At 54.9% G+C, this 69,038-nt stretch overlaps 3 protein-coding genes across 4 annotated transcripts in view; 1 reads left to right on the forward strand and 2 right to left on the reverse strand.

The window, feature by feature from the left end:
• Nucleotides 1-7,742: 7,742 nt before the first annotated feature.
• Nucleotides 7,743-17,397, reverse strand: SERPINA5 (serpin family A member 5). Of its 2 annotated transcripts, none has more exons than XM_037031391.1 (5): nt 17,290-17,397; nt 11,860-12,500; nt 9,900-10,170; nt 9,382-9,529; nt 7,743-8,798 (listed from the first exon to the last, which is right to left on the reverse strand). In XM_037031391.1, the coding sequence occupies exons 2-5, from the start codon at nt 12,482-12,484 to the stop codon at nt 8,610-8,612; spliced, it is 1,233 nt and encodes a 410-aa protein (XP_036887286.1). In that variant the 5' UTR covers nt 12,485-12,500; nt 17,290-17,397; the 3' UTR covers nt 7,743-8,609. The 2 variants fall into 2 exon arrangements, with proteins under 2 accessions (XP_036887286.1, XP_036887284.1); XM_037031389.1 differs by lacking the exon at nt 17,290-17,397 and adding an exon at nt 13,173-13,276.
• An 8,844-nt stretch (nt 17,398-26,241) lies between these two features.
• Nucleotides 26,242-34,911, reverse strand: LOC118976832 (kallistatin-like). Its single transcript, XM_037031537.1, has 5 exons — nt 34,861-34,911; nt 31,971-32,615; nt 28,365-28,638; nt 27,424-27,583; nt 26,242-26,696 (listed from the first exon to the last, which is right to left on the reverse strand). Exons 2-5 carry the CDS (start codon nt 32,596-32,598, stop codon nt 26,496-26,498), a joined length of 1,263 nt encoding a protein of 420 aa, XP_036887432.1. The 5' UTR covers nt 32,599-32,615; nt 34,861-34,911; the 3' UTR covers nt 26,242-26,495.
• Nucleotides 34,912-62,184: 27,273 nt separating this feature from the next.
• Nucleotides 62,185-69,038, forward strand: part of SERPINA12 (serpin family A member 12) — an 8,331-nt gene continuing 1,477 nt past the window's right edge. The window contains exons 1-3 of the mRNA XM_037031385.1: nt 62,185-62,818; nt 64,396-64,666; nt 68,511-68,658. Of these exons, the coding sequence (XP_036887280.1) occupies nt 62,185-62,818; nt 64,396-64,666; nt 68,511-68,658 (1,053 nt within the window). The remainder of the gene's footprint in view (nt 62,819-64,395; nt 64,667-68,510; nt 68,659-69,038) is intronic.

Raw genomic sequence — 69,038 nt, forward strand, 5'->3', positions numbered from 1 at the left:
AAACCCCACAAAAAAGAAAGTAGAATCATAGTGATGTCTGCAGATATGCCGGCACCCATGAGAAAGAGCTTTGACATGCTCACATACTTGCCACACTCCAAGTGTGGACTAGCAGCAGAGAGCCTGTTCAAAAGGCGAACCCTTGGGACCCACCCCAGACTTGCTAATTCAGAATCTGCACCCTAATAAGCACCCCAGGCGATTTGTGTGCCCCTTGCAGGCTGACGAGGTGAAGGGAAGCAGAATATCTCACACGAAATATGTCTTTTTGATCACCCTTTTGTAAGGGACGTTTACATTTATGAGAGAACTTCCCACTTAAAGGTGTCTCCTTCTCTGTACCAGGAAGAGGAAGATGAGGAATCCTCGAGAGATTCTTGTCAGTGGAGGAGGCTAGGACTTACATCTGTGTTACAACTGTAACCTTGACTGTGGTGCTTTTCCTGGTCACTTCCCATAACTGGCTCCTCCCTCCCCCAATATCTTCTTTTGCTTTTAGCTAAAGATAATATTTAAGGTGCTGGCTTGGGCCATTTGGGGGAGTTCCTTGGTTTACCTAGGTGTCTTCCATGTAGGCAGGAGGTATACATGTTATTAAATTTCTGTTTGTTTTTTTTCCTTATTCATCTGCCTTTGATTACAGAGGTAGAGTCTCAGCCAAGAACCCAGAAGGGAAGAGAGAAAATTATTTTTCTTTCTACACCAGCTTGGGATTTCTTCTCTGCTTTTGCTCCCTGGCTTGACATTTTCGGCCTCTGCAGAAATCGGCTCCAAGCCCCGCCCTCCCAGACCCCTTGGAGGGCCTCGCTCAAGGGCAGAGCCCAGCTTCCCATCCAGAATTAGAAGGGGCCGCAGATTTTGAACGAGTGTGTATTTTTGTCCTTGTAACCCATGAACTTTTTAGGTTACCAGGTATTTTCCATATATCACTCCCTTATTTATTGATTCCTGCTTTTATCACACAAAAACATGCAGAGTGATTTCATGGGCCAGCGATGTAGGCCTTTGGAATCTCCTAGGGAAAGAAACATGTAAAAATTCTGCTTTCAAGGGGACATGTCTGTGCAGTCCTGGGCCATTGCCCTTACAGGAGGTGGGAACTATAATCCAGGGGTCTGCAAATGTTTTCTGGAGAGGGACCGATAGTAAACATTATAGATTTCACAGCCCACATACGTCCTCCTCCTCCTTCCTCCTCCTCCCCTTCCCCCTTCCTCCTCTTCTTCTTATCAGACGTCTTTTAAATGTAAAAAATAAATTATTCCTAGCTTGCAACTTCCACAGAAACAAGCTGTGGGCTGGATTTGGCTGGTGGGCCCATTGTGGTCAGACACACGTGGGGTCCACAACCATGCGGATGTTCACTCTTTGAGTGCAGGCTCCCCTCAGAGCTTCCGGCCACGTGTTCCTGTAGAGGCCTGGGCTGGGGGGAAAGGAAAGACTCCAGCACCAAATCTCCTGTTTGCCCAGGGACTACCCCCCACCTCCGTTATTAAGTAGTAGAGCTGGTGGAAATCGGGCATAATCAACCCAATGCCAAATCCAGGCTCTCTCTATTCTTGCATGCTCTTTCTTAAATACATACATACATACATGGAAGAAAAAGGAAGGCATGTGCATCCTTGACCACAGGAGAGGAAGTGACAGTGCCGGGGCTATAATCCTTGGGCGGGGGTTGGGGTGACTGCTGTTTAAGGCGGTGGTGTTCTGTGGGGCTGTGTAGGGAAGGTGGCCTCCTTCATGCGGGGTGGCCTCCCAGCTGAATGGGGGCTCTGTCCTTGGTAGTCACTACCTCCCATCTGTGACTGTGAACGGCTCTGTCCCTCAGACTTGCACTGGACCCAGGCAGGCAGCCCACGGAGAGCTGAAGGGTCCATCCTGGCTTCAGTGGGGTCAGAGCTGTGGTGTCCAGGGCTCAGGAGACCTGGGGGTCCGAGGGCATAGAAACGGGCCCAGGTGGGAAGCGGGACCAGCCTGCGGGGCCCGTGCTAGCTCGGCCGGGGCCCCTGCCTCGAAGGCGGGGAGATAAAAGGCATACCCTGCATATTCAGTCCAGATCTGGGCTCACGGATGGTCACTGGACAGGGACGGTCACTCTCACTGTCCCCAGACATACATGGAGTCCATGAGAACTGGACTGACTTGGACTCGGCAAGCTTGACCTTTATGATTGCTCACTGTTTTCCCAGGCCTCATGCTGCTGCTCCTGGCTCCTGGATGCTGGCCTGGCACAGGTGGGCTGAGCAAAACCGTAGGAATCACCTGTCCTCAGGCTGGGCTTCCAAATGGACACACACGTATCTCTAGGGCTCAGCCAGGTGGGGGCGGACAGGGGAGTCCAAGTAGGAGGGTGTCCCATCTCCATGGAGAGATGAGGCTGTGAGGGACAGAGCTCCTTCCCAGAGCAGGAGCCGGGGGAGTAGTGGTAGGGGCTCGCTCTCTCAGTCTGCATTGTGGTTCTGCCACCATGGATCAGCTGGGTGACTTCAGGCCAGTAACTTCACCTCTCTGAGCCTCTGCTGTCCATCCTAGCTCCTTAAAGAATTCTTAGGGGGAAGAAACGAAACATTGGCAACAGTCCGCATCCCGGAGTAGGTCCCGTCTCCTCTCTCACAGGCCGGTTGACTCGGCTCTCTGTTGGAAAATTACTGAGTCCCCTGCCTGTTGTCACCCGCTACCCAGGCCACCCACTGGCTGTGCTTGTGCTGACCTGGTTTGTGGTCTTCGGGTAGATGCTGGCTGCAGGCCTGTGGCCCATTTGCAAAGTCCTGTCAGCGCGCCCCCACGTGGTTTGGAGGCTCCTGCAGGAGCGTCGGGCAGGAGCAGGGGAAATTCCCGAGTCTGTTCTGCGGGCTGCTTAGCCATTCATTCCTCCCGTGTGCCGCGTCTTGTATTCTTCCGAGGAGGAGTGACGACTACAAGCTGGCCATCTCCGGTTACTATTACTACACCACCTTCCTTCCACATGACAGGCAACATCCAGGAGTTCCTGGTACACAAGGACTCCCACAAAGAGCAGCCCGCCCCTGGCTTCCCACCCACCAACCGCACACGCCCTCCAACTTTCCTTTCTGTGAGGTGGGGCAGGAACACCCGACTCATGCACCCACTTATTTAGGCATTCATTCAGTCCACCTGTTTCCTATTAAGACTCTGCTAGGAGTTCCTCTCCTGGATTCTTGAGTTACAATATTCTGATCACTTTAAAGACGAGTCCACAAAATTTTAGATAATCCTGACTTCAAGAAATAGAGCTTAGTGACCCTCTCTAAGAGTTGGACCAACTTAGTGACTTGTTGCAGATGAAGTGAGCATGGAAAGGCATGGGGAATTATTTCTGAGATATTGGGTCATAAATTGACCATAGCTGTTCTTTTCTCTCTCTCTCTCTCTCTCTCTCACACACACACACACACACACACTCCACGAGAAGCCATGTCTGAGCAGCCCTGTGAATAGGCCGAGGAGCCAAGGAGCCAGGGCTTCTTGCCAACAGCCACCTGAGTGAACTTGGACATGGAATTCAGCCCCTGTCAGGTCTTCAGGGCCCGCAGCCCTAGCCTGTAGCTTGTGTACAAGCGAATGAGAGACCCTGAGCCAGAGTCACCCAGCCCAGCCTCTCAGAAACTGGGAGACAGTGAACTGCTCTGCGTTCCAGGCTGCAAACTGTTGGAATGAGTCACTTCTTAGCCATAACTTAATCCAAATCCACAACACCTGCCCTCTTGGCTCTCAGGATCAGGAGAAGACTGTAATCAGAGAAACTTGAGTATTATATTAAATAAAGGTCAATTTCACCAAACAGCATGGTCCACATAGTTGATGCCTCAGTAAATGGGTGTTCCTTCTGACTTCCCTACCTTTAAGCAAATTCTTCCCCACCCACACAGAGGCCCGGTTGTGATGGTGATATAATCATAGTTGTGCTATTCTTTATGCTGAGAGTTCTTACCATACGCCCTGAAGCAGTTCAGTTATTCTACTTTACCCACGGGGAAACTGAGGACAGAGAGATGACGAGAGTTCCCAAAATGGCAGGCGGGAAGCGCCCAGCCAGGACTCTGCACTGGCAGGCTGCTGGCTCCGAGCCCACACTTGTCCTCTCCGGGAAACACTATGCCACTCTCTGCTGACCCGTCCACAGCCTGGCCCTGAGACACAGCCCCCTCCGACAGGCGCAGCCCAGCGGGAGGGTGGAGGCATCTGGATGCCAGCCCAAGGCCTTACTTATTCCGTGCCAGCCTTTAGAGAGATCCTGGCACGTGGTCCAGAGAGCCCAGGCTTGCTGTGCTGCCTGGAGGGACTGATCATTAGTCGTGAGGACAGTGGCGGGTTTCTGATTTCAGGGACCTGGGTGCATGGAAATGCCTGCCCAGCTCTTTGCTGCCCTGGGTGCCGTGGAAGGGAGGGCCAGGCACCCCCACTTCCTCTGTGCCCACTGCCACGTCCTGTATCCCATTGTCTCCTCTTTCTTCTTCCCTGGGGTGTTGCTGAGGCTTTCTGTGTTTCACGGATTTGTGGTAACCAGAATTTCGACACCAGTGCCTGCTAGGCAGCTTCTCACACTGATCACGCCGCCCTAAACAAAACCCCCTGCTGTTCTCTGCTTCCCCACACTCCTCCGAACCTCAGTGAAGGCTGTCCCTGTCTCCCAGCTCAGCCAGGAAATAGGGCTTCTCCTCCTCCTCCCCCCTTTCAGTGTGGGACGGGACCCTCCTCTTCCAAATCCTGGAACCACTGTGCACTCTCCATCTCTACTACCCACACTCCAGTCCTGGCTGCAGGTGCCGTGACCACCGAGCTGTCTCTCCCCCTCCCACCTGCCACCTGAGCTCGCCCCCCAAACTGCCCAGCTGGTCTGCTTTCTACTCAGGCTCCAGAGCATGTGTACTCATTCAGGGCATGCAGGGCATTCCCTTGCTTGAAGCCTCTCCCCGCCTCTCTGCCCCCCTGCTCAGTCTAGGAGGGTCCACATGGACTGGCCCCACCCACCTCTGCAGCTGGGACACCAGTGGCGCAGGGCCCTGCACGCGCTCCCTCCAGCGGTCCAGTCCCTACGGAGTCCACAGGCCCCTCGGCTTGATTCAGGAGCAGAGATGCTTCTGCACCCTTTACACACCTTCTGTCCCAGGCTTCAGTGGGACGTGATCACAGAGGGATCGTCTTTACTCCAGGCTGCAAAATACGTGGCCAGGAGGCTTCCGTGGTCCTTTCTGGGACTGGACCCTCTCACTCACCCAGACCTGTTCCCACTCCCCCTGCAAGCAAGCAGCCCTGCCCCGGTGTCCCTGTGACTGGCTTCCCCACCTCTCTGCAGCGAGGACCGTTGGCTTCTGGACATTGGAGTGGCTGCTTCTCACGCATCCTGGTTTCCTACGGCCGGAATATCAGCAACCCCACCCACAGGGCGGCTCAGGCTGTGTATGCCAGGGTCTGAGGCTCAGGCAGTGGGCTGAGGGCATGTAGGGGCCTGGGGTCTTCTGGAGTCTTCCCTCACTCAGCCCTTCCATTCATTCATCCAACACTTGCTGAGAGCCCACTTTGGGTCAAGGCTGCAGCAGGGGACCAGGAGTGCAGGGATGACCTGAGCCTTTGCAGATTTTACGGTCTGTGAGAGTCACAGACCCAGAGGGACAGTGACCGCCCAGCATGGAAGGTGATAGAGGGAAGTGTTGGGGGGGCCCTGGAGGTAGGTCTGGGGGTCAGATGGGTCTGGGGGACCTCTGGCCAGAGTGCTAAGGCCGTGCTTCACCTCAGTTTGTCATCCTGTGTTTACCTGTTGGCTACCTGCAAGCCAAGAGGACCTGAGAAGAAACCAACCCTGCCAACAGGCTTGACTGTGGACTTCCAACTTCCAGGACTATGAGGCAACACATTTCTGTTGCTCAGCCACCCAGCCTGGGGCATTTTGTTATGACAACTTTAGTAAATTAATACTAGTGGCTAAGAAAGAGGGTCCTGGGGAGACAGTCATGCTTCTATGTGCAGGCACCCTGAGACCCCATTACCTTTTCACCAGGTGGGATGATGAGGTCAAGCAGAGGATCGACCCTTGGGTGCTGGAGCAGGAATGGATGGGTGTGAGCGCCCCCTAGAGGGCTGAGTGGGGATACCTACTGGTGTGCAGATGGGACAGTGAGGGAGAAGGGGTCCAGGAAATGCTCAGGGTGTGGCATGATGGCCAAACTACCCTGAAATCAGGGTGAGAGAGAACAGACAAACCACCACCCCTGTGATCAGGGTCCCTGCCACTGGACTACCAGCACCATCCCCTCTTCCCCTACACTGGTCCAGGCTGAGGTCTCTGGTTTGTCATACACACCGCAGGTCACTCAACATCATACTCCTCTTGAGTCGTTGTTCCCTGTGCCTTAAAGTCCCATCCCTGTTGTCAAATGGCTGTCTGTCAAAGTCCTACTTATTCTTCAAGACTTGCTCAGGGCCTCCCCTTCCACAAAGTCTTCTGACGACCCCCAGCAGTTCATTCCTTCTCTCTCTCTCTCTCTCTCTCTCTCTCTGAGAGCCTATACTGTTTTGTTCACTCCAAGGTCAGGTGACCATGGAGCGACATGGGACACTCTGTAGGGTGCTTTAGTGCCTGACACACGGTCGAGGCTCACGAGTCGGCACCCAGTGCCCATTCCAATCTGCACACGGTAGCTGCTTGCTGACCATTTGCCCAGGAAAGTTTAGACAGTGCTGGACCTTGGCCTTAGAGGCATTGCACAGGCAGAGCCTCCCCCTGACCTTGGACCGGCTGGGCAAACAGGTGAGGCGTTTCTCAAGGGGAAGGCGCACAGGAGCGGGTCTGACCCCATTAGGACACCCAACCCCTGAACGCTGTCCTGAGCTCGAAGCACTGATGCAGACCAACTGTCTGGGTCAGGATGTAGCCATCTGCTCTGCCACCAGTCAACACATGCCAGCCGGGTCCCAGAGCCAGGGACGGTCATCGTCACGCTGTGGGGCTCAGGGCAAGCACTTAGGTTTGTTTCTATAAAGTGGATGAAAGTGATAAGCCCCGCAGGGTGGTTCGGGGACTAATGAGGTAGATCACAGGTGCCAAGTGTCCTCTCGGGCTGGCACATAGTAGGTGCTTAGTACTTCTGGGAGTGGTCAAATCTTGGGGTTCTAATCTTGTTAGTTCTAAGGGGCACCCTTCCATGGTACAGTCCAGACTCTGGGCCCAGAGTAGTACAAGCAACCTCGTGGAAAGCAGGCCCAGGACCCATGCATGGTGGCAGGGTGGGCAGACCTTCAGGGCTCAGAGTTGGGGGCAGCTGGTTAGGGGCCCGTTTGAGACTGAGTGAAGGGCTCATTTGCTTATTCGTTCACTGAAGCCTCTTTAGAGTACCTGATCCCATTGGAGAGAAAAACATGTGGGGTTTTGTAAAAGGGAGTGAGCCTCTCTGACCGTAAGGCAGCTAAGGAGAAGGTGCCCAACCCAGGCATTGGCTTCCTGGTCCTGTCCCCTCTGCAGCCCAGCACAGAGCTAACTCTGCGGGTCCGGAGTCAAACCCTGCCTCTGTCCCTCAGGAGCTGTGTGACTGGGGAAGCCGCCTGCTCTCTGCAAGCTTCACCTTCCCCATCTGTAAAATGGGAATAATAGCACCTGCTTCCTAGAAGATCTTGTGAAGGGCAGTAACACAGTCCAGCGGAAGTGCCTAGCACCTAGCCTGGAACATGGTCGCTATCAATGTCACCATTCTCAGAGCCACTTCCCTAAGGACAACGACACCCAGTGCTTGCAAAACACTTTATTGTTATGGCTGACACTAAAGTTCGGCAGTATCTTCAAATGATGCTCTACTGTTTCCAACAGGCCTCCAGTCCCCCACCACCACCCAAGCCCACGAGGCTGTAACTTCATCCACAGGATGGAACAGCCCTGTGACAGGCCATTTCCATCTCACTGTCCGCTTGCTTTTCTGAAAGGCTGAGTGGCACTCAGATGGATCGACATCAACTGTGACTGGCAGTAACACCCCAGCCTTCTCGTACGGTTTCAAGGATCCTTCCAGCCTTGACCTGATCCTTCAATGCATACATGGAGAAACCAGAGTCCAGAGAGGGGCAGAATTATCCCAGTGTCACACAGCTGCTTGGCTGGGACAGAAGCCCCATTCCAGACTTCCATTCTGGTGTTCTTTCGAAACCGTAACACACAGATAGCTGGTGTCGCTGGTAAGTGGGGGACGAGGCTTGGACGTCCACGAGCTGGTGGAAATGTCTACCGGGGCAACCTTCCTACAGAGCTCTGTGTGGCACTGGGCTGGGAACAGGGGCCCGGGTTGCAGGCTCCTTTCCACCACTAATGTGCTATGGGACCTTGGGCAAGTCAAGCAAACTCTCTGGGCCTCAGAGCTTGTCTCCACTGACGAAGGGTGAGGGCAAGACCAACTGTTCTCTAGGATTCTCCATGGCACCTGTGCCTTGAGATTGGGTGAAAAGAAGCAATCATCAGTGTATCGAGATTACTGTTACTCTTTGAGGAAGTCTCACTAGCCAACTGCATCTGTGTAAATCACTAGCTCTCAGCAGACCGAAGGCCAGCATACACCCACTTCATCCATTGAGGAGGCCTGTGACCTGTCGGGAGAAACCCCGCCTCAGGGGCGGGTCACTCTGCCCAGGAAGAGGATGTTCTCAGTGTTCTCCACAACCATCATTAGGAAGGGCCTGTCGAACACTACCACCTGAGCGCCTATGCGGGCCGACCGGAACGCAAACACCATCGCCGTGGCCGCGGCTGCTTTGGTTCCTGACTCGTCCACCTCCACTACGGCTTTGTGCACCATCTGCAGGGGAGACACCGGGCACCGCCAGGTCACCGGGGGTGGGGAATGCCGTCACAGGCGGTGGCAACCCTTCTGCCCCTGGGGTCGCTGTCAGGGTCTCTGTGCAGCCGAGCCTCGAAGCAGGCGGGGAACGCCAGGACTGTGCAGCGGCCGTGCGGCAGGCACAGGAGCACGTGTGTCTGTCATTGAATTCACATGGCTCTCACGGTGACGGCGCGGCCCTCTGATTGCATAGAACAAAAGGAGGCTCAGAGAGGTCAAAGCATTATTGGAGGTCACACAGCTGGCGAGTGAAGGAGTTACTACCTGATTTTCAGTTTTGATTGCTTAATACAGGGCTCCTTCCCCCGAGGCACTGCTAGACACGACTTCTCATTGCACAAAGGAATAGGACACAAAGGGAAGCCTTTGCATTGTGAAGAATAAGAGGAAAAAGAGAAAGATTGGAACCCATGTCCCATTCCATTCCATGGAAGGGAATAGAACAAATTAGAATAGAATAGGGTAGGATAGAATAGGACAGAATCGGATAGGAGGGCACGGATGGAGCGGAACACAAGGGAAAAGAACAGAATGGGCTCACCTCAGACACATAGATGTTGGAATGGTTGGAGAGTCCGCTCAGGTCAGCTTGCGAGGTGAAGATGTCCCTGATCCCTAGCTTGGGGAGGACTTCCTCCAGCTGATAGGAGCCCTCCATGGAGAACTTCGGAAGGTGAAGCTGGAGCCTTCTAAAAATGGAAGGCTTTTCTTAGACACCTTTAGAGCATTGGACCACTACTCATATTCCCGTCATCTCCCTTCCTAATGACCCTCCAGCTCCTGCCTGGAGCAGAGCCCATAGCACTCTGGACTTGAACCTGGGCTACCCCAGAGACCACGGCACACTCTGAGGGCACCACCGGGAAAGCAGGCTTCCAGCCCCAGTCCCTGCAGCTGGGCCAGGCCCAGGGGCTCTGGGACTTCCGCTGATGCCTCTGGGCTGGGAGGCAGCTCCTGGGCTGGGTGAGCCCTTCCCGCCATGGCTCTGTGGCCTAAGGAGACATGTGTCTCACCAGAGGTGTGTAGGGTTAGGCTGGTTCCAGCGTGGCCTGAGAATACCTCTTTGTGAGCCTCTTGAGCCACTTCCTCAGTGTGTCCTGGTTCAGCCCAGCCTCCACCTGCTCCATCCTGCCCTCGTTGGGGAGAACGAAGAGCGCAGTGGCGTTCCCTCGATAGGGGACGCCCACAACCCTGCAGTAGAGGTTTCGGTCCAGGAGGTAGTAATACTCATCCTCTTGTCTCATCATGGGCACCTGCACCACCGTCTCTGAGGTCACGTGGAAGTCCTGCATTTGGGTGCTTTTGTGGTCGAAGCTGGTCTCCCACTTAGCTAAAGAAAAAAGTAAACATGGACAAGAAATGAGAGATTCTCAGCTGCCAATGGAAAAAGGGGAGACCACAACCCTACTCAACAAAGATCACCCCCTTTTAGAGCACTCTCACTGGTGGTGGTGAGGGTTGAACCACTGGGACCCCTTTACAATTCCAGGGGGAACACACTTGAACATTTTGCGGGGCTTCTGCAACATTTGCAAGACAGGGAGCTTGGTTTTCACATCTGCAGAGACCCCGTGTGTTTGTGTGATTCCCTGATAAAACCAAAGGCCAAATAACCCCGTGGGGAGGGTGAAAAACACTGACGGCCAGTAAAGCTACACTGTATCTGGGAGAGTCAGTCTGTCTTTCACTCTTTTCCCAGTATTGGACTTTGATCTCCGTTATGAAGAAAGGTTGGTCAGGTTTGCGGAAATACGAGATTTTTCCTACGGGAAAATCCTCAGTTATGTATCCTGCTCTGTCTCTCCCTGTGGGATTTTTTGATCAGAGTGATGCAAGTAATTATCTCCACCTTCTTCATAATTATCAAATACAGATCCCACCAAAGGCCGACTCAGCTCAGTTCACACCTGTCCTCCACAGCCTGGTGTAAGGCTATAGCCCCAGGCCAGGGACAAGGAATCCTAGAACCCAAGCCTGATACTTGCTCTCTGTGAGCGTAGGAAGAGGGGTGGGCGGTTAACATTTAATTGTTTTTCTCCCTTTCTCTCCCCCTCCCCCTTCTCTCTCTTCTCCCCACTCCACCCTCCCCTTCCCTTCCCTCTCCCCCTCTCCCCCCTTCCTCTACTCCCTCCCACCCTCAGCCAGGCCCCGCATGGAGGGAGCACTGAGGGCTCAGCTGTCAGCACAGCAATCTCCAACCCTTCTCATCCCGCGGCACACATAAACCGATCGCTCACATTCTGCGGCACACCAAGGCAGAGTTTTCGGTAAATCTGACAAGTAAAAAGGTGTCATTTTGATTCATTTACACTGGACGGTTATTGTCGTATTGGCTATTGTCATTTTTCAAGAAATTCGACAATCCAGAAGAAAAGAGGTCCGTGCCCCTGACTGAATAGTCAGGTACCGCACGTTGTAAGGATTCTCGAGTCGCACTGGCTGAGTCCCTGCTTTGGAGGCAGAGTGGCAGCCGAGATGGGGGAGATATTTGTAAGAAATGGTAGGAAGCTAAAGGCGGGGGTGAGCCCTCGAGGAGGGGAGAGAACACTTTTCAGAGGAACAGGCTCCTGACTGGGGATTTCTTGGCTAAGGAAACAGCCCCTGGGATGTGGAGGGCCTGGGGTAAGGGCGTGGCCTGGGGAATGCCTGAGAAGTCCCTGCTAAGGCCCGAAGTCCTACCCCAAGAAGCCACGGTGTCAGTAGCCATGTGCCCCAGTGGCCACGAGCAACTCATGCTGGAGAACCTGTGTGGAAGCGGCGACTTCAGACGCCCCAGGGGCCCAAAGACAGGAAGCAGCCCTTCCCCAACAGAGGAGTCTGCACTGGGGCTAGGAACGCCCGCACACACAGTGAGGAGGTACCCTCTTACCCCCAGCTGCTGTTGGCTTCACTCTATCAACACGCACCAGAAACGACTAAATCTACTCCCATGCCTTCGTGGGTGCAGGAATTGGGTCTTCTTTTAACAAAAGCAGCTGAAAAGAAAGAGGAAGTTCAGGTTCAAGCTCAAGGGTCTTACCTTTGAAGAAAATGTAATTCACCATAACCATGATCTCAGAGCTGTCGAGGTCCTTAACCAAGTCCACGATCTTGCCTTTCGTCTGCTTGGCCACATAATCATTGATCTGCTTCTTGGCGGCTTCAGGGTCCCTGAAGTTGGTGGGAAAGGTGTCTGCCAGGTACAGTGTCCTCGCGGTGCTCAGGAAGGTGTCCTGGATGTGCACGGTGGGCAGGATGAATAGGGCGGTGCCAAGGCCCAGCTGGAGGTCCTCTCTGGGCTGGCGGAGCGTCTGAAGCAGCTGGCGGAAGCTGCTGTGGAGTGCCTCCTCCTCCTCCGGGCCCCCCTGGACAGGGAGGCCCAGACCCTCCAAGATCTGTGTCTTTGTGTCAGACTGAGCCCCCAGGGAGACCAGGGCCAGGGACGTGGAGATGCTCAGAGGAGAGAAGAAGATGTTCTGGTTGGGGCCGGCTGCGGCCAAGGCCCTGTAGAGGTCAAAGGTGAAGTTCTGGTTACCAGGGGCTGCTGTGCTGACGCCCGGCAGCTCCCTGACTCTCTTCTTCGTCCTCCAGGTGCGGTGGCGGCGGGGGAGGCTGGCCACCTGCAGGCTGAGCAGCACCAGGCAGAAGAGGAGGCACAGCTGCATGGCGCTGCCTCTGGTTCTGGAAGGGGAGGGGGGAGAAGTGCTCAGGGGGCTGTGCGGCCCGCGGGGCTTCTCGGAGGAAAGATGGGGAGGAAGTGTGCAAGGCTGACCTCCCAGCGAACCGCCACCACCCGAGGAGCAGCACCAGAGAGGACTTAGCAGGGAGAGGAAGAAGGCGGAGGGGTGTGGCCCCGAGGCGGGGCCTGGCCACCAGGGCAAGACTCTTCTCCTGTCCTGCACATCAAGGGACACACCACAGGGCGAGGGGACCTGGGGGCAGAGATTCTCCTGTGTCCTGCCTGGTCCGAGTCTCTGAGGCTCCCGGAGAGCCAGCAGTCTGCTTCCGTACGTGACCTCTAACCCTCCCTTCATTGGGGTGCAAGGCCTCCTGGTTCTCCTCAGACCAACCACCCCCCAAGGGGCTTGCAGCGCACCTGGATCCATTCATGCCATGGCTATTTTGTGAGCACCTACTATGTAACTGCCTGGGTGCCAGGCTCCTGAGAGTCATCAGTGTGCACCCGGACACCAGTCAGTCCCCTTCTCCTTGAGTGAGTGCACAGAAGTGAAGACCCAGCACAGACCTGGTGCTCTAGGACTGTGAGCTGTCGGTGTGGCAGCGTCTGGCCAGAGCCCCACCTGAGACCCCGTTGCCTGGGCAAGGCCATGGGGGACACACTTTCACACACACACTCTCATGTGAGCCTGGCAGCAGTGGAGCAGATGATTCCCGAGTTGCCGTGGGTCTGACTGACTCCTGACGCAGGTGACTTCCCCTCAGCCGGGAGCCCGCCCCCGACCGCCCACGGACACCACGCCATCAGGCCCCCAGCCTCAGAGTGGGCGCTGCCAGAGTCCTGTGTCTCACGCAAAACCAAACTCCAAAGGCCCCCCAACAGCTGCAGTGGATTTCACTTGCAGAATGGCCCCCTTCTGGTGAGGTTGAGGGGTGGGGAGAGGAAAGTGGAGGGGGGCATAGAAATCCAGTGAGCTTGGGAGTCCGGCCGAACGGGGCTGCAGTCCTGTCCTTGAGCCAAACTGAGTCACACGGACAGGCCCTCGCCTCCAAATTGCGTCTGAGCTCACAAAGGAGGCACATTTAGAATGTTCTGTCCGCAGAACCGAGGACTACCCAGAATGCAATCACCACACTGTGCGGGGCCAGGAGCAAGGCCCGCACCCACTGTCAGAAGCCACATGGTCCTCACATACGTCAACTCCTTCAGCCTCACCCCCACCCCCAGAGAGAGGGTCTACCACTAGTCCCATTTTACGGATGGGCAATCCGAGGCTCAGAGAGGTTGAGTCTCTTGCTAACAGTGGCAAATCTTGGGCTCAGACCCAGTTCTGACTTTCTAAGCCCTCACTCTAAAATGCCTTACCATTTGGCTTCCCCAGACCCCTAACCCTCCTCCCGGACCCCTAGTTCCTCCTCCCCAGACCCCCGGTCCTCCATTGCTGCGTCACAGCCTCCTGATTCTGCATGCTAGGCATTCGGGCAAGGACAGCCCCTAATCTGCAGATAATTCAGAAATACGGTCTGACCTTCCCATGCTGACACTCCCTGTCCCTTCCCAAGAGTGGCCTCCCCTGCCAAGTGTGGGATGATCAATGTAGCAGGTGTCTGCGGAAGAAAGAGTTCAGCTCAACGCCCCCACCCCTGCTGATTAGCGCTGAGCCGGTCAGCACCCCACAAGGAAGGCTTTCAAACAAAAGCTACAGCTGCAGAGGGAGTTTCCTGCTTGGATGGAATGGGAGTGAAAGTTCTGGCTTCTCATCCCCCGCCCCCCCAGCTGGTGACCTTGGGCCTGGCCCGCCCCCTCTCTGGCCTCAGTTTGTTCCTAAGCAGCGGGAGATCTGTCATTGTGGCAGCCAGTAACCCTCCTCCCCACCATTGTCCCCACCTGCCAAGTGCCCACTGGCTCTCCCTGAAGAACAGGGTCTCCTTGGAGAGCCCCCGCCTCAGGCTCCCCTGGCTGCAGGTTTGGGACCCAGACATCTCGTCCTATTTGGGTCCACTCCCTTTCTTTTATTAAAGCCACTATATCCAGAACTTTTTAAGACACTCTATAAATATTACTGCATTTCATCTTCATCAAAAGTAAGCATTGTTAACCTCATTTTACAGGTGAATAAACTAAGGCCCAGCAAAATGGACTTGCTTGTCCCAGCCAGGGAGTGATGGCACTGGACTGTAATTCAGATTCCTCTGATTTGTCCCTTCATGTCCCTGAGGAACGACACTTGACACACGTCCCTGCCCCCGTAGCTCCTGGGGCATACCCCCGGGTGTCTCCCCAACTGCTCACCTGTATTAGCTCATCCACAACAACGTGAGCTGGTAGCGTGATCAAATTGTACAGAAGAGGAAACAGAGGGTCAGAGAGGTCCTTTCTCCAGAACAGGGAGTTCTCAGGGAACTCATTTCAGTTTCCTAGTTTCAGGGCCCAGGCTTTGCTGTCACGCTCTGGGCCTCTGGTGGAAGTCCGCAGTTCTGACAGCTTTGTGCCAGCCTTGAGCAGGGGATAAGCCGCTCCAGGCCCGGTGAGCCTGGCACTCAGGAGGCTGGCACCCACAGCACTGGCAGAGCCAGGCCTGGCGGACTTCCCCCTGGGCACCTGATGCTGGTGTTTCCAAAGAGATGCTTCTGCCTGTCAGAGAGAGGGCAGAGTAGCCCAGCTCCGTGACATCCCAGGCCATGGTGACCTGAGGCAGCTGGAGGTGGGCAGACCCTGGGCAGCTCACCCACCTATCCCTCAGTGTCCATGGCCCCCAAATCTGCTGGCTTTTATTCCAAGTGGTAGGCAAAAAGTCCTGCCCAAGTCCCTTTTGGCCTCAGCTGCTGGCAATGTGGGACTGAGAAGAGACCACCTGTGATCTGCTGACTACCGAAGGTAATGGACCCCAGGCAGACAGGGAAGGAGAGAACCCCAGCTTCCCTTGGATCCTAAAGGCCCAGGGCAAGGGCCTAGACCCCCTGAGAGCGGTGATCTGGAGAACTTCGAAAACCCCCTCCCATCTGCAGACCACCAGCAAGCCTCGTCGGTTTCCAGCTCCGAAAGGTGTCTTAAACCTGCCTGCTGCTCCCCATTGTCCCCGCCACCCTCTTCATGGAAGCCCCTTCTGTTTTTTACCTGGCCCACCCCACTTTTCCTGTCCCCACGAGCCATTCTACACGGCATCTGAATCTCCTTCCATCAAAACCAAGGTCACTGTACTCCCCTGCCTAAGAGAATCATTGCTGCCCATTCATTTGGGGTGAAATTTAATTCCCATTAAATTTCTGTGCGGTGGCCCCACGCAGTCTGGCTCTGCCCAGCTGTCCCCAGCCTCAGCTTGACCTGCTCTGCCCTCAGACACGTGTGCCCTCCGGACACGCTTCTTTATTTACTGCCTCGGACACGGCGAGCCCATCCCGGGCCCTTGCGCGTTCTGCGCTCCGAAGGAGACCTCTCTCCGCCTTCCTCACCAGGGCCAGCTTCTCCAGAGGTCTCGGGCCTGTTCACTGCTCCCCTTATCTCTCAGGGGACAACATAAGTGCGGTTGCACGTGCACCTGCAGTTGGCCTGTTTCGTTCCCACCGATCCCCGCCCCTAGCCAATGTGCGCACAGCAGGCATGGGCTGACGGGGGCGGGGGGGAGGGGGGAGGGGGGCGCACCTCTGTGCCATGAATGAATGAGTGAGTGAATGAATGAACCCGTCTCGTTCTTTGTGATTCAGAGGTATCAGGCCACACCCCAGACACCACAAGTGGTAAAAAGCAGTCAGGCTGGGCATCTGCAGCTGAGCAGCTGTGGCCTCGGGGCTCACTTGCCAGGTGACCTTGAACAACTCCCCCACCACTGCTCGGCTCCCGTTTTCTTTCTTTTTCCTTTTTGAAAACCACCCCATGAAGGTAGGACTCCCTTACATCTTTAATGTGTACGGCTTGTGGAGGTCGGTGAGAAGCGTACCCCCACAACACCATCACCACTGCCGCCCATCGCCCCCCCCATCGCCCCCCCCCAGCTCCCTCCTGCCCTGGGGAACAGTTCCCCTTTTACTGTGACCTTTCTTGCCAACAGCCCCATCTGCAGAAAAACTGGACATAGGCCTCGGTTTTGTTTACTTAACCAATGGCCACCAGGCCGAGCACGAGCTGGGGGGCAGCCTCCCGGCAGAGCGGCCTTATATCAGGGAACCAGATAATAACATTTGATTATTTTTCCTGCTTTGGAAAGGTTAGAGATTCCAGGCACAGACAAGCTTGGATTTACTGAGCACCGCCTGTGCACCCCACACATGTCTCCACTGCCTCATTTCAGAGTCTCTCAACCTCAGCCCTGGTGGCATTTGTTGGAAGTGAATCATTCTTCATCGTGGTGGTGGGTGTGGGTGGGGGGGGTCAAGGTGCTGTCCTGCAAACTGTAGGATGTTGAGCAGCCTCCTCGGTCCCCACTCACTGGATGCCAACAGCAGCCGCCGCCCCCCACCCCCGGTTGTGACAACTAAACATCTCCACTTGTGGCCAGATGTGCCCTGGGATAAAAATCATGCCTGGGGACAGACATCCTTGTAATTGATGGTGGGGTAAGTCCCATCGTACCTGAAAAGAACCTGAAGCTCGGCCAGAGTTCACGTGGTGCCCAAGGTCACCTCTGCTGCCTGAGAGGCCCGAGTCCTTCCCCAGCACGGGGGTGAGCTTTTCCTGCTCTCTCTGGGACCCCTCCGACGCGTTTTAGCCCTCCAAACGCCCTACCTCCAGAGTCCACTTCTTCACCCTCCTCACACGTCCCTTGGCCCCTCGGTGTGCAGTGCCCGCACTTACTCTGTCCCGTGGCCGAGGGTGCACACGGAGGAGGCGACAGGCTGTGGGATCTGGACCGCGCGGAGAGCTGGCTGGACTGGAGCCAGCACTTGTCACTGTCCGCAGCAGCCCGGCCGTGACTCCGCCCCACCGTGGCCCCGCCCACCGGCCCTGCTCTGTCCTGTCCTGCCCCGGGGCCTCCCGCCAGCAGTCAGGTTTCTGGCAAAGCCACCAGAGCTCTGACCAGGGTCACCACCCACAGCCCTGCACGTCCCTGAAGGGGAGCAGAGCTTGCCACCCTGTAATATGCCTCTTTGGGGACATTGATTGTTTTAGTTTGGCTAATTTTAAGAAACAGACCACAGGGGAGAAGCTCTCAAACCCAGTTTGTAAGTGTTGCCGGTGGGCCTCTTCCACAAGACCTCAGGAAAAGTATTTCACGGGACCACACAAGAGAGACTGTGGTGTGGCAAGGTTTATTCAGGTGGAAATCTGCCCCTGGGTTTCCAGCGTCCCGTCTCTGTGGAAAAGTCCAACCTTGTCCTCAGCGAGGCCACAGCAAAAGCCAGTGCACCGAGTCTCTGCTTCCTGTTAAAGCTGAGCCCGAGGAGCCCACGCCACCTTTCACAGGCCCACAGCCGGTGGACACACATGGTTGTATTTGCTCCCGGGCGAGAGACAGTGCAAGAACAAACAGGACAAGCACGAGTCACTCGGGGCGGGGGGGGGGGGGAGAGAAGGAGAGAGAGATCACGCTCCTTTGTTCCCCTGGGATTATATTAGGTTGGGTTTGGGACGGATCAGGGGCTTTTTAAAATAACCAATCAACTTTCCGAGCTTTCGTGAGCTTTTGATGTGTCCACCCCCTAGTTAGACTGGCAGGCCTGTGTGGTCAAGCTCCTCCCGCTGTGCCATTTTGACTTCTCTTGTGCATGTGCTTGCCTCCCCCCTTGGCAGTCAGTCGAGTTTGGGTGGGGGGAGGGGAGAGGGTTAACCCCCCTGGCAGAGTGATGCTCTGACTTCCTGGGGTGTGGAGCTGCAGCCTCCTGGTGAGGCAAACAGGCTCCTGCTCCCCAGTTCATTAAGCTCAATGTCTCACTCCCTTTGCTCTCTTCCCTATTAATAACTACTTACCCAGGGTAACAAAAGGCCACCCACCTTTGTGAGAGAAGCCTCCACCTGTGAGAGCGTCCAGCCTGCCCTCACCGGCCGCGGAGGAGGTGCGGTCTTCGAAGGGCAGAACGGTCACTGTGCTTTTCCCAGGCCTCACCCATAAGGGACTTCCCTCCCTCCAACGTCTTCTTTTGTCTTTAGCCAAAGGTGGCATTTAAGGGGGTGGCTACAGCCTTTTTGGTGACACCCCACATCCACCCCCATTTGCCCATAAAGGCCCAGGAACTCTTGGGAGAAGGGGCTAGGCAGGCAGCCTTCCTGACACAGGGAAGGGAGACCTTTCCAGACTAATGGGAGAAAATTAAGTTTTACTACGTGTGCATGGGGAACTCATGGAAGTGTGAAGATCCCAGAGACCCTGGGGCAACATTGGGTATGTGTGGCATTATGGACAAAGGAGGGATGTTAGATTCCAGAAGTGAGAATGGACGGTGGGATGGCGCAGAAACCACGGGACATGGCGGTGTCTAGCTCGAAGGCCCTGCCTGAAGCCCTCCCCCTTCCACACTCAATTCAAATTAGGAGAAGGTCATGGGCTTCTTCCAGAAGCAGGTTTCTCTGTCTGAATCTCAGGCAGGAAAGGGGGAAAGGGTAAAAGATTCTTGCTGAGTCTGGTTTCTTTCTTTCTTTTTTAATTATTTCATGTTGGTTTCAGGTGTGCAGCACATCTCTTAGTACGCCCCAATATCTACAGTATGCCCCTGGCACTGAGCACAGTCGTCACAACGTCACTGTGTTCCCTGTGCTGTACCTTGCACCCCCATGACTGTTCTGTGACTACCAACCTGCGCTCCTCAGTCCCTTCACCTTTTTCACCCAGCCCCCCAGCACCCCTCTCTGGAAACTGTCAATCTGTTCTCTGCTTCTATGACTGTGTCTGTCTGTTTGTTTGTCTGTTTATATTGCTCTTTGGATTCCACCTATAAGTGAAATCATATGGTCTTTGTCTTTTCCTCACTGACTTATTTCACTTAGCCTATGACCCTCTAGGTCCATCCATGCTGTTGCAAATGGTAAGCTTTCATTCTTTTTAATGACTAAGTAATATTCCATTGAATATCTGTACCATGGCCTTTTTATCCACGTGTCTATTGATGGACACTTGGGTTGTTTCCACATCTTGGCTATTTTAAATAATGCTCCAGTGAACATGAGGGGGGCATATATTCTTTTGGATTAGCGTTTTAGACTTCTTTGAATATACACCCAGAAGTGAAATTGCTAGATCATAAGGCAGTTCCATTTTTAAGTTTTCTGAGGAAATTCTGTACTGTTTTCCACAGTGGCTGCACCAGTCTGAATTCCCACCAACAGTGCACTAGGGTTCCCTTTTCTCCACAACCTCTCCAAAACTTGTTGTTTGTTGATTTGTCGATGACATAAAATAAGCAGCTTAAAATCAATACCCCAAAAGGCAGCTTCAGGATGGCAAAACTTTGGTTCCTTTCACTGTCTGTCTGGGGGAGTGGGGCACAAGACTGTGCGTTTACTGCAGTCTTGGACTCCCTGGCCAGAGTCGGGTGGAAATGAGAGGGACTCAGAGTCTCATGACAACTGAGATGAAGTGACCCTGTACCAACCCCACCCCCTTATTGCCACAGCAACTGAACGGAGGCTCTGACACGTGAAGGGCCTTTTCAGAGTTGTGCATCAGAGTGGGGACAGAGGGGGCCTGTTTTAAGGCCAGCGCTGCTTGCTTAGAAAAGAGCCGTCTTTATGATCCCTGTGGCCCCAGCTGGACCGTGCTTACTTACCCTGAAACTGCAGCTCCTGAACTCAGCCCCACACGTCTAAGAGTATTTGCAAGAAGCTGGTGCTGGTTCAGCCCTTGTTTTATTCCAAGGTGCCCCCATCTGTGGCTTCCTAATACTGGGGTGCACTGTGTGTGGCCACGATCCAGGAGGTCATGTAGGTGCAAGTGGGGCGTGGAGTTGGCAGAGGAGACAGGGGGCTGAACATTACCCAGTGGAAGTGATCTTGATGCTCAGCAGACGGGGTCCCTCTACAGCCCGGGAGACAGTCCCCTTCCTTCCCCATTTATGGCCCGCTTTCTCTTTCCATCTTTAAGACGACCTAACAAAGTGGGCCCGGAGCTGCACCTTAATCTAGAGACAAACACAGTCACTGCCAGGCGTTGAGTCTGCTTTGTGCTCACACGGAGCTGGGAGGTGGGTACCAGCCTGACCCAATACCCCAAACCTGCCAGTGCTGACGGGACTTCGCAGGTGCAATTAAATGGAGGGTCTTGAAATCGAGGGATTATCATGAGTTACCTAGGCAGGCCCTGAATGTAACCACAAGGGTCCACATGAGAGAGAGGTGGGAGATCAGCATCCAAAGATGTGCTTCAATGTGGCCATGGAAACGGGAGAAAACTCGACATGATGTGGGTGGGGCCGTGGGGCCAGGAACTCCAGAAGGAAATGCTGCCAATTTCCTGACGTCGGTCCAGTGGAGCAAGAGAATCAATTTGTGCCCCGTTGGCTAGAAACACTTTCTTCCTGCAGCCCCAGGAAACTGGTTCAATGCCCCACATTGTGCTGCAGACGAAACTGCTCCGAAAGATGGGACCAACCAAGATACCGAAGGACCTCTCTCAGCCCGTGTGTGTTCTGCATGGCCGTGCCCTGTGCTTGTGCTTCAAGGAACATCTTGAGAACTTGGGGACTGCCTGTTCCAGCCCCGGCCTCCCCACTGCACTTAGAAAGGCTTCTGAAGGAAAAGGGGGGCCGAGGATGGGGAAGTCCAGCAGAGGTGGGTTAGAGGGCTCCTCGGTGCACAGCGCCCTCTGTGGCCAGGACAGCCACCGTCACAGACTGGGCGCCGGTGGGACAAACTCAGCAAGCATCTGGCAGCTTTGGCTAGAAACAGGTGGGAAAGGTGTGCTCAGGGGCTTTCACACCGCAAGCACGCTAGGCAATGCCCAGAGCGTTCTGAAGAAGAAAGAGAAGCTGAGAGTTTCTGCAGCAAAAAGCCCGTCCTTGAGAAGAGTGTGCCCCGCATAGTCAGCTTCAGACCGCCCTGAGGGGCCCTGTGGCCTGGCCCCTGGGCGCCTAGCAGTCTGGACTGGGAACTTCCTTCCCTTAGCCCCTCGGAGGGGTTCAGGGGTTGCCTGGACATTTGACGCAGACCCAGGAATCGACGCAGGGCTGGAAAGCTTCCAAGTTTAATCCCCAGGCAAGTGGAAACAGCCATGGAGCTTTTTCCTCACACAGCAGCCCACCTGACGCCGGAAACCAAGCGGCTGGGCTGCACCGGTGACACATTGTTTCTCACTCTGTCCTGCAGATCTAACTGGAGGAATGCGTCTCTCATAGTGTCAGAGGCCACAAGTCCAAGACAGAAGTGAAGTCAGGGCTGGTTTCTGGTGAGACCTGTCCTTGCAGGCGGCAGGTGGAACTTCGTGCTGTGTTCTCATGTGGCCTCGCTGTGCACACCCGGGGTTGGTGGAGGGGAGTGGAGAAAAGGAAGAGAGACGAAGAAGAAACAAGCTCTGGTGTCTGTCCTTCTCATAAGGACACCTGTTCCGCAGGATTAGGGCCCCACCCATACAATCTCATTTTGCTTTGTTTATTTCCCTAAAGTCCCTGTCACTAAACACATCGGGGGGTTCAGGCTTCAAGATGCAAATTTGGGGGGACATAATTCAGTCCATAACAACTGGGGTGAAAGGGGGGATGGGCCAGGGGGTCAGAATATGGGAACTAAATGGACCAGGTGAGTTCACGTCTCCATCAACACCAAGGGCGACAAAGAGCACCACCCCAGCAGGTTACACGTAGGTGCTGCCGTCTCCACTTCACAGGCGACGAGACCGCTGTCACCCCACATTGAAGTCTTAACCCCAGGACTTCAGAAGTCGCCCATTTGGAAATGGGGTGACTGCAGGCGGAATTAGTTAAGATGAGGTCATTCTACAGTAGGGTGGGCCCTGATACAATAGGACTGGTGTCCTTATAAAAGGGGACATGTGGACAGCGACNGGGGGGATGGGCCAGGGGGTCAGAATATGGGAACTAAATGGACCAGGTGGGTTCACGTCTCCATCAACACCAAGGGTGACAAAGAGCACCACCCCAGCAGGTTACACGTAGGTGCTGCCGTCTCCACTTCACAGGCGACGAGACCGCTGTCACCCCACATTGAAGTCTTAACCCCAAGACTTCAGAAGTCGCCCATTTGGAAATGGGGTGACTGCAGGCGGAATTAGTTAAGATGAGGTCATTCTACAGTAGGGTGGGCCCTGATACAATAGGACTGGTGTCCTTATAAAAGGGGACATGTGGACAGCGACACGCACTCAGGAGAACACCCTGTGAGGTGAAGGCAGACAGCTACAAGCCATGGAAGCCAAAGATCCCAGCGAACCACCAGGAGCTTGGGGAGCGGCCTGGAGCAGGTCCTCCCTCCCCCTCAGAAGAGACTGCCCTGCCGATGCCTTGCCCTGGGACTTCTGGCCTCCAGGACTGCAAGACAATACATTTCTGCTGGTTAGATCACTCAGTTTGTGGTCCTTTGTCACAACGGCCCTCACAAATTAACATACCCAATAATTGGAAGGGTCCAGATTCGAACCTGGGCACGCTGGCTCCAAAACCCAGGGTTTATCCTCAGTTCTCTGTGGTCTCTCGATGACTCTGAGAACACTTGTCACTGAGCCGTGCTCACCACGGGGGCTCAGAACTCGGCTGCTCTTCGTCCTACACCTGCCCGCTCTCCGAGAGGGTGCCTGGCCTTCCCGGGCAGCCAGGGGTGGGCTGGGTTGCTTCCTGACCTTCGTCCGCCACAGTCGGTCAGAGCCAGGTCCGTGACTACAGGGGGCCTGAAAGGACAAAGCCAGCCCCCTGTGCTCTGTGGAACCGTTTGCCGAGCAGGCCTGTGACCTTCTTGAATGTGACAGCCATTTTACTCCTCTGAGCTTGTCCCCAGGACTGGAAGTTGCTGAGAGCAAGAACAGAACTACCTGCTCCCTACAGCCACAGACAGAAAATAACGTCGGAACAAAGTGCAGCCTCGTGTTACAACACCCGAACAGCCCAGGGGCCACATCACAGCACCCCACATTTTTTAATCCAATTATAATTCAATGAAAGCTCAAAGCCCCCACTCCCCAGTGCTGGTCTCTCTCTCCGCACCATGCCCCTCTCCTCTGTGGAGAGTGAATAAAAACTTTATTCTCAATGCTTTCTTCTCTTTGTGAATTCCTTCACAGCCCACAGCACCAACCACCCTAACAGGACCCATGTCAGTGGCTGCGGGGCCCTGTGCCCACTTCTGAGGGGAACGTGAGATCCCAGGACATCAAATGCCTGTCCCCCAGCACAGGGGCAGTGGAGATGCTGGGACCACAGCCCTCCCTACCTCCCTCTGAAACCGAAGTGCTTCCCCTCCAGTGGGGCGGCCCCTCTAGCTTCCTGGTGAGTGGCCAACCCCATTAGTAATCATTGGTTGAATGAGAGAACGAACAACCGAATGAACCCATAATGCGTCTCCACACACCCACTGATGAGGGCCATGTGGGCTCCATCCACTCCGTGGATGTCTGGGCTTCCCCAGGCCACACCACAGATGCTCACGGCTCTCACACTGCCCCCTCTCCCTCCCACTCCAATGGCAGGAAGACTGTGTCCTCCTACTGGCTGAGAACTTTCGAAGTCACAAACACACGGCCCCTCTGAACATTAAATGCCGGTCCTGGAGAAGCATGCCTCCAAGTGGCATCGCCAGGGCCCCACACCCAAGGGACCCTATGGGACAGCAGTGACGGGAAGAGAAGGGGGGCCAGGGCCGGCTCTCAGTGGACAAGGTGTCCCGCACAAAGTCTGTTCATGTATTTATTTTCCTGATGTTCCAAAAGGGCATTTTGAAATCTGAGAAGCAGGACTAAATATTTACCTGATCAATTCCAGGGGCCTGTCAGGGGCCATGCAGAACAAACAACTCAGGAAACTTGCTCAGCATGCAACCTTTTCCTCTCAATCATTCATTCCTTCATCCGGCAAACATTCATTGGGCCTCAGCCCCTTCAGACCCTACAGTCAGGGCTGGGGCCAGGTACTGGGTGAACCAGGGCCTGTCTTCAAGGTGTTCTATCTAATTGGGGCTGAGATGTGGGGGCAGAGATGTCAGCTAGCCGTGTTTGACACTAGGGTGTAGGATGACCGTTTGCCTTAGGGAAGAGGTGAGGTACTAATGGGAGGTCATGGCAGAACGCAGATTCTCAGAGATGGGAGAGAACATTCTGGGAGACAGGGACCTGCAGGAGCAAAGGCCGGGAGCTCAGAAGCTACGAGTACCCTGGGAGAGCAGCAGGACTTTCTGTGACCAAAGCCACTGGGTACAGGAGGCAGAAGAAGCGGGCAAGGGGCAGATCAGGGAGGCTGGAACTTCCAAGAGAGGACCCTGAGCCTCATCTTGTAGGCAGCCTGCATCCTTGGGTGCTTCTGAACAGGAGCGGGATAAGCCCAATCAGGTTTGGCAGGCAGCACTCCCAAGGCTGAACATAGGGTGGCCACTCCCCCATTTTCTCCCCTCCTTCACCCCAGCAGCGACATTGCCACAGTAACCCTAGGTCTGTGGCTTCTTTCTGGCTCTTCTGAGACTCTTGAATCCACCCACCCACCTGCCTCTGTAGGGCAAAGTTGGGAGGGAGTGAGTCTGGCTTTAGTTCTTGCCTGGTTGTTAAAGAACAGAATCCGACTTCCCAGCGGGTGCACGAGGAAGCGGACCAAGACTCTCAGTAGCACCCTTGCTTTTCAGCCAATAAACCCAGAGAGAGGAGAGAAGGGCGTGTGGTCCTTTGAGCCGTGGAGGGCCGGGGGTCTGGAAGCATTTCCTGGGCTTGCTCTACGTAGCCCAGCCCGGAGCTGGTGTGGGGACGGTCCTGCTCTGCCATGGCCTCACTGGGGAACATTCCTGTGTCGACATTTCTGGAAGCTGTCCTGTCTGGCTCAGGGCTGTGTTTTGCAGGCAGGGAAGACGAGAACCCCAGAGTCTCCCCTTCTTCTCTCCACTTTACGACATGGAAAAGTGGTCTGTCTCTTGCTGTGGATACTGGATTCCCACAACGAGCCTGTTCCGAAAGGCGTGGCACTATCTGGGCCAGAGACCAGGCCACGCCATCCCTGGAAATCGTGGCTTGAACAATCATCAGTGCTAGAGGTGCCTCTTGGCATGCTCTCCCTGGTCATTGTGAAAACTCCGGGTCGGTGACGTCGAGACCTCCTGTCTCTGACGCACTGGCCATCAGGATGACCCACGGGGCTCTGACCGGAGAAACTTGTTTGCCAGAAATCACTGAGGTCTGGCCAGGTGCTCTTGGCCTGCCTTCTCCTGTGGGAGGAATTCAGATGGGGAAACTGAGGCCCAAAAGGGAAAGGGCTGTGCCCGAGGCCCCAGAGCCCATGGGTGGCAGAAGAGGATGAGAAGACAGGCCTCCAGGCCCGATGCTGTGCTCTTCCTCCCGCGTCTCAACCCGGGACCACAGTCACCTGCTCCAGGAGAGATACTGGCCGGCGCTCCATTGCCACAGGCGGGGGTCCCCTTCCCGACCAGGTCACTGCGGCGGCTCCTCAGTTGGTGTTCTCCCAGGCAGGCCTTCTGGGCCCTGCTCTGGAGCAGGGCACCCTCCCTGCCTCCTCCTTTCACAGACACCTCGCCCCCTCCCCCTGGAACTCCCAGCATGTCACCTCCGTGTCTATGACCAGGGATGCCAGGGGAGTGTGGGACCAGCCCCAGAGGGCGGGGAAAGGCACGCATTTACTGAGCATTTACTACAGATGAGGCGCCGAACCGGCTTCCCACAGCCACCAGTTTAATTCACACGACCGCCCGGGAGGGCGTCTCCTACTCTCCAGGGTGGAAACTCGCTCGAAGAGATCACGTGATGGGCCCAAGGTTGCACAGCCCTGGGGAGCTAAGTGTCCGGTCCACACTCATCTGGTACCAACCACCCCCACCCCTCCCGTCACCGACAGCTTCTGCCTGGTCTCTTGGCATCTTCTGCACCCCCAGCTCAGATGCGGAGCTGTGCCCAGCCAGCAGCTCTGAGCGGGCTATGATTCCAAGGGGTTAACCACCTTGCCCAGAAAGAGGATACTCTGGGTGTTGGTGGACAAGATCACCACAAAGAAGGGCCGGTTGAACCGAAGGATGTGCCGATTGTGTTGGACGGAGAGGAAGTTCGTGGACAGCGTGCTGGCAGCTGCAGCCTGGGTGCCAGCTTCATCCACTTCCAGGACAGCCTTGTGGAAACTCTGTAAGGCAAATCATGGGCATCACTTCCGAGAGAATGTGGGCGGGAGCCGAGGGAAGACTGGGGACCCCGAGGTCCCTGGAGAGCAATCCTGAGGTCGTTGCACACAGAGCCGCGTGGGGATCTCCCACCAGGCAGCTTGTTGAGCTGAGTGACCTCTTATTGATACAGTAATGAAAACTATCATTAATTGAGCACTTACTATGTCCCCGGTGCTCTTTCTAATGTTCAAAACCACCATGAGAGAAAAGCACATTGGGAGATGGGGTAGCTCACTGATGTCACAAGAGGCAGAACTGGAGTTCAAACCGTCAAACCATCAAACCCAAGGCTCCGCTCGCCAGCGCACTTTCGTCTCACTTAGCTGAAGTCATCGGCCCCTTTCTCTCTTCTAAGTCCATCCGATACACATACTCAGCCCAGCCTCATCTGTACCCTTCCTGTTTCTGGCATTGAACCTGTCACTCTCCATCGCTATGCTCTCTAAAGTGGCACCCCAACGTGACTGGGAGTGCTTCTGAGGGCAGGGACTGGGAAGACACTGTGTCCCCAGCACCAAGCGCCACCCATAGCATGTGGTGGGTTGGTTCACACTTGGGCAGACCTGTGGGTGATTGAATGGACTGAGACCGTGTGGGGGCAGGGGGATGAGCATTCATGGCCCAGCAGCTCCCAAGGGGCAGCAGTTCCCCTGGAGTCCCTGACACCGAGGGACACCGAGGACTCACCTTGGACACCAGCATGTCCTGCTGTGTGGTGATGCCAGAGAGGTCCGCCTCCCTCGAAAACAGGTCCCTGATGCCCAGCTGCGGCAGAATCTCATCTAAGTCATAGGAGCCAGAAATGGAGAACTTGGGGAAAGACAACTCGAGCTTCCTGTAAAAAGACCTGAAAGAGACATCAGGTTCAAACGCCAGGCTGACACCCAGGCTGGGGTCGCAGCCAGGCCGAGCTGCCCTCCCCAGATGGGCCCACTCCACCCGAGGGCCCACTCCACCCGAGTGCTGCCACGAGCACCCGTTCGCTCACTCCGTCCTTGCACGGCACCCCCAGTGGCCTGAGGCCAGGCTCCTTTGCCCCGGGCACTGCTGTCCCTGGGACCTCCCTCCCCCCTGTGGCAGTCTCGCCTTTGCCTGTGTCGGACCCTGTGGTTTTCACTCCTTTGCAACCAGATGGTTTCTTCAGTCGACATTCCTGTGCCACAGGAAATAGGAGTCTTTCCATCCACATGTGGCCTCCAGTGGAGGAGTCCTTTCCTCACAGGTGGCGGGGGACTCTCCCACCCATTCCAGCTCCGGGGTGATGGGAAACTTCCTTGGCATTTGCTGGGGTGGGAGGCCGGATGTTTCTCACGCCCCTTGACGCCCCAGCCAGCCCTCGTGCAGGAGTGGACCCAGCAAGGTCTGGGGTCACCTCACCTGAGGCTTATGCATTCAAGTGCTATTGTGAAAACCAGGACGTTTAACTCCTAGCCCGCTTCTCTTTCAGTGAGGAGGGCAAAATCGTATTTTGTATGCAAGAGGTGAGTTTATGCTTTAAGGAAACCCATGGGAAGTCTCGGAGCAAATAAGAACTCTCAGAGTGTGGCGCCCACCCCCTATTTCGGACCCTGGCCCTTTCCCCTTAAAGGGCAGTGCCGCCCATTCAGCGCCACGGGGCGCCGGATTACCTCTTCTGGAGCAAGCTGTTCCACCTGCTTAGCATCTCTGGTGTCAAAACCTCTTCCACCTGCTTCACTTTCCCTTTGTCGGGGAGGATGAAAAGGGCCCTGGCGTTGCCATGGTAGTCCATCCTGAGCACTGAGCAGGGCAGGTACCTATCGTGAAGGTACCAGTGGTAGTTCTTGTCTTGAAACATCATGGGCACCTTGACCACTGTCTTCTCATCCACGTAAAAGTCTTGGGGGTAGTTCTTCGAGCGGCTAAATGGTTTTTCCCACAGACCTGGAGGGAAGAAGGAAAGAACAAGCAGGCAGGCTGTGGACCAGCAAGCCAGCCCTCCAGCGGGGGGAGCGGCTCCCCCAAACAGCCCCAGACCCTCACCTTCCCAGCTCCATGGCCTTGGCATGCACAGTTTAGATGGTTCACCACCTGCTGTGCCCGGGGATGGACCCCACCCTGGGCTCACTGAGCGTTGAAACAGGGAGTTAGCGCAGGACACCAGCAGGCGGTTCTGTGTCTTCACCAATCCCCTAACATCACTGGGCTTCTTGCTTTTAGCCCACCTGGCGCGTGCGCAGCGCGAGCTCCCTGTGGTTTGACTTGCCCTTTCCTGGGTGCGAAGGAGGCCGAGTAACCTCTCCCATGTTTATTAACCAACGAGACGTCCTTTGTATTCAGTTCAGCACCAGTGCGTTTCGTCTGAAACCTGTGTATCCTTAGCGGTTGGAGGGGTTCTTTCTGGATATTAGCTGCACATCAGTCACGTGCGTTGCACACACAGCCTCTCCCTTGCTGACTGGTCCTTTCACTCTCATTTGCTGGCAATTGGAACCCCTGACCACAGTGAGCCTATCGGTGTTTTCCTTCAGGGTGAGGTCTCCATCAGGAAAGCTCTTGGTTCGGAAGGTCTGCCCCACCCCACGCTGGTGCGGACGCTCCCCTACAGTGGCTTTTCCAAGACTTAGTCTTGCCTTTTGTGTTTATTCCACCTGGAGTAAGCATTTGTGATTGGCAGAAAGGAGGGACCCCAGACTGTGGTTTTCCCCATATGGGTACCTAACTGTCCCGGTACCAATGTTTCCTTTTTAAATCCATTCTTCCCCAATGCGCCTCCATGCCAGCTTTCTCGAATATCAGCTGTCCATATACATTCATGGGGCTGTTTCCGGCCTTGCTCTACTCTGCTCCACTGGTCCGTTCGCACCACATGGTCTAAATGAATGTAGAGTAAAAATAAGTCTTGCTCTCGGGCAAGCAACTTTTCCCATCTTAGCTATTCTTGGCCCTTTGTACTCCTGTACACATTTTAAAATCAGCTTGTTACCTGCCACCAAAGAGGGGGGAAAAAACCCTGTCAGGATTTGGATTGGGAGTACATTAAATATTTAGATTAATTAGGGGCAGAAGGGACGTCTTTACCACCCTTTTCAGGAACGTGGCTTACCTGAATTCTCTTTAGGTCTACTTCAGCGTCTCTCAGTGTTCCCTGACGGACAGCGACACTCACAGCTGTGGCCTGGATTCTGCCAGGCACTCTGCGTTTCTGAAGGTGAGCCACAATGGTCCCCTTGCTCTCAAAGTGGCCCACCTTGAGGTCTCAGGGCTGCATTCACATGCCCAGAATGCTGGCACGAGCCGGAGAGCAGCGCTGTCTGCCCCCCCTTCTGTTTCTGGAGAGCCCCTTTCCTGTGCCGAGGCACTGACCCGGCTGGAACTAGGTCTTTCAGGAAGGGAGCACCCGAAATCTTCACCCTTTCTGCCCACAGCCTTGGGTGGGGTGGTGGTGTACACAACACGTTTAAATTACGTTTTAAAAGGAACAGAGTCAGTCTAATATTGTGCAGCCAGCAACACGAGCTCTAATAAAGTTTTCCAGAGCCTCAGCCCACACCTACACGTGTACACAGACATGCATGCACATGCATGCACACACACAAGGGCATGCACACAACTAGTAAAACCTGAATGAAGTCTGCAGCTTGTACCAACGTCGATGTCCTGGTTTTGCTGTTGCCCTACCATCATGCAAGGTGTCACCCAGGGGACTCTGGGTGAAAGGTACATGGGTGCACTCTGTACCGCTGTTGCAACTTCCTATGAATTTACAGCAATTGCGGAATTTAAAAGGTTCTTTTTTAAAAAAAGTTTTCAACAGTGCATGAAAACTCCTCATAGGCAATGCAAGTGGTGACCAGTTTGGCTGGCTTGTCAGTCTGGAGGTGTTTCCCAGGACTTGTTCTCTGCAGATTCTGGTGTGAGCTGATTACAAGCGAGAGACAGGAAGTTGCCGTGAGCAGCCACCGCCCACTGATGGTCTTCACGGGCAGACTGGGCAAGGGTCAGACCCAGGGAAGCCCTGTGCACCCCAGCTCGTCCACACTCTCCTCCAAGTTCACTGTCCCAACTCTAGCTCTGCTGACTGGTAGTGTCCCCAAGCCACCACCTCGTGCCCAGCCTGAGTCTCTCCACCAGCTCCTTCAAAATGGGACCCCTCTGGTGGCTGGATGTGCCTGGTCTATAGATTCCTGATAAGCTCTACCTCGTCACCTGCACTGGTGACTTCTTCTCTGTCCCTCCCGCCACCTCCCTCTTCCTCCAGACCTTCAGTTCTCAGCCCCTCCCACAAGCAGGCAGGTCTCATTCCTGCCTGAATCTCCTTTACACTCCTGGGGGCTTTGCCCCCCTGATGGCACCCTGACTGACACCCACGGTGTGCAACTCTCCCCACACTGAGACTTCAACTGTGTTAATACATGTGTGTGAACCAGAGACTGGAAAGAATCATGCCAAAGCGTCGACACTGGTTGCCTCAGAGTGATAGAATTGTAGGCAATTTTTACACTTCTATGTATTTTTAAAAGTTTTCAAAAATGATAACATTGTTATCATTAGAGTAATTATAATTACTTAATTATTTTTTGAGTATGGAAGTATATAGTGGTTAGGAGTCAGGCAAACATCCCTTGCAAAGGGTCAGAAAGTAAATACTTTCGGCTTTGCAGGTCTTTCTGTCTCTATAGCCATTGCTTCTCTGCGTGTGTGTGTATGTGTGTGTGTGTGTGTGTGTGTGTGGCGGGCGGGGTGGGGGGGGAGCAGCCAGGGGCAATGCAGAAAGGAGTGGGCGTGGCTGTGTGCCAACAAAGCTTTTTGACAGAAACCGGTGACCCATCAGCTGGGCCTGGGGGCTGTAGTTTGCCGATCACTTTAGACCCTCGTCTAAGGTGTGTGTAGACCTGGGGCATCGTTTGATCCTCAAAACAAAACTTTGAAAACAGCAACTCTTACTATTCTGACTTCAAGAAAACAGCCTGCCCCGTTTCCACAGATGGAAATGGCAGAGCTTCAGTGTGAATTTCACGGTTCGAGTCATACGAGGCGTTTCATAAACGGCTGTTATCACAAGAATAAATAAGAAAATATGTGTAAAGCTATGAAGAGATGGGAACCTCAACACTACGCCATCTTAAAGATCTGACACTAACAATAGATGTTCTAAGGGGTATTTGAGACAATCAGACCCAATTCATCTACTTTCTTTTATTAAAAATATGTACTTCGTCAATCAATTAGTGGGGGACAGAAGAAACGGGGCGTGCCCATACACTGGCTCTTACCTTTGAAGAAAATGTAATTCACCAGCACCATCACGACCTCCGGGGTGAGCCTGCTGACCATGTTTTCGATCTTCCCCCGTGTCTCCTCCCTGACGTGGTTGTTGATGAGCTGGGTTGTGCCCTCGGAGTCGAGGAAGTTGGTGGGAAAGACTTTGGACCCGTAGAAGGCCATGGTATCATTAAGGAATCTTGGAAGGGGCTGTAGGTCCTGGCCCAGGAATAGGGCACTGCCCACGCGGGTCTCCAGCTTGTCGTCCGGGACGTTGAGAGTGCGCAGCAGGTGCTGGAAGCCCTGGTGGATGTCGGACTCCGACACCTCCGTGAGGTTGAAGCCCAGGCCCTCGAGGATCTGGGCCCAGGTGTCTGCACGGGCCCCCAGGGACAGCATGGCATAGGCGGCAGAGATGCTCAGTGGGGAGAAGAAGATGTTGCTCTTGGGGCTTTGGGAAGCTACCAGGTGGTAGAAGCTGAGGGCAAAGTCTGTGTTGCTCGGGGCAATCCTGAGGCTGGGGGAGCACTCGTCCGTGCCCGGATCCTCCTGTTGGTGCTCATCGATATGACTCTGGCCGTTGTGAGAAAGGGCCAGTAGTCCGACAAGGACGAGGAGCAGGTGGTCGGCCAGGGGCATCCTCCGCAATCCCCGGTCTACAGGAGGAAAGAGAACGTACAGGAAGTTCCCCCCACAGCACACCCAATGCTGCTGAGAAGTCAGGCTCGGGGCGGGGCCCTGCCAACTGCAGACGGACTTGGGACAGACTGACAGATGCCCAGCACCCTCCATGTATGTGGTGGCGGTGTTATCCTCTGGCACGCTTTCTGTGCCCACCGTCCCATTTCCCATCTTTGTGAGCTCTGCGTGGCATTGATCACAGAGGCTCCCCAAGGGACGTGGCCACGTCCCCTTCGGGTTCACATCTAAGATGGGACATGTCTCCGGACTCGCCNTTCCCCCCACAGAACACCCAATGCTGCTGAGAAGTCAGGCTCGGGGCGGGGCCCTGCCAACTGCAGATGGACTTGGGACAGACTGACAGATGCCCAGCACCCTCCATGTATGTGGTGGCGGTGTTATCCTCTGGCACGCTTTCTGTGCCCACCGTCCCATTTCCCATCTTTGTGAGCTCTGCGTGGCATTGATCACAGAGGCTCCCCAAGGGACATGGCCACGTCCCCTTCGGGTTCACATCTGAGATGGGACGTGTCTCTGGACTCGCCGCCTGGGGCGCCTTCTACCATGTGAGTTTTTTACCTTGGTCCAGCAACTCATTGCACCCAAGGAGCTAATCGCCAAAGGTTATTTTAGTGTCTACTCCACACACCTCCACGGTGGGCTTTACAGTTTACAAAGCCATGCTAATTTGCATGACATGCTAATGGTATGCTAATTTGTCCCATCCTCTCACCCAGGTGCAGGTCAGAGGACATGGGATTCTTAGCCCTCCACAATGATGAGACCACGGGTGTGAGATAAATGATTTGGTCAAGGTCTCAGGGTTCCCTCTCCTAATGAGATCCACCCGTCCAAAACAGGATGCTTGATTTTTGCCACCAAGTCTGCTCTGCCACATCCGGTGGCCCTCCTGTTATCCGGCTCTCAGCCCCCAAACCCAATCTTCGTATCTGACAGCTGTCTGGCCTCCTTCCCCCGACCTCAGTCCACGGCACAGCTTCTTCCTTCCGCCTCTCAGCCCTTCGCTGCCATGACCCTCACTTGGGGCTCCGGCATCTTCCACCCAGAGCAAAAGTCGGGAAACTTCTGGAAGGGGCCAGAGAGCCTACATCCTGGCTGCGTGGGTCACACCGTTGTGACTGCATCTCCTCAGCTCTGTGGTGCCAGCTGGAAACTGGCCACAGACGAGACGTGCACAGGGGTCGTGGGTGCATTGCAGGAGCGTGGACTTACGGGCCCTGAAGCCTGAACTCCATACACTTTTGGGACATCACAAAATAATGCCCTTCATCTGATTTTTTCCAGCCATTTACAACTTTATATTTATATTGCATGTCTTCTATTCTTAGCTCATGAGCACTTCAAAAGTGGGCGGTAGACCAGACTTGACCCACGGGCCATAGCTGGCAGACCCGAAACCCAGACCCCTGAAGGAGCTCCCCAGCTGGCCCCACTCCCTGCTTCCCAAGCAGCCATTGGAAACACACACCACACCCCTTTGTTCACTGGCTCAGTACGCTACCACCCAACTTGACTTCCCAGCGGTCCATCATGACCTCTCCCCTGCCCCCAACTCTCTCATACTTCTCGGGAGCTGTACAGTGAGGTTACCTAGAATTCCCCTCTGCAGGACTCTCCACAGCAGCTGGACTGGAAGGCAGGAGGCCTGGTCCCAAGCTGTGAGCAGCCTTTGTGGGGGGGTCTGTTTCGGGGTCTGGGCACCAGCTGCCCCGCCGGGGCAGTGAGGAGGTTGGTGCACACGTGTAGGGGTCCTTTTACCCTTAGGATTTGTCACCACTAGGAAGGGTGACCAATTGTCCCAGCTTTCCCAGGACTTCCCCAGTTTATCTGTGGACAAAGAAAGCTGCTAAATAAAACTGACAAGTCCAATGACAGAGAGTAAGGGGGGTTTGGCCATGAACCCTTAATGGGCAGGTCATGGCGGGCAGCCCCGTCCTGGGGACACAGCCTCTTGAGGAAAGGTTTGTCTTTGCCTTAAGAAGCCTGGCGTAATGGAACTGCACACCGGCACCCCAAGAAGCCTTCTTCTCAGTCTGTTGAGACCTTGCGTCCAGATGTCTGCTTGGCTCAGATAAGTTCTAATAAGCTCTCATGACCTCTTTCTACAGTCTCGGATGTTGTCTTGTCGACACGGCACTGAACGTCTGGTATCCCCGACCCTCCCTCGGGAGCCTCCACGGTGGCCCTCAGGGTACTCACGTCGGCACGGTCAATCCTGGAGTCGTCCCCTGCAGAGGTCTCCGCTCCAGAGGTTGCCCAGGAATGTGACTTGGGTTTGTCAAGCCCAGGGAGATGGAAGAAACGTCTGTCCACACTGCCCACCTCCTGCCCAATTAGGTAATTATTAATAAACAGACCTGTAAGGGCAGCATGGAGCCCTGGCACAGAGAGAAAACACGCTGGAAGCTGGCCTCCCTCCACCCGAAGGAACTCCCTGTTCCCTCCTTGGAGACCCCGAGAGGCTTCCCCTCCTTCTTGACTCTGTTATGCATTGAAGTTTGCCTGGTACTTAGCCCTTCCTGAGGTTCAGGGGAACCCCCTAGTGGGTCTGGTCCCCTCTCTCGGGTTTTGTCTCCCCTCTCCCCCAGTTCCACCTCCCTTCCTGCAAAGTGAAGCGTTGGACCGGACCAGGGGCAGCAAACTCCAGGATCTCATGAAGCAAAGCTGCTTCCCAGGTGACATGGGGCGAATGGGGCATGTGGGTCTAGAAAGACTCAGCTCTCTGCGGCCAGACAAGACCCACCTGGGGCCTGGGTCCTGCCCAGGGCCTCGCTCGCAGCCCTGGACCCTCTGGTTTTCCAGAGCCTTCCAGCTTTAAGTGGCAGGGTCCTGTGACGGGGCCTGCTAGGACATCCTGCACTGGCCTTCGAAGTCAGTGCACCCGGGGCAAGGGTGGCGTGGGGTGGGACCAGGCCCCTCCTTGGGCCAGAAATCCAACTGCACACTTTCCCCCTGAACTATGGAACTTGAAGCTGTTCTCTCTCCAATAATCTGTGAGCCTCAGCTTCCTTGGATGATTCTGGGGCAGCTGGGTGGGTGGGTGACATCTGGCTGCACCTCAAGCCATTTGGGAGAGGACCACAGGAAGTGACGTAGCCCTTGGTGTCATGTTGAGGCACAAATGAGAGGCCCTTGATGGTCCAGCTTCCTTTAGTCCACTTTTCTGGGTGTGTCTCAAGTACTTGGGGCCTTAACTTGAGTGAAGTGGGCACCAGCGAGGAGCAGGATCGGCTGGGAGCCCTGAACTGGGCAGAGCATAGAGAAGGTCCAAGGTCAGACCTGGACCCAGCCGGTTTGGGGCCCAAACCCCAGCTTTGCTGTTGGGCTTCAGGAAGTTCAAGGTGTAGACGGCAAAAAGGTTTCCATAGACAGTAATCTCACAGGGCAATCTGACCATAAACTTCTAACCGGGCAGGTCCTGCTGGATAGTCACGGCCCAGACACGAAACTTCTTCAGTAAAAGGGTAGTCTCGCCTTAAGTGAGGCCCATCTGTTGTACGAGCGCATCCATGGCAACAGGCCCTTGAAATGAGTCTTCTCGGACCCTCCCTCTGCAGCCGGGCCCCCCACGCCAGAGCACAGTCGTGTGAACCCGCCTGGAATCCAGACCCGCCTGGCTCTCCCCCACTGACCTCAGTCTGCTAACAGCTCGCTCCCAGGCAGATCCTATTTGACCCAATTTTTTATAAAATTACCTACAGGTTTGAACATTCGTACATCGACAAAGGGCATGTCCAAGTTCACCAGACAAAAATGCATCAACACCAGGGCAAGTCTGGAACTTGATGCACCAGATAAGTTCCAGATAAGTTCTTGAGTGAGCCTCTCTCTCACTCCCTCTCCCTCTCTCTCTCCTCTCCTTTTACACACACACACACACACACACACACACACACACACACACACGGGGTGCTATCCTTATCCCATTTACAGAGGAGAAAACTAAAGCCCAGAGAGGTTGTTAGCTCAGATTCCAAGTCAGGATTTGCACTGTGGACCATTCTTTCTTTGCATGGCCACCCCCCTCCCGCCGCCCACAAGAAGGTCCGTTCCACCATAGCTCGCTGCAGCCCTAGAGTGGGGGGTGTGGCAGCAACAGGCGCCCCAGCAGCGTTCCCTGACCAAGATAGCGAAGGAAGGGTGGTGTTGAGTTCTGGGCTCATGAACACAAAACCAAACGATTCCCTTTACGAGAGCCTACAGTTTGGGGCTTTGTTTCCTGAGTTGGGATGATGCAACCGCGCTGCAGGCTCAGGGTGTGCTCAGCTGCCACAGCAGGACGGGTGACCTGACCCCACTGTGGGTACACAGCCGCTGCCCTTTGATCCCCAGCACCTGCCCCCACGACGCTCTGGACAGAGGCGAGGCTTTGGAATCGGACAAGTTCTGCCAATGCCTGACCGCGCGACCTTGGGCAAGTCACACCACCCCCCTGCACCTCGCTTTCCTCATTGGCCAAATCAGGAGTAATTACTCACTGGGAGGGCCGATGTGAAGGGGACAGGGTGGCATCCCTGGTGTGTCCCCGGTCTATAGCAGGCTTCAGTGGTGTTCCCTTCTTCCCTGCTGGCTCGCCGCTGTGCTGGAGGGCCAGGACCTGGGCTCGCTCACCCGCCCTGCAGGCCCGACCCCGCCACCGACCCGGTGGTCACTCTTCTCAGTGTTCCCACCTGTAGACTGTGGGCAATGGCCTAAATCTCATGGGTGTCAGGAGGAGTCAGCAAATTCACATCGACAAAGTGCTTGGAATAAGGGTTTGCCACAGAAAGTGCAGCAAAAACCTGAGCTACCCTGGGGTAGTATTCCAAACAGGCCACACACCAGTCACCAATCCTGAAATGTGCGAATATGGCTAAATGAGGGTTTTCAAACCTGCCTGCACTGTGGTCCTCACAGAGCATCTTAAGAAAGTGCTGGCCTCCCCTGTCCTGCGCACACAGGGTCCAATTTAGGGAGATTTGAGTTTCATGAAGCATATGATCCCTGCACCGTTTTCTCCCACTGGAAGGAGTGCATAGAAGGAAAGGTGGAAATGACCTTCATTCAGATATTGGAGGGGCGTCACTGCCTGAGAGTGTGGCGGAGTCGGGGGCAATGTCCATCCACACGGGGGACAGGCTGGGCTCAGCCGCTAGCTCGAAGCTCACTCCTGCCCAGCTCCTGGCGCTGCTCATCCTAAGGCCTCTGGGGTGGGGCAGAGTGGGGTTCGGCTCAAGGTTACGAGAACCTTGCCCATCACATCGAGATTGCCGCGAATTCCTCACTGATCATCCCTGAGGTCCAAGCAGGCAACAAGCCATGTCACAGTCCCACCCGTCTCTCTGTACCCGAATGGGCCTGGGCTAGAGCGGCACACCCCTCTGATGGATGAAGTGGACAGAATTCTTCAACAGCATTGTTACAGATAGCCCCTTTCTGGGAAATGCCCTCTTCCTGGTTTGTGGCGGGCGACTTCTCCTTGTGTCCTCACGTGGGGACGGGGCTAGGGAGCCCTCAGGGGCCTCAGCTGCAAGGACACGAATCCCGCTCACGAGGCCCGACTCGTAACAACGTCAGTGCGTCCCAAAAGGCCCACCCCTGACACCGCCATCTTCGGGGTGTCACTCCCATCTTCGGGGTGGTGACACCTAGGAATTCTGTGGGGCCACGAACATTCAGGCCGCAATAAAGGCATTTACCACTCACATAGCACCATGTGCACCCCTACTGTTGGTGGGGGGACCACCGACTGAGGTGTGATGCGTGACTGGGAAAATCCACAAAAGCAGAGGCAGGCTGGCTAGACCTGGGAACCCCTGCATCTGTTTCTAGCTCTCTCTTTCTCCCACTGGATATAAATTTAAGAACTAAAGAAGGATGAGCATTTATTTTCTTATGGTTCTGGAGTCTGAAAGTCCAAGGTCAAGGTGTCAGTGGGCTTGGTCCCTTCCAAGGGCAGTACTGAGGGATCTGTACCAGGCTGCTCCTTGGTTGGGGTATGTGGTTGTTTTCTTCCCGCAGCTTCCAATCACCTTCCCCTGTTGGCGTTTGCACCCAAATCTCCCTGCTCTGATGAGGACACCGGTCCTCTGGGGTTAGGGCCCATCCTAACAGCGTTTTCCAATCCCCTCCACAGAGCCACGTTCCCCCACGCACAGTCACATTCTGAGGTTCTGGGAGTTGGGACAGTGGTCTGGCGTGGCACCTGGCCACCAGAGAGGCTGTGACTGAGTGTGGGAAGTATCGGTGTCAAAGACTGTGGGGGGTCAGCAGCTGGACAGCAAGACAGCAGCCCTACCCTGTGCTCTCCTCAATGTCTTCTTGCCATCGTTTTAATGACAGAGGGGCTTTCGCTCTAGCCTGGGGGACCTGCATTTGGCACTGTGGGGAAATGGTTAGCGGGAAAGCCATTCGGCACTGACCAGCCCAGGGTTGGGTTTACAGCCACCACGGGTCTGGCTGGCAGACTCCATCTCAGGTGCTCACTGTGTGCATTGCCCCAGGCAGGGTGCACGCCCATCCCTGTCTGTAACCCATCACTTTCTATCGATGACCTGCTGTCAGGTAACAAACTGCCCCAAGTTTCCTGGCCTAAGACAGCAGCAGCCGCTCAGCATCATTACCTCCCACAGGTCCAGGTGGAACTGGGCTCAGCTGGGTGGCTCTCACCCAGGGTCTCAGCTGGACAGTGGCTGCGACCCACATCCTCTTGCAACCGAGCTTCAAATTGCCATGTTTCCCGGCCCCACTAGGCTGGGCTCTCTGAAGGCACAAACAGCTTTCCATTCGTTTTCCTCCCTGTGTCCTCCCTGCCCCCTCCCTGCCCCCTCTAACTCTTCCTGCGTGGTACAGAGCAAGCCCAGGGCGAGGGTCTGATGAAAAACAATACTAACTGCTACAGTAGCAGCTCCTGGTTGCTGAGTTTTTGCCAAGGGCCATGGATTGTATTTGGTGCTTTAATCACATCTCTCATCCTAGGAAGCCTAAGAGGCATGTTTTGTCCCCATTACGGAGACATGAAGCATCTTGTCGAGGACACAGCCAGTGAATAGAGAGCTGGATTTCAACTCCGGCGTCTGGGTTCCAGGGTCTAGGATCCCCATCTCCACTTCAGACTGCTGTTCTTAGAAAGGAGGCCATTTAACCACAGCTCATTGGCCAGCCAACCAGAGGCCACACAACCCCCATTTCCCCCCTCAAAACGGATTGAGCTTTTCAAAAAACTGGTTTATGCTGGTAGACCAAGAGCCCCCCACGGAGGGACTGTGTGTGTGACTGTGACCCTGCTATTCCCAAGGTCACAGGGTCGCAGGACTGAGGGGGACGCCCCCCCCCCCCCGGACCACAGAGGGGGCTGGGGGCTGGGAAACTGAAAGACTCCGCCATCCTTTTGCCCAAGACCAGCATTGCTCAAAAGGCGGCCCTGGGGGCCCCGCATAAGCAGGCACTAACTAAAAGAGGAGAATAACAGACTTCCCTCCAAGTTTCCTGAGGCAGAATCATGGAGGTGGCACAGCGTGGGTCCAGGAGTTTCGAAAGCCGCCCGGATTCTCAGAGCCAGCGCTTCGCTGGGCTCGGTCCCTGCAGTTCACCATTTTTACCAGCAGACGGCGCGCCACCACTTCTTATCTGCACGGGCATCTCCTCCCCTGACAGGTGTTCCTCCAACCTGAGACTTGGTTGACCAACGGTGGTTTTGAGTTTGGGAAAGCACGCCTGGCTCTCTGCTATTCTGAAAGTGTTACAGATAGCTCAGCTGGCCAAACACCTCCTGTTACAGAGAGGGACGGAACTTTCCCGAGGCCAGTTAATGGCACAGCCGCTGAGCACACTACCACGGGCCGCTTTGCCTTCCAGCCAGACTACAAATGGGAGCGGAAATGGGGCAGAGGAGACTCAGGCCGGTCCCTGCACTCACTCACTGCACTCACCCATTCATTAGCTCAGGGCTGTTTGCTGAGCCCTTGTTGTGTGAGCATCCTTATCTCATTCTTGTTTGGGGGGGGAGGGGCAGCCTACGCGCACTCACCTGTAGTTCCAAAGGGCAAGTTCAGGAGTCAGAACTGACTGAATGGGGACTTGCTCTGGCCAGAGGTAGAGAAGGGAGTTAAGGAGGGTTTACTGCCCTGGCTGGTGTGGCTCAGCGGATTGAGCGACAGCCTGCGGCCTGCGAGAACCAAAGGGTTGCAGATCGGATTCCCACCAGGGCACGCACGTGCCTGGGTTCCGGGCCAGGTCCCCAGTAGGGGGTATGCGAGAGGCAACCACATATGGCTGTTTCTGTCCCTCTCATTTTCCCTACCTTCGCCTCTCTAACATAAACAAACAAACAAGTAAATAAATAAATCTTTAAAAAGAAAAAAGAAGAAGGGTTTACTGAGGAAGGGGTTCTTGAGCTGAGTGAGATGAGACAAACAAAAGGAGAGGAGGTGGAGCAGGATCGGCGCTCCGGGTAGGGGAGCAGCACGCGTGTGTCTGGCGGAAGAATGAATCGTGGCGTGGTGACAGGTGCGAAGGTGCCCCTGTGCCTGGGGGTTCAGGCAGGAAGGGCAGTTGCTGGGAGAGGATGGAGAGAGGCTGACCTTTGGGGACACACAAGACATGATCTTGACCTCAGTGGGCAGGAGGCAAGTTTTGACCACAAGTAGCAATGACGTGAGGCAACCACTGGAAGGTCATACACCACAGATCAAAGGATTGGAAGAGGGGGGCAGGGGGAGGAACAAGGCAGGCTTCATGGAGGAGGTGGCATTTAGGTTGACTCCCAGCTAGGTTTGACTCAAGGGCATCAGGCTCCCCTCCCTGACTTAGCAGAGTGGGTATCATCTAAGCCATATGGATTTTCTATCCATGCCTAAATAGATTATTCCAGAAGCTAAAAATCATTCTGACCTGAGAGGGGAGGAGGATATGTGTTCTCCAAAGGCCAGCTCGGTCCTCCAAACCCTGTCTCTCCCCTCCCATGGCTCCAGCCTTCTCCCAGCTCTATTGCGTGCACAGCCGGTCCTGTGTAGCTCCAACCAAAGGCAGCCCGGACTCAGAATCCAGGCTCGGAGTCCCCTGCCCATGACTGCCTGCACCCCTCAGCCCAGAGCCATTGGGATCTCAACACTTCAGGGTGGTTGCAGGTTATGGGACAACAGGGAGCAATGGCTGTTGTAAGTGTGCAGGCCTTTGTAACGGGGTCTGACTCCATTTTCTGATGGAGTCAGCAGAGTCTGCTGCTGGCAGCCTCCTCCCTTCCGCTCCCCTTGTGGCCCGCTTGCATGGAAATCCTCCCTCCCACCTCAGTCTCATCCACCGTAAAAGCCCCAAGCCACCTTCAGTCCTTGCTCTGTCCTGTCATTTGGGGATGACCTTGGGAACATGCCCTGTTCTCGTTACATAAGCAGGAGAACTCTCCACGCCCTCTGGGGGCACAGGGCTCCCCTTGGTGTTGACGCTCAAAATGTGGGGGATCTGTTACGGGCTGAATGATGTGCTTCCAAAATTTTATATTAAAGCCTTACCCTGCCCCCAGTACTGAGCATCGACTGTATTTGGAGGTGGGGTCGTCACAGAGGAATCAAGTTAAAAATGATGTCATGGGAGTGGGCCCTGACCGGATGCCACTGGTGTCTTTCCGAAATGAGGAAACGTGGACGCGGAGGCAGACAAGCACAGGGGAGCACTGCGAGACAACGGGCAGCGACCGGACGGATGGTGTAGCCACAGGACGAGGGACCTCAAGGTGGCCGGCCACCAGCCAGCTTGCAATGCCTCAGAGGGAGCGTGGCCCTACTGGCCCTGATCTCAGACTGCTGGCCCCCAGACCTAAAAGAGAATGAACTCCTGTGGTCTCAGCCCCCTCCCTGCCTGTGGCTGTGGGTGGCCCCCACTGAAGCATGGGGTCAGGGGCGTCCCTGAGGTGGAGTGCTTGGTTCTGTGGGGCAGCTGGGGGTGGGGGCAGGCTTGGGGCTGTGCAGGAGGGCACAGTGCACCGGGACCCCTCTGCCACCCAGAGGGTTCTGAGAGGTGGAGAAGGGCAGCCAGTCGGGTGGACAGCTGCCCAAGGTCTGCGGTTGTTTCCAGCGTGTCTGCGCCTTGTCTGTTCCGGCCCACGGTGTCCACTGGCAGATCGGGACCGCTCAGAACGGTGTCCACACGTGGTCAGGGCTCAACCGAGGTTTGCGATTTGCTGAGTGAAAGAAGGAAGAGGCCCAGGAGAGAGTCCGGTGCTGCTGGCTGCGTCTCCGGGGCAGAGGCTGAGTTGGAGTTTGGGGTACGTACGAGATGCTGGTAGGATCAGCACCTGTGAACAGGAAGGGGAGGCAGCAGAGTGGGGTAGACGGGGCCATGGGACGGTGTGCCAGCCCGACAACACTCTGCCGAGCCCTGAGCTCGGGAGAAATTTGCTCACTAGAGCTGTCTCCTCGGGCTGACGTGCTGGGCCTTTAACCCCCATCTTGCTCAGTCACTGGATGCAGCTGGCCCATAAAGGCAGACCACACAGGAGCCGTCTGCAGAGCGCACCCCCCGGGCTGAGGGCAGCCCATCCCTACAACCCCCAGACCCAGGCTGGACACAGGCTCACAGACTCACAGCACTGGTGGAGGGGTGTGGAAGCCAGGGTGGTGAGCAGCTGATACACACCCCACAGCCTGTGTGGCAGGCCACAGGCACGTTGGGGAAGAAGGGTGGGCCTCTTCCACCTGCAGGACCCTGGTTGGCTCTGGGAGGTGGTGGAACCTGACTGGAGGGTTTATTTGTGTGCAGCTGTCAGGGCTGGAGTGGAGGGAGTCTCCAAGGGGGTTGGTAGCCCAGCGTGGGGGGCCTGTATGGGGAGGGGTGTGCAGAGTCAGGCTGTAGGCGGATTTGTGAAGAGTAAGCAGGGGTGCTTCTGGAAGGGTGCGGGGTGCTGAGAAGAAAAGCTCTCGCCCCACCCAGAGGACATCTCTGCTTTTTCCTTTAGGGCAGCAGCTCAGCAGGGAAGCTGACTCGTGGGGTCACCCAGCCAGATCGGAAGAGCACACNCCCGGGCCCCCCCAACCCCCGCCCCCCCCCCCCCCGCAGAAGGTCGCCTTAGGCAACCAGTCCAGGATCAAAGTGCCGTGGAGAGAAAAGAGAAGTTCAAAGTCATGCTGGCATGGGCACCTCTTTAGAAATCACAGCAAAGGACAGAAAAAGAATAGGATCACAAGTGACACCAAAGGTGACAGAGAAATGTGGTTTCTACCATAATCCCCAGAGGCAGAATGGAGCATCCGTCTTCCAGAGAAATGCCGGTGACTGTTTCCGTCCCCTCCAGGCAGAAGATGAGAGCTGCTGACACATTTTGTCCCTTTAATTAGAGACAGTGGCAGGACTCACCAGCCCAGAGATCAAGAGGCCATGCCACACTGGGCCTGCCCTGTGGGCTCCTTGGGTGGCATTCCAGGTCCCCAGGGGGCATCTGCCTGCCCGGACCCCTGCCTACACCTGCCTGCTTCTCCCCTCCCCTCCCCTCCCCCCAGGCCCAAGCCTGAAAAGGCAAAGATTTCTGGGACTTTGGCACCCTGAGTTGTCACGTTAATTCCTTTGTCAACTCAGGCGGAGTTAAGCTGAGGAATCATGTACCTGTATTTCTTTTCCCTTTGTTACATTTCTGGGTCTGGGGAGTTAACTACCTAGATCAGCAGGCTGTTCGGCTCAGCAGAAGGAGAGATGAATTGTAATACAGGCATTTCTCTCACTGGTTCCTGGTCCGAGAAGGGGAACCTTTGTGTTCCCCATGGGGGATTCTACACTGTGACAGTCTGAGGGGATTCTTTCAGCACCGTGTCCCCGAACCCTGCCTGAGCTGACCACAGTGCCTGGCACAGAGAGACAGGAAGGAAGGAAAGAAGGGAGGGAGGGACAGAGGGAGGGAGGAAGGAAGGAAGAAAGGAAGGAGGGAGGGAGGGAGGGAGGGAGGGATGGACGGAGGGAGGGAGGGAGGGAGGGGAGGGCAGGGCAAGGGAGGGAATTCCGTTTTCTATCCCCTGTCCCACTAGAGGAACCCTGTGCTGTTTCTCCCACCTGTCCGTCACGATCCACCTGGTGACCTCCAGAACTTCTCTTCTTACTCAGGGACAGATGACCAAGGACAGGCCACAGCTAAGGGCCCTGAAGATTGAAATGTCCTTCCATGTTAAGAGGAGAAAAGGGAATGTAAAGCACTTTTTCTGTCAGCCACATCACAACTATAATTGGATAGTTATTAAGATAAGGATGTGTTTCATTTCTGTAGTGACGTTGCCACCATTATACCACCATCATCACCATCACCACCACCATCACCACCACTGCTACCACAGCAACCATCATCACATCACCATCACCAGTGTCACCATCACCACCACCAGTGTCACCATCACCACCACCATCACCTCCATCACCTTCACCACCGTCATCACCACCAACACCACGACCTTCACCACTATGGCTACCACCACAGTACAAACTACGTGAGGGCCAGGACTCTGGTGCTTCTGTGAACTACTGAATTCCTAATTCCAGGTACAGAACAAACGCATAAATCATATTGCTGAACAAAAATGAGCCAGTGAGGAAGGGAAGAATGCAGGAAGAGAGAGAAAGAAAGGAAGAATAAAAGAAGGCAAGAACAAAGGGAGGGAGGGAGAAACAGGTGAGGTCTGGTAGGCTCAGGGTGGGGACAGACTCGGGAAATCAATGGCTTCTCTACCCCGAGATAACAGCCGTGATGAGAACAAGCCCTAGGACCGTGGACGCAGTGCAGGGGTGTAGGGCTGGGAATGACCAGCTCTACTGAAGGAAGGGGGTTCAAAAATGCCTCTTGGAGGAAATGATACCTAACCTGAGTTTTAAAGATGGATAAGACTTTCCCAGGTGGACCAGAGCAGGTCTTGTGAGCCCGAGGCCCGGCGTGTGTAAGGCTGGAGAGGGGGCAAGAGGCAAAGACCTGACCCTCCCAGGGTGCAAAGACGGGAGGGGAGACTGGCCTGGCCAGTGGGTGGAGGGAATGGGGACCAGTAGGTGTTGACATTATAACAACACCCTGTCTTAGCTGCTGCTATTTTTAAAATTTGGATTTTCTTTCATAGGCAAAGGGACTTGGATGGGGAAAACATCACTGATTCATTTGCTTGTGTATTTATTCATTTATTTCCGTTATTTATCAAGTCCCTTTTGTGCACAAGGTCCAAGGGACAGAGCAATGAATAAAACCACCCAATCTGTTTAAATAATCTCACTGGTCCTCACGATTAATCTAGGAGGTGGTGACTATGTATCCATTTTGTTATCGTGGGTCAAAATATTTTAAACATATTTTTTAAATAAATAAATAAGGCTGTGAAGTTTTGATGAGTTAGTAAAAGGAAAAAACAGCTTCTAAGCCCTGAACTCAATATTTTCATAATTATTCTGCACAGCAGCCCTGTCTGGAGAGCATGACATCCGTTTTCAGAAGAAACTGGCGCTTGGCAAGGTCACATCTCCCGTCCAGACCCAGCAGCGCAGAAGAGCTCCAGCCAGGATTCAAGACCAGGCTGGCCCAGCGCCAAAACACCACCTTCAGCTTCCGAAGAGCATCTGTGGTGGTGGGTGAAGATAGCATGGGAACCACAGACCTTGGCCATCGTGAATTGGGGGCATCGGGATGTTTGGACACTGAATCTGCAGTACGCGCCATGGCCAATGCCTCCCGCTCCTCCCCGTCTCCCCCTGAAATGCGACGATGACCGGGTTATCTCTCGGCCAGGCCAGCACCTGCCTGGTTCCCCCAAGAAACACCTCGGGCCCCCAGGGAGTTTTCTGAGCATGTCTGCCCGTCAGCCTCTCAGGGCCTGGCCCACGGAAGCTCCAACCCACAGAGGGGTTCTCATTCCCCACCCCCAAGGCAACCCTGCTTTTCAGCCTGAACTGTCGCAGGGAGACTCAGGGTGTCGCAAGCTGGGAGCCCCCCTGGATGATTAGAAGGGCCCCCAGTGTCTTGCTGGCATCTGAGAGGACTAAATTTCAGTTCCTCCAAAAATGAGTGGATGCCACACCAGAATCAGCCCATAGGCCCAACCTGCTGGGCCTTCCTCATAAGTCTGGACACCCACTCAACCTCAGGAGAAAAAAGCAAAGCCTCAGAGACTAGGGTGATGGGGTTGGGTGGGGGATAAAGTCAATTCGGCGTACTGAAAAACGAAACAGTAGAGTTAACACAGGTCAGTGGCATCTGAATGCGCAGATGTGTGGGGCTCCCTCACGACAGTCAGTGTCCCCCCCAACTCCAGGGTCGGTTGCACAAGGATGTGGCTCATGTCTGCCACACCCACTGGTGTGCGCCAATGCCCAGTCCACAGTTGGGGCCACATACGTGCTTGCAGATGAGTGAGTGAGTGAAGGCTGAAGAAGGATTTCACCAGGAAGCTGGGCGACATGTTTCTGCAGCAAAGAAGCCAGTGAGAGCTGCTCTGTCAGCGTGGAGGAGATGACAGGTGTGACCGAGACACCAGGCGGCCACGCACACCTGGACCTCTCTGCTGTGCTTCCTGTCACAGTGTGAGGGAGCCGCACACGTTGTGTGCACATGCGTGCGCACGCACACCCTGAGAACTGTGAAACCTCAGAAGGTCAAGTTTCCTCCCCCATCAGGCCTGTCTCCAGCCACCAAGACCCACCGCCTCAGAAACTCGTCCCTCGGGAGTCCTAGGTACTCTCACTGGCCCTGATCCGGCCTCTGGGGTCAGACACACCGGCCCAGAGAACACTCGGGCCCCCTGGCAGCCCCTCCCTGGACATCCACAAGGACCCAGCGCCAGCGTCAGGGTCCCCAACCATGCCCGAATCAAGCCTCCGGAGCCACCTCCAAGGACCCGCCCAGTCCCCCACCCAGCCCCAGGCCTCCCTCCCGCCCACCCCCACCTGCACTGAGTTCTGCACATTTTCTCCCAGCACCACCAGCCACACCTGAGAGCTGAGTCAGAGGCACCAGAGAGAATGCCTGCCCCGGGGGCTCTGGCGTCTGGCTCTGCCCACATGCCTGTCGCACGGCTCTTGCCCAGCCTGGCTCGTCCCAGGGCACCAGAGTGTACCAGGTGGGAGACAGCTGTGGCTGGGAGGTGGGGTGGGTGTGGAGGGTGATGTGGACATACCTGCCTTCTGTGGCCCCATCTCCATTTTTATTGTCATTATAAAATAATAATTAGAGTGATGGACAATAATGATTATGATAATAAAATAATAAGAGCAGCTCCCATGAAGTAATTCGTGCCAGGCCCAATGCAGGGACTTTGCGTGCAGAATCTCCCTGCGTCTTTCCACAGTGGAGAGGAAGATGTGTTCGCGCCCATTTCTACAGGTGAACAAGTGGAGGCGCAGAGACGCCGTGGAGGCGGCAGTCCGGTGCTTGCCCATGCCACACCGCCTCTCAGCCCACGACTCTCCCAAGGAGCCGCTGGAACAAAGTGGCTGGTCATTTGAGGAGGGAAATCACTTCTGCTCTTGGGAAGCCAGCGGGGCTGGTGACGTCCCCACCGGTCACGTCCCCGTGGTTTTCCAAACCTGACTGTAGGACACTGGCAGTGGTGGCTGTATGGTCCTCGGGTTTTAACCCTCACTCCACAGAGGTTTCGAGCTGATGGTGTATTGTGTTCTTCACTCACCCCTCAAGGACGGACTATGAAAGCTACTGGCCCTGTCTGGGCCGCTCAGTGGTGTCCTGATACGCCAAGGTCGTGGGTGGAGTCTCGCAGGTGCCCTGAAGCTAGTTGGACAGAATTCGGGGGAGACTCGGCCAGGGCAGGTGGAACCTCTCTGCCTCTCTTTCTCACCTCCGCACCGGCGGAGTGTCTGGTACCCGGAAGGGTCCTTCTTGCTCCCAGGCCCCGGCCCCAGGCCAGTGGGAGATGTGTTACTGCATCGTGTGGAGGAGCCCATGGAGGCTCAGTGACGAGAAGGAGGTGGAAACCAGCCACATGTTGGCGGTGCGTGTCCTGAAGTTCTCCCTGGCTTGCTCTGGGGCACCGTGGAGAAGGAGGACTTCCCGAGGCCGGCCGTCACCTGTGTCTGTCCCACGGCTTCCCGTGGCCTGCTGTGGCCACTCCCCCAGCCGCAACTGTGCTGGGGCTGCTGGGATGAAGCAGAAAAGCCTCACACTTCACCCCACAGGGGGTCCAAATTTTTGGCATCTCTGGGCCACACATTAAATACTTTGTGACATGTAATCACAAAAAATCCTATCCTGTTTTAAGCAAATTTATTGTTTTGTGTTGGGTTGCATTCATAGCCATCCTGGACCGCATGTGTCCAGGTTGGACACTCCTGCCCTAGAGAGACAGACCCCACCTGCTCCAGAAGCCTGCCTCGCTCTCTTGGGTGGCTAAGAAGCATCTCCCCACTGGGAATCCCCCAGGTTTAATCAGGCCTCGGTCACAGCCCTGGCTCCAGGGTCCACCCCCGTCCTGGTCTGTGGGGTCCGGGAGGGAGGAGGGCGCTGCTTCCCCACGTTCAGCGCCTGGCTTGCGGCCAGTCACTCTTCCGTGCTTCCGCCTGCCAGTTGGGGACAGACGGGAGGCTGCTTTGGAAGGGGACAGGGAGAGGGAAGGTGAGCAGCACACCAGCGGCTTGGGAACTGAAGGCGGGGCCAGCCTCCTGCTCCCGCCGGGCTTCGCCAAACCAGGTGGACCGGAGAAACCAGACGGCCCATCTGGGAGGTTGCTGCCGGGCTTCCAACAGCCGGGCTCTCTGTGGAGCTGCGGAGCCAGCCCGGTTCTTCCTTGGCATCTCCATGTATTCCACAATAGTGCCCATGTCCATTTGTTCTCCTTTTATATCAAGCTATTCTTTGGAGCAAGCACTTCCACTTAATAACCAGGTGATATTCAACACCTGGTTGAATGCCGACCCAGAACCCCAATTTCCTCATCTACGCAGTCCTTTCCTCACAGGCCTGAAAGAACTAAAGGTTTTCGAGTGTTTGTGTGTGCTCAGCTGAAATCAAATTGGGGGGCTTATCCCAAAAGATAGGGAAACACTCGACTGGGGACTCTTTTTTGTGTGAGCTCCCATCGTCCTCCCATAAAGGTTTCTCTGGAATGTTTTGCTCCTGCCCTCTCTGTCACTCTGCTGACGCCGGGCTGCTCTCGTCCGGGCTCGACTGGTGCTGAGCACAGGCTCTGGTCTGCAGTATTTTAACCGGAACTGATCCACAGCACAACTTCTAAGAGACTGGCCCTCTAAACCAGCCAGAGGTCCAACGCATCCCCCATCCCCACGGAACCAGTGGGTAAACTGAGAACCAGGGTGAGGGATGGCTTCCCTAGTCACCTGGTGCATGTGAGTCAGCTGTGTTTGGACCCCAGGATGCAGGCCCAGGCCACTGTGTTCCAGACCTCCCAGGGCTGGGGGAGGATGGGTAGGGGTCCTGCTCCCAGCCTGCACCTGGGAGTGGGGGGGTGCGACCCTGGGGACCACGTGGCCGGTGTTCCACAGCAGGGCCGGGGCACTACCACCTACCCTCCTCTTGCCCCAGGGAAGGAATCTGGGGTGGATGATTCCACCCAAAGACGTTTTAGAGATTGGGGCCGTGGAGCCAGGGCCAGAAGAGAGTGTGTCACCCTGGTTCTGGGCACCGCACCCTCACCTTTCTCGGAGCCAGACGTTCAGGTCCTGGCAAGCCGAGTAGATGGGCCCACCAAGCTCCCACGGCATGCCTAGCACAGGGCTCGGTGCTGCGTGGGGTTGGGGAGACACAGCTGGCCCGAGCATGTCCACGAGCTAAGGAAGGGCACCCCCCAGACATGGTGCCATCTGGATGTGGCCCCCAGCAGGGCAGTGGGCCAGGCTGACCCAGAAAAAGGGCGGAGGTGGAGGAGGCCAGCTCAGCAATTGTGGGCAGAAACCCATCACGTTCTAGATGAGCCTGTGGGGCTGGGGAGTCTAGGGGTCCACACTTGGAAACTGTGAGCTGAAAGAGGAGCAAGACAGAAAGAAGACCAAAAGGCAGGGAACAGCAAGACAGGGAGAAAACTGAGGAACACTGACTGAGAGGTGAGGAGGGGGCAGGAAGGCCAATCCAAGGAGTGTGTGTGTGTGCATGTGTGCATGGTGTGTACATGTGTCCATGTGTCAGGGGAGAGAACCAAGGGCCCAGGTGACCCCTCGAATAAACACTGTCTCCCTCCCCCCGCCTTGTTGGCTGTAGTGGCCAGGGGTTGCTGCCAGCTGTCCAAATGCTGCGGCCACCAAGTCCACTGACGGTCTTGCAGAGCTGTCAATAGAAGAGGGGTTGGGAACCAGAAGGCCTGATTTTTGATTCCTGGGTCTGCTAGTTATCTGACTGGAGGAACCTCAGTCTTCTCGTGTGTAAAATGGGCCTAACAGCACTTAATTTACAAAGCTGACGTGAAAAATACGTAATATCTATCAATAAACGTGCCTAGTAATAATGTGGATGAAAGTGTTTTGTTTTGCAGTGGTAAGCATGAAGAAGAAAATAGTATAAAGAGAACTCAAAGGTCTCAAAGCGTCTTTTCCTACTTCCTCCCTGTCTGTCAAGGACGTGCAGGGCTCTCGTTGCTGAGAACATGGGCTCCGTCACACCCACACGCTTCAGTTTGCCGCTGACCCTCATTTTGTGTGCTGTTGAGTCCCCTACGCTACATCACACTGCGTCTACCTCATTCGTTACTCTACATTTCACTCTGGCTTTTGTACGTGTCACGCCTATGAAGTTCTTTCCTACTCAAATACCATAAAAAGACACTCTCCCAACATTTTTTATTTTAATTTTGTGAAATTTAAATATTTCAGATTTTATTTTCAAAAGGACTTTTTTGTTTTCTAATAACATTTATAGAATTGTTTCCCTTTTCTTCATTGTTTTGAAATGCCATCTTGGATGCAATGATTTTTTTTTGTTACTTACAGAATGCTTTCTAAAATTTTTATGACTTAAATTTGTATTTCTTTTATTTTTTTTCTTATTTGTCTTAATTTTGGTATAGAAAGACTTTCAAGATTTTGTGCTTCAGCCTCTCTGGGATAACCTAGGGTCTTGTGGAAAATTGCTTTAAAAATGTTGGTTTTCTTTGAAAATCATTTCCGATGCTCTGCTTGGAGCTAACTTAATGAATGAAGGTACGTTTTCACCAACTCAATCTTTACCTTGTTGCTTGGAGACCCATTCAGTTCGTCCCAATGTGCTTTGGGCTCCAGAGTGCTTCGCACCGGTGACCATTGGCTGCCAAGGCTGCCGGTCATGAGTGCGAACTAGGGGACCCACGGAAGACGGAACTGTGAGGTCACCTGAGGAAGTGGAACTTACGACCCAGGATGGTGGCTGGAATCTTTGTATCGTTTTTATTCTGTCAATGGACGTCTGAGTCGTTTGCACTTTGGGTTACTGCAGAGAGCCGCTATAGGCGTCTCGGAACCTGTCTATCGTGGACTCACAAGCACCCTTTCCGAGTCTATTCCCTGGGACACAATTAATAGGTCAAAGAGTAACCGTGGGTTTAGCTCTCATGGACCCTGCCAAGAGTTTCCACAGTGTGTGTGCCAGTTTACACACCACCAGCAGTGTAAGAGAGCTCCGCCTGCCCCACACCTCGGAACAGTCGGCCTTTCTTAATTGTAGTTGTTGGGGCCTCGGGGAAGTGCCGAGCAAACCACAAGGAGATGCCTCCTCGCCCCTGCCCGAACAGCTACTATAAAAAGGATGACAAACAACAAGTGCCGGTGGGGACGTGGAGAAACAGGAGGCCTTGTGCACTGCAGGTGGGAAGGGAAGTTGCCTCAGCCGCTGTGGGAAACAGCGTGGAGGTTGCTCAGAACGTTAAAAATAGAACTGCTGTTCAGCCCAGCAGTTCCACTCTTAGATATTTGTCCAAAGAAAACAAAAACCATTATTCAAAAAGATGTACACGCCCCTGTGTCCACTGCAGCGTCGTTTACAACAGCCGAGGTGTGGAAGCGACCCAGCCATCTGTCCACAGATAAGCGGATGGAGGTGCGGTGCCTGCACACAACGGGATAAGACTCAGCCGCCAAGAGAATGAAATCTTGCCATTCATGACAACTTAGGTGGGCTAGAGGGTGTTACGCTACATGAAATAAGTCAGACAGAGAAAGAGAAATACCACATGATTTCACTTACATCTGGACTAAAAAACTAAGCAAACAGAATGAGACAGAGACAAACTCATAGATACAGAGAACAAAGGGATGGCAGCCAAAGGCCACGGGGCAGGGACAGAGACAGAAAGGGGGACGGGATTGAGCAGCACAAATCCCCAGTGCGAATGGACTCACGGGGATGTGATGAACCGCACAGGGCACGCAGGCGATGCTGCCGCACTTGCAACGGACAACGACGGGGTTACTGGACCTATCTCGGCGATCGCGTCATAAGGTATATGCGTTTTGAATCACTCATTGTACACCAGAGACTAATATGACACTGCATGTCAAGTATGATTAAAAGAAGATATTAAGAATAAATAAATAAGCTTAGCTCTTCGGGTGTGTGTAGTGGTACGTTGTAGCAGTTTTATTTTGCATATTCCTGCTGATTGATGACGGTGAGTACCTTTATAGAGGCTCACTGGTTATTTGGATATCTTCTCTTTGAAATATTTGTTCAAGTCTGTTCAAGTCTTCGCTTATTTTTAAGGCGTTTTATTTTCCTTACTGATTTGTAGAAATTTTAAAAATCAGATACCAGTCCTTTATCAAACACGTCTTACAAGTACCATTTCTCAGCCCGTGACTTGCCTTTGTGTTCTCTTAGGTGGCTTTTGACGAGCAGAAGTTCTTCATGAAGTTCAACTTACCAGTTTTTTGTAGTTAGTACTTTTTCATGTGCTGTTTAAGACGTCTTTGCCTGTCTCAAATTCATGAGGATATTCTACTAGATTTTCTTCTAGAAGCTTCATGGTTTTCATAAGTGTGGGGTTTGGGGCAACAAAAAAACATTGAATATCAGCAGTTCCATATGTTTCATCCTAATACCTTTCACATTCGGGTCTATGATTTTTTACATTAACTCTCGAACATGGAGTGAGACGGGGTTAAGATTCGCTGCCCTCCCCCACCCCCTGTATGGACACCCAGTGTTTCCAGCTCTGTCTGTTGAGAAGACCGTCTTTCCCCGAAGTATTGCGGTGGTTCTTTGTTGGATATCAGGGGGCTGTTCTTGGGTGGGGCTGTCCTGGGTTCTCTAGTCTGTTCCACGGATCGTTTTAGCCGTTCCTGTGCCGGCACCGAGCCGTCCTAACTGCTGCGGCTTTACAGAAATCCCAGCCGCCTGCAGTGCACGGAAGCTCGTGCTCCCAGAGGTGTTCCAGACCCTCCTGCCCTTTCCAGTGGGAGTTACCTGCTGGAGAGAAGACCTTCTCAACCACGGATGCCTATCATAATCCCCGGGAGAGGTTCTTCAAAGCACCCCGACCCTGGCTTTATCCTAGACCAACTCAGTCAGAATCTCTGGAGGGAGGTTCAGGAAATGGGTATTTTGAAAGCTCCCAGATGGTCCCAATGTGCTCCCAGGGACGAGATGACTGCTTCAGAGGTAGGTTATTCCCCTTTTTTGGAGGAGAAACTCAAAGTCACCTTTTCTAGAGGTGCCACTCACTTTCTCCAGCTTCAGGTCCTTTGCTGTGCTACTCTTGCCCTCAGTTTTTACTTAGAGAACTCCTACTCATCCTTCAGAACCCAGGTCAAGAGGGCCCCACCTATGAGGCTGTCCCAAACACTTCCAGTGGGGAAGGTGCCTCTTGCGTGCCCTTACCTTCCAGGGACACCTCTACCTCAGCCATTAGCGAGTTTGGCTCCCGTGCCCCCATCAGACCTGGGCTTTGTAGGAGGGCATGGCATGGCCACTAACACATCCCTAGATGTCTCACAGACCAAGGCTTGGGAGAACCAAACACCGAGGGTGGAGCTGGAAGTTCCTGGCTTCCCTCTCACTCCTACCTGTGGCCGTGCGGCAAAAGCATACCCAGGCCACTCACCCGGCTCGGGCCACTGCCTCCGGGCCATCTGTTCATCGCGCTGTCCCCAGGCCGGAAAGCTGCCTTCACCCTCCTAGCCCTCGGCGAACACCAGGCCCAAACCCTTGGGCCCCGGGTCTCCCCATCTGCAGGTGGCCGGGCAGCCTCCAGGGTAGGTTGTGCCCGATGGTGGGAGCTGGGAGTCTAGTGGTCCTTCCACAGCCTTCTCCCCGCTGCCCCCGCAGCAGGGCTGCCTTGACTGAGACAGGACCCCCGGAGCCCTTCTCCCTGACAGCGAGGCACAGCTCACCCCTGAGAGTCAGCACCTGGCCGGGCCTGGCCTCCGGCCCACCCGTGGCTACCCTCTGCAGTGGCCTCCCACCTCTGGGTGCTTGCCATCTGGGCTCAGGCTTCCCCGGGGCAGCCCCCGTCCCTCAGCGTCACCCCCTGTGGGCCCCAGGCTGAGCCTCTCCTGCACGTCTCCCACGGGAGTTCGCCCTGCAGCTGAGTGTGCCTGGCACAGGCCAGTGGGTGGGGCCCGCAGACTCTCATCGCCGCACCCGGTCATTAGCAGGCATTGTTTTTCCTTCCAAAACAGGGCACAGACCAGATTCTGGGTCAGCGTCTCCTGGCTGGCTGTCAGCTTTCACCACAGTGGGATGACCGCCCTCACCTCAACTTGTCCTTGGGTCCCTGTGCACCCTTCAGTGACCTGGGCTGGGAGCCAGGCTCCTTGCCTCCTGGGGTCACTCGGTGTACTGCCCAGACGCCTTATGACTACAGGAAGTTGGCATCTCCAGACCCCCTTCTGTGGCTCGCCCTGATCCTGGGGGCCCCAGAGCCCCACAGTCCTGGCTGGTCGGGTCTGTGAGTGCATTGGGTGCGGCTGAGCAGGGCCAGGGCCCTTCCTTTTCTAGAAGCTTTCACAGGGTCACCCACTCCGTATAGCTGTGGGGATGAGAGCCCTGGCCCTGCCAACAGCAGTGTTGCTGAGCGAAGAGAGACTCTCCACAACGCCCGTGCCACAGCCACGCGACACCGACTACGGAGCCTCACTGAGCAGGAAGGGAGCCGCAGCGATCTCTCTGCTCGGAGCGGGGCTCACTGCTGCCCTGACCCGAGATCGGTGGGTTCAAACTGTTCTCAACGTCGTCACTGCCCCCTCTGGTAAATCTGACGCTAAGAAGTTCATTTTATTTTCTATCTTTAAAAAATGAATTCTAAAGCAATACCTATGTCTCTAAGACGACTTGGAAAATACAGGAAAGCGAGGAGGGAAAACCAACCATAGCCTCATTGCTTCAGAACAAACCACAGGCAATCAGAGAACAGTTCCTGTTTTTCTCGAATGATCACAAATTTTGATTTCTGTTGCCCCTAACAGAAACTACGCATTTAATTCTCCATTCATCTCTTTTGGGTCTCTTCCCCAAAAGGACTCTCAGTGAGCTCAGGTAATAGGACTGACAACTGGGGAATCCTTGAAAAATGGGCGGGGGGGTTGGGGGGAGTAGGGGAGAAGGGAAATGACCCTGAGAAACTCAGCTATGAAGTTTCTCCCGTGGGTGACAACGGTGATGTTTGGGTTGAGTGTTTAATGTTAGGACTGTAGGCTGATCTACTTGGAAAATACTCCAGGTTCCAGACCCACAATGATTGGGAAACATAGTCGTTGCAAAAAATATGAATGGACTTCACCAGGGAAGCCACCACCCAGCGGGTGTGGTCTAAATATCCCTCCGCCGCCTCGCGTACCGAGGAGAAGCCCAGCGAGGTGGCGTGGCCACAGCTCCCAGCTCCTGTCCCCAGTACCCCTGGGCCAGCTCCTTGTATTGGCTTCTGTCTGATTTTCCAAGAGACATGGAGGTATAAATAATAAAGCAAGAAAAGCAGACCCATTTGGCTGGCTCTGTGGATTTCTCCTGAATGCACCGTGAGTATGACACCTCCCCCTTGAAAAGGCCGCGGGCTTGGCTGTTGCTCTCAGGTCCAGGCTGCTTCGGGCGGCAGGAGAGGCAGACCGGCCCCAGGGGGCTGGTTTGAGAAGACGGCCCCGGAGGAGTCCCGAACCCGGAAACCCCATTCTTGAAGAGAGAGGCTGGGGCTCATTTCCATGGGTGGCTCGCGTTCATGGGTGTTCTACCCCAGTGGTTTTCTGGAGGAGAACCCTTCCTGGATGTGCGGGGTGGGGCGTCTTGGGAGACCAGGCTCCCCTCTGACACAAGTCTGCCCCCGTCCGAGGAATCCGGCCACAGCCAGCCCCGTCTGTGAGCTTTCTGAGGCTCTTCACCTCCACCCGAGGACGGAGGCTGTAGCCATCAGTTTGCTACTTCTCGGGCAGAGCGAGGCCGGCCAGCTTCCCGCCCTGCAGCAGGATGGCCTTCATGTATTGGATTCCCACTCTGATCTAGCCAAACCCGCGGTGACCTCAGGTAGCTCCTTGGTCCCCTCTGGGGCTCAGTTTCCTCTTGATAGCACACATGGCCTTGAGGTTGATGGTTGCTGAATCGTTCCAACCCACACACTCATCCTCCCTCATCCTAGAACGAAGTCCCCGAGGCAGGAGGAACAGGCCTGGAGCTGGAAACGGCTCAGGATTTGGAGAAGTCAGTGGGGCCGGCGGGGGCCTTGCCTCTCAGGTTTGGGCTCTGAAGGCTGCGGGTCTGCCGGCAGCGTTAGCAGGCATGGGCCGCTCCTTGGGCAGGGCACCGAGCCCACCTGCCTGGCATGGAGTGAGGGTTCAAAATATTTCTTAAAAGAATGAGGGCAGAAGTCTCCAGGGCCAGCTCAGGGGCGAGATGATGTGTGCGCAGTCTGTGTTTCCCAGGAGGGAGGGTCAAGTACACCGCGGTGGCCAATAGGGTCATTTCATGGGTCTTCTCTCACCTCCAGCGGAGGAAGAAGGGCATGCCGTACTATCACTTAGTCGTAAATTGCTTCAAAAATAATAACTTCTAATATATCTAGAGTGATCTGTTAAAATAATGTCGATCCCTTAAGACCGGTGGACCCTACAGCCTGTCTGGGATGGCTCCTGGAGCCCAGGGCGCTGGTGCTGGTTCTTAGGAGGCCAGCGCTCACCAGTGGGAAGGACCCTCCGGTCACTCGCTCTGTGGGAGCTCCGAGAAGGACTGGGGGAAAGCTGGGGTGTCAGAGGGCCTGGGGTTCCTCGGGCTCGGTGCCTGTACCCTGCGGGGACAGGAAGAGGCCCATCATTGAGTGGGGACTCCCCAGCTAGCTGACATCGGTCCAGGGGGGCCCACTGGGGACAAGAACTAGTCAAACACGTCCTAAGCTTTTCAGTCACATTGGTTTGCTAGGACAGACACGACATAAACTTTTCCTTCCCGTCAGTGTTATCACAGGGAAGAGAGGCCGCTCAGCAAACTGCCATGAGAGGTGACCTGGGACAGGCTGGGGAGGTCCCTGCCCTTGGAAGTAAATGGCTCCAAACTGCTCCGCGCGGAGCTTTCCTTCTGTGTCCCATGTGTGCTCGGTTTGTGTGTGTGTTGTTTTCTCGAACCACCGGTGATGCCAGCAAGTGTGAAGGTGTCTCACAGCATCATGGACACCGCTGGTATTCACTGTGCCAGCACCTCTCACCGTCCCCGCCCCCGTGTTGCTTTGATTGGCTGATCCCAGTCACCACACTTGTCAGGACGATGTGGGCAGTGAAAGTGCAACCCGCTCCGTGGGTGGGCAATGCAGTGTCCGTGGGTGGGCCCCTCCTCACGCAGATCTAAGGCCCCGCGCTCCGTCCCGAGAGCTCCCGTTTGCTTCTGGGGTTCACCTGGTTGGGGTCTGTCTTCAGGATGCATGAGTCCTGAGTCAGTGCGATTTTTATCTCTTCCTAAGAGAAGGAAATCACTTCCCCAAATTAATGGGGAACCTGGGACCAGGGTAGTCTGAGAGAATTAAAGTGCTGCTTACAGCTGTACCTGCCCCCTGTGTGCCCACAGGGCTCCGTTTCTGCCGTGCTCTGTTCGTCTTTATTTGCTTCCTCATTTTGTCTAGAGCGACAATCCCCGCCTCCCCTCCCCAACACACTCCAAAATAAAAATCGGGACAGAGTTGCTCAACTGAGCAACCCATCAATCTATCAATTTATCAGGGAACAACCAGCCACTCAGCTACTGTAATCGATGGGATAAACAGAAGTGAGCCTTCTCAGGCATCTCGGACAAGTACCCACCTGACAAGTTTGGGGCAGTGTGGGGCCTGTGGTGACAGATGGAAAATACTGAAATGGGTCCAGTGTGAGCTGTCCGGGGGGAGAAAGCCCAGAACGGTGGGCACTCGGGGGACTGGGCAGGAGGCCTGTGGGGACCATTGTGACACAGACTTAGGGGAGCAGGGGGAAGCTGAGAAGGACGGGGTAGACTGCGTTCCGAGGGGTGGGGGCTGCGAGCTGACTAGCAGCACCAAGTGGGGTTAACCACCCCCTCTCGGCCCTTTGAAAGATGACGATATTGAAGCTCTGAAGTTCAGAGGGGCTTGTCTCAGGCCACCGAGCAAACACGTGTGCAAGAGATGGCCAACAGCCAGACTTCTGGTTCCATACTCAGTCCTTGTTCCTGAAACCAGCAACTGGGCATACCTGTAAAACCATGCATGGGCCAGGGCTTCCAGCAGCTTCCCTCCCCAGCCCCGGGGTCCGGGCCTGTCTGCCCTGGCAGGCTGCTCAATGGCTGCGCACGTCACCTGGCTGGTAACCCGACAGCCATGCTCTCTGAGCTCCTTGACAGAAGGATCTGAGCCCCCCCACTCCCCAGCATCGGGAAGCAGCGCCACAGAGGCGGCGGTCTGCGCTGGACACGGGGCGCTGCTGTCATCCACCCGGGCGGAGTTTGTCCGCAGTCCAGCCCGCTAAGCTGAGAGAGAGAACCGTTCCGTCTTCTATTGTCTTCCCTTATTGGAAACATCCGGGGACCAGGTCAACCTTGTCTCCTATTATCTCTCTTCAGACCGTCTCTACAGCCCTCGTTCACCACCAGCTATTTGTAATTTTTACTAAAAGAAAAGTGCCATTAGGAGTGGGAGGTTCTTAGACATCACCCAGGCTCTGAGAGGGGAAGTGCTTTCCACAATGTCACACAGCAATGAGGTGAAAGGTCAGAGCCAGGCATCCTGAAGTCCTGGTAGTCCCAGTTTTGTTTTTTTTCCCTGTACACTTGTATCTGTTACGACCTTTTGGCTTCAAGTAACTGACCAGGTAACTCACAGGGGCATCCCTGGAAGTGAAGAGGCAGGGTGGGCTCCGGGGGGGCTTGTTCGGTGGCCCCCCTCCAGGTTCTCAGCAGAGTCCTGTGTGTACCCTCTTTGCCTTCTGGCTTTGTCCTGAAGTCACTTCCCTCACTGGGCAAATGGCTGTGGGTGTCCCTGGTGTCTGCACCTCCCTGCCCAGGACATTCAGGGGATGGGAAAGGGCTGCGCCCCAACATTCCAGCCAAGACCGGAAGTTCACCCTCACTGGGTCACTCACATCACATGCCCCGCCCTGAACAGCTCTCGGGGCGGAGCTCACTTCGGGCTGACTGGGTTAGGCCGGTTTCCTGACCAGTCACTAGTGGGGCGGGTGGGGAGGTGAGGCTATCCTGCCCCAGTCAGAGCCCCCTTTGGTGCTGGGGACCAGTCCTCTGTCCCTGAGGCACAGAGGGGGAGATACCTGGAAAAAATGAGATTTTGTTAGGAGGATGGAGGGGGGTATGGGAAAAAAGGAGTGGCCTGTACCGGAACCTTCACACTCTAGACCACGAGCTCCTTGGGGACTCATCTCGCCCAGATGATGGCTGCACCCACGGGGCCCAGAACAGCGGGTTTGGGGCGCTCCCGGGTGCCCTCCCTGTGCTGGTTTTCAGTTGTCCCCTGACTCAGGCAACCAGAAAGAGCCCCTTCCACTTAGCTCCAAGGGACCTGTTGGTGCTGGGCCCAGTGACCCTAGGCTGGTGGTGCCGGGAGGTTGGCTGCCAACAGCAGACGGGTGTCCTTCCCACCTCAGAAACCTGCCCTCGTCGGATAGGAGGTGCCTGGCCCAGGAAATCACACCCCAGGCCTCGCACCTCGCACCCTGCAGACCGCTGACTGACCGATCCCCTCTGAAAAGCCAGAACACTTGCTTTCCAGCTCAGTGCCACTCTGTGTCGTGCTACAGGGCCGTCCCCTGCTGATCCCTTCAAGGCCAGATGTCACCTGGAACCAGCCCCACCCTTTCTCAGCTCCTCCCCTTTCCCAGTCTCTTCCCTCACTTCCCCAGGGACTTCTCCAAGGGCAGTCTCTCACTAAATGATGCATGAGCAAGCCAGAATACTTGGCTCAGGTTCTGCATCTCGGGAGCCAGGCAAAGACAGCCACGAATAGTCTTCACTGTCGAGGACAGGCTAAGATACACGAAGGTGTCAATTCCAGGGAAGAAAACATGGTAGGTGGTAACAGAGGACCAAACAAAGAAATCTGCCTTTATTTGGAATAAACATCATTGCCAGAAGCATGGCCACCCGGAGAAATCAGCATGCTTCTCGGAAGAGCACACTCTTGGCAGCTCTCTGCAGCATCAGGGCTAGAGGTTGGGGGAAGCAAAAAATGAAACTCCTGTCCCCCAGAGCTCACAGACATGCTGGGAGATGTCAGAGCTGAGCGATGGGGAAAGAGCAGCCTGGGAGGCAAGCAGACTGGGCGTGTCCTCTCTGTCACACTGCCCCCTTCTCTTCCCGCAAAGGGGAGCAGGGAAGGAGGATTAGTAGAGACCTGGGTTCTTCTGGGGTACATATGCTCTATTTACAGACCATCTGATCTTAGAAAAATGGGCTTGATTTCTGCATATTAGTCAAGATTCTGGGGTTGTAAGGGGGAAAAGTCCAACTCAAATCAGCCGATCCTGAGAAAGAAGTTTATTGGCTCATAATTTGGAAAAATAGACATGGTTGGGCTTCAGATAAAGCTTGATCCAGGAACTCCAAGGATGATACCAAGTATTTCTTCCTGTTTCTCTCTTTCAATCACAGTCTCTCTCTCTTCTCTCCTTCTACATGTGAAAATCCTGGCCACACTCAGTTACAGGCTACATCATTAAGCCAGACACCTCAGAGTTAAACTGTAACTTAATTCTTAATTCTTGAGAGCCTTGTGTATTCTTGGGGAAAGATGCTGATTGATCTGGTTTGGGGCAGTCTCATTCCTTCGCCCATCCGTGAGGCAGTGGACAAAGTATTATGGCGGCCTAGCCTGGGTCACATGTCCACACTGTGGCATTTTCTTGTTGTCATCGGTGGAGTGTAGGGGACAGCTCCTCAAAGGAATTGAGATTCTGTCACCTAAGATGGGGAAGATGGTACAAAAACATGAACTGTTTTCTACGCTCAGGCCTCTCACTATAAAATGGGACGATCGCTTCTTGCTCCCGGGTGATCGTACAGGTTAAATGCTATCACGGATGTCGAAGCACTGCTAAACCAATGTGCGCCGCACACGCCCGCTGCTGCATGGCTCCTTTCGTCTGGTCTTCCTTGTGGCGCCAGGGGGTTCTTCTGGTTTTTTTCCCTGCTAACCTCAGGCCTATTACTCAACAGGACAATCTCCAAGGAACATGAACCCCACGCTGGGCCTGGGCCTGCTTCTGGCTGGCCTCCTCACTGTGGAAGGTCTTCTGAAGCCCAGCTTTCCTCCAAAGGATCATGAAGTGGTGAGCCAGGTCCGAGCACAGACGGGAAGGGTGGCAGCCCAGCAGCTCTCCAAGCGAAACGTGGACTTTGGCTTCAAGCTGTACAAGAAGCTGGCCTCCGCACACCCCAGCAGGAACATCCTCTTCTCCCCCGTGAGCATCTCTACGGCCTTTGCCATGCTCTGTCTGGGTGCCCAGAACTCCACCTTGGCTGAGATCGAGCAGGGCTTCAACTTCAGGAACGTGCCGGCAAGAGAGCTTCATGAGGGTTTCCATTACCTGATCCAGAGACTGAACCAGGACAACCAGAACCTGAAGATACACCTCGAGAACATCTTGTTCATTGACCAGAGGCTGCGGCCAGAGAAGAGGTTTGTAACAAATGCCAAGAACCTGTACAACGCAGAAAGCATCCCCACCAACTTCCAGAACAAAGAAAATGCCCGGAAGAAAATCAATGACTATGTCGGTCAGAAAACCCAGGGGAAAATCAACAACCTGATCAGGAATATAGATCCCGGCACTGTGATGCTTCTTCTCAACTGTATGTTGTTTCGAGGTAAGGCTTGGGGCAGCTTGGCATGGAAAAGGCAGCATGGCCAGTAGACCTGGATTAAAAACCAGGGTTGCTTGCTCTGTGACCTTGAGTTCATCAGTGATTAGTCTCTTGGGGACTCACTTTTACTGTGGAAAAAGTGGGTAACTCACAGGGCAGTCAGTGGTATTCAAAGCGAAAAATGTGTGCAGAGTGAACTTTGTGAAGTCTAAATCACTCTGTGTGTGTGTGTGTTTCCGTTATTACTGATCACCCTGAGGCAGCATTGGTTGTAGAAGTGGCGGTGACGCTCTCATCCTTATTTCTTAGAAAAGGAAAGTGAAATTCAGAGAGACATTAATTGACTTACTCCGTTTCAAAACCATTCAACGAAAGTCAGGACTCAAACCCACTTTTCTTGGCCCAAGGGCTGTGCATGTTCCATCAGGCCGAGTAGATGCTCAGGGTGGTGATGGCGTTGTGGGTGATGGTGGTGATGGTCACTTCGGTGGGTGCCTCGGTCTCCTATAGAACCGGGTAGATTCCTAAGTCTGAGGGTAAGAGGCTGAAAAAGAAGGTGGAAGAACATCCCAAATCCAAGCACCATCACCCCACCATACACACCTGCATGTACACTCAAAGGTCAACCAACACAGAGGAGGACCAGAGGCAACCGCCCGTGGGCCAGGAAGGATTACAGCTGGACTGTCCGCAACACGGTTCTGAGTGCAGAAGTTCAGCGCTCCCGAAACCCACAGGGAGACTGATGGCAATAGAAGAAGGAAATAGTGATGATGGCAGACTAAAATCTCAGCCTACCCCGAACAGGAGAGAAGGGAATCCGGAAAGTCCCCGAGCCCCCACACCCACTAGATTACAACAAGATCAATAGTGGAAATAATGCTACTGATGACTAGCATCCACCCAACACTTACTACACAGTCTCACAGCAGCCCTATGAGGTGCCCATCAATATCCCCACTCTGCAGATAAGGACGCTGAACCCCAGGGAGATTAAGTCCAAGGTTATCCATATAGAACCATAGAGCTAGAGTTTGAACTCTGGGGGCTCTGAAGGTAGCGAGTGTAAAAAGACCCAGGTCTGAATTTATGCCCAACAACATCAGAGAGTCCTCGGGATAGAAAAGGAGGGGTCCTAATACCCAGCTTTGGGGGTTCACAGCTCTTCAGCAGGCTCCAAAGGGCAGACTGTCCCATCATTTTTCTTAGCCCCATGTGAGAGCAGCTCCCCCAGGCCTGACTTAGAAGAAAACTGAGCAGTTTTCACTCACATCACCGCAACAGCCCCGATAAGTAAGTATAATCTAGTCCCCTCTGCTGAGACTCTGTCCACAGGCTTTCTCACCCTCAGAAGATTCTGGGATTCAGTCTGTAAGCTCTTGGTCATCAAGTCCCAGCTCGCCCCAACAGAGTCCTGAGGGCATGTCATGAGGACAGGGACTCCTAGAGCTCTGTCCTGATACCCCAGGGTATCCAAACCCTTCCTGTGATTGCATGTAGAGAGACCAGGCCTCAGCTGGACTCAGTTGCTGCTTCTCCTTCAGGACGCTCACGTCACTTTGTCTTTCTTCAATCTTAAGTCCGGTGGAAACATGAGTTTGATCCAAAATTAACCAAGGAGGAGGATTTTGCTGTGAATGAAAACAAGCCAGTGAAGGTGCCCATGATGTTCCACGGGGGCATGTACGACGTCGGCCGGGACGACCAGCTGTCCTGCACTGTGCTGGCCATGCCCTACTATAACAACATCACGGCCCTCTTCGTTCTTCCTGAAGAAGGCAGAATGGGGCAGGTGGAGGAGGCCTTGACGCTGGACACGCTTGACCGGTGGAAAAACTTGCTGGTGCGAAGGTAAAGGTGGGGGACTGGTGCACGTGGCTTCTTTCTTCTTCCTCCTCCTCCTCCCACTTCCTTTACCTTTCTGTCCCGGATTTACTGAGCTCTTACCCAACCCCCTTCTCCCAGTTAGCTCTGACAATGTCAAACAGGGCTGCAGCCCTGGGGCCCACCATGGTGCTTCGTGGTCTGCTGGCCGAGCCCTTCTACAGCCCCCATAGCTGAGGTTGTCACCAGGGTGCCACTAACGACATGCAGATATTTCTGAGGGACTGTCCTCATCTCTCTGATTTCAGGAGAGGGTCCATACTCCCCCTTTTGCTCCTCCACCCAAGTGTGGGAAAGGCCCTGTGAGATTTCCTGCAGGCAGCCCAAGCCTCACGGGAGGTTTGGGGATAACAGGGACACCGGGCATAGAAGCAGCTTCTTGTGGAGTCCAAGTGCAGGCTCTCTTAGGGTCTCTTCCAGAATATGCCTCCCCAGCTCCCCCTGGTCAGCCTCTCCCACCACATGAGGACTTCTTCCAGCACCTCCGTGCTTGGGGCCAGGCCTCCCTCTGGGAGGACTTGGACAGCAGAGTTCCCCCCACCCAGGCCAGGCCCTCCTCTCCAGTCACGTGTGTCCCTGAATGACCGGGAGCAGTGAAGTCCACCCGTCATGGGAACCGCCATACCCTCCCTCAGGGAAGTAGTCTTGTCCGTGGTCCAGCGGGGGAAAGTGCATTTCGTCAGAAGGTGACAGGCCCACCTTCCTGCCCTCTGAGTTCCTGCAGTCTGGGGGACAAGTTGTGCAGAACACTCCTCTGGCCCTTCATCGAAGAGGGCAGGGCCCCCTCCCGACCAGAAGGCCTAGAACAAGCTGAAGAGGGCACACACCCTTTCCCCAGGAGACGTGAGCGAGCCAGCAGACACACACCTAAAAGACACATGCTAACGGACACATGCCCGGCACCCTTAGGAATTCAAGCCAGCAGTGGCCGGCTTCAGCCTGGAGCTGGCGCTTCAGACAGACTCCTGCTTTGTGTCTGCCCAGTGAGCGCCCTGCTGTGGCAGATTCCCCCAGAAAGGGCTCGGCTTCCCCAAAGGCAAACCCAAAGCTCCTGTTCCAAGTTCCAAGGGTCCACTCTCGGCCGGGGTCCCCATCACGCCTCTGTCTGTTTCAGTAGCCACATTGCAGCATCAGCCCCCCCGTTCCCCATTTTCCTGTTTTGCCATGAGCTAAAGCCATTCTCCCCATCGATGCACTGAAACCTCCTCTCACGGCTCAGGGATGTCACCCCAGCAGCTCTCTCTTTCCCTTCCAATATCAGCAAATGGCTTGCTCTCTACTGAGTCATTTCCATCAGACAGGAGGATGCCGCCATTTCTCCCACCACAGAGCAACCTTCTCCTGCCCCCGCTGCCCCTGTCACTGCTCTGTTTCTTGCTCTCCTCTGCAGGTAAGTACCTTGGAGCAGTTGGCCTCTACCCACTGTCCGCAGCTCTCCCCTCCCAGCCTCTCCCACACCCACGAGTCGACCGCCTGTGTTTGCCTCCACGGAGCTGTTCGTCCCCCAGGTCCCCTGAAAGTATCCATGGGGCTGAGTCCTCTGGTTGGTATCAGGCCTGTATTCCTCAGCCTATCAGCAGCACGTGACCCAGTTGACAACTGCCCCTCCGCCCTTTAGAGGCATCCTTCACCTGGCTTCCAGGGCCCCACCATCTCTTCACCCCCTTCATGCCCTCTTCCCCGGTCCTCTGGGCTGCCCCCCAACCCTGCTCCAGGTCTCCATGGAGTGCCAGGGGACTCACTGCTCAAGCCTCTTTTCCATGGGCATTCAACCCTCCACATGGCATTAGGGCCAGGGCGCTCCACACTGTCTGCGTTACCTGCCACACCACTCTATTCCTAGTCTCAGCGCTCTCTCCCAGACTCCAAGGTCACACGTCTGTCTGTACACCCAGGATCTCCATCCCAATGTGTCCAGACCAGCTCCCTGTTGGGCACTCCTCCAGCTTCCGTCTCCTTCAGGGGTGAAGCCACCCTTTCAGTTGCTGAAGTTAAAAACACTGGGGTCCCCGTGATCACTCTTCTCGCCAGCCCCTCATTCAGTCCGCAGGGCTCCCACAGCCCCACCTGACAATGAGTCTGAGTCTGGTCGCCTCCCAGCATCTCTAGGACTCCCAGCGTCTGACTGTGGCGCTGACTGCCGAACGGTCTCCCAGCATCGACTCTGGTCTCTGCCCTTCATCACCGAGAGTGTATTCTTAACAGAGCAGGAAAAAATGATCTTTTTAAACCCTAAGCAAGCCCCTGCCTTCCCTCTGTTCAGAACCCTGTGGTGGCTCCCCATTCCACTCAGAAAATGTAAAAAACACACCCCAACCTGCCTAATCCCTTTGCCTCGGCCCAAGTTTGCTCGGTCCCTTTACTCCAGGATTCCTGGTTCCCACAGTCACTCTGCATTTTTCCCACATCACATGTGGCTTTCTTACACACAGACCGCCCGCCTGCGTGTCCGTGCCATGGACGGTTTTCATTCTGCTGGTTTTAGTGTCCGTCGTCCCATTGAAGTACAAGCTCAGGGGCACGGATTTTTGCCTGTTCCATTGACGGATGCATCTGAGCATCTAGAAGAGCCCCTGGCACACAGTAGGCACCTAATAAATACTTGCTGAGTGGGTGGATGAGTGGGAAAGGTAGGATGGGAGTCACTGGGCCTGTCTCTGGTGTTTAAAGCTATGACACCGAACGAGATCCCCAGGGAGAGAGGAACGAGAAGACCGGGGCCTGAGGCTTGGAGCATCAGCACAGTGAGGCAGGTGACAAGGTGGAGGAACGAAGGGTGAAGGAGGGAGTGGCTGGTGAAGGAAGGAGAAAGCTGGAGGGCATGGGCTTGCCTTGGAATGCTTCCAGATGGAAGAACGGATCGACTGTCTTGGTGCTGGCCGCTGAGTGCTTGCTGTTGTATCCAGTGAGCTGAGGTGGCGGCCACTGTAGGAAGAGCTGCTTCCGTGGAATGCAGAGGACACCCTGTGGGTACAGAGGGCTGAGGCAGTGCGGGGGGGAGTGGAGCTCACTGGTAGATACCACTCTTTCTCTGAATGAGAGATAAGGGCAGATGCCCAACCAGCAATTCAGGGCCGCCGGAGATGCCTTCGCTTTTGTGTTTCAGGGAAGGGGTGATTATGGCAGGTGCTCTGATCCCAAGAGCAGCCAAGCAGACCATTTGCTGGTGCAGAGCAGAAAGGAAATAGACAGGAATGGGGTCTTGGAGAGGCAAGAAGAAATGGCATTTGGGGCCAGGAGGACAGCAATGCAGGGCCCCCCAGGTGCCTCGTGGACACCTGACCACAGGCCCTAGGCAGAGCGGCCCAGCCAGGTCCCAGCTGGTGCACCTGCACCAGTGCCCTTGCTGTCCCGTGCAGCTGCGGCTATCACCACCTTGTTCACACAGGCGCTTAGGGACCATTCGCTGCAAGTCACAGAGCTCAGGAGAGGCCGAGTGGGTTTCAACAGCTCTGCCTGTCTTCAGACCTCGTGGCCCTGCTGCCTCTCGAGTCAGGGGGGTCACGACTGGCTCGGGGCTGAGCCTGCTGTGGGGAGACCTCAGTAGCTGCAGCAGAAGGGGCCCCGAGACAGTGAGACTTGAGGACATTTCTGTGGATGAAGGCTTGGAGCAGGTTTGATAAGAAGCAGAGACAGCTTAGAGAGCACGGGTGTTTTGAAGGTTAAGGAATCCTGCTCATTCTGTGGATCAAGAGGGAGACTGAGACCTCTAGGGCTGGCAGGACGAACGTCTCATTCACCGTCTGTCCTGGAGCCTGCCCTGGGAAAAGGCAGACCCTTGCCACTCACCTTGTCACTTCCCACTTTCTAGGGTTGTGGATGTGTCCATACCCAGGTTCTCCATCCTGGGCACCTACGACCTCAAGAAGATTCTCTCCTACATGGGTATCACCAAAATCTTTGAGGAGCACGGTGAGCTCACCAGGATCGTTCCGAATCGAAACCTGAAAGTGGGCGAGGTGAGGCTGCTTGGCCTGGCAGTTTCCCCCTTTTTCTGCCCCCCCCAACTGCACAGGGAGGTGCCATACAGCCCCAGGCCAGAGCCGCTGTCACGGCAGCTGAGCAAGCCAGGATTCCCCAACGAGTCAGGCCAAGTTCAAATCCAGCTCTGCCCCTACCAGCCACGTGACCCTGGGTGAATCATGTTCCTCCCCAAGCCTCATGTTTTTGGTCTTTAATATTAGAACTGAACGCCTGTGCTGTTTCGGAGGCCAATCCCATGAAACAAACCACTGACCAAGGTCCAGGATGTTTGTCTGGCTCAGTTCGGGTCCAGCGATGACCCAGGGCGTCACTCAAAGGCGTCACAGGCCCATTAGGACTAAGGGTCTACTGACTA

This window comes from Sturnira hondurensis, unplaced genomic scaffold, assembly GCF_014824575.4.
Source record: "Sturnira hondurensis isolate 20B ecotype Veracruz unplaced genomic scaffold, ASM1482457v3 Scaffold0021143, whole genome shotgun sequence".
NCBI lineage: Eukaryota > Metazoa > Chordata > Mammalia > Chiroptera > Phyllostomidae > Sturnira > Sturnira hondurensis.

What these genes read in the sequence shown, in the direction of transcription:
- SERPINA5 (XM_037031389.1), bottom strand. An exon ending in GAATTACATTTTCTTCAAAG is followed by an intron (nt 10,171 to 11,859) that starts GTAAGACCCTTG and finishes TTTTTTCTTTAG; the next exon opens with CTAAGTGGGAGACCAGCTTC. An exon ending in CTCAAGAGGCTCACAAAGAG is followed by an intron (nt 9,530 to 9,899) that starts GTATTCTCAGGC and finishes TTCCATTTTTAG; the next exon opens with AAGGCTCCAGCTTCACCTTC.
- LOC118976832 (XM_037031537.1), bottom strand. Translation starts at nt 32,598, where the DNA reads ATGCCCCTGGCCGACCACCTGCTCCTCGTCCTTGTCGGACTACTGGCC. An exon ending in GAATTACATTTTCTTCAAAG is followed by an intron (nt 28,639 to 31,970) that starts GTAAGAGCCAGT and finishes TCTTCCCTCCAG; the next exon opens with GTCTGTGGGAAAAACCATTT. An exon ending in AGGACATGCTGGTGTCCAAG is followed by an intron (nt 26,697 to 27,423) that starts GTGAGTCCTCGG and finishes TTTGCCTTACAG; the next exon opens with AGTTTCCACAAGGCTGTCCT.